General features: G+C 43.8%; 2 protein-coding genes across 2 annotated transcripts; one reads left to right on the top strand and one right to left on the bottom strand.

The window, feature by feature from the left end:
• Positions 1-28,360: 28,360 nt before the first annotated feature.
• On the top strand, positions 28,361-32,944 carry LOC115318136. Its single transcript, XM_040207839.2, has 4 exons — positions 28,361-28,386; positions 28,529-28,600; positions 29,999-30,070; positions 30,141-32,944. The coding sequence occupies exons 2-4, from the start codon at positions 28,561-28,563 to the stop codon at positions 31,112-31,114; spliced, it is 1,086 nt and encodes a 361-aa protein (XP_040063773.1). The 5' UTR covers positions 28,361-28,386; positions 28,529-28,560; the 3' UTR covers positions 31,115-32,944.
• Positions 32,945-36,740: 3,796 nt separating this feature from the next.
• LOC115317478 lies at positions 36,741-41,906 on the bottom strand. Its single transcript, XM_040207831.1, has 5 exons — positions 41,862-41,906; positions 41,637-41,760; positions 40,513-40,745; positions 37,112-37,274; positions 36,741-37,043 (listed from the first exon to the last, which is right to left on the bottom strand). The coding sequence occupies exons 3-5, from the start codon at positions 40,737-40,739 to the stop codon at positions 36,741-36,743; spliced, it is 693 nt and encodes a 230-aa protein (XP_040063765.1). The 5' UTR covers positions 40,740-40,745; positions 41,637-41,760; positions 41,862-41,906.
• Positions 41,907-72,089: the final 30,183 nt, after the last annotated feature.

Raw genomic sequence — 72,089 nt, 5'->3', positions numbered from 1 at the left:
ACTTTCCGATACATAGAACTGTGTCGAGATAGACTATCGCATTGCTGCTGTAATCGCTGAAGATGCCTCTGGCATTAAAGAGCGAAACGTTTATTTCAGTTTCTTTTTTTTTTTTTAATGTGAAGTCGGTGTCCTTATCTTAATAATGACGTCTCTCGACGTTTGAGGTATTTTTGAAAACAGGAAAAAAAAAGTGGATACTACATTAAACGCAGTCGTGTCCATTATGATGTTCAACAACGGGTTGCGACAGGCACAGCCGTAACGACCGCGCACAGCGCGAAAACCGGAAAAGTTAAACTAACGTGACTGCTTGCATGACTTTCATACTTTCATCAGTGACAGCAGACGCCTACTTGCGACGTCGTCGCCAGGCGCGCCGTTTTTTATGGCCCTGCGAGAAACATGTGCGTCGACGGAACAAAAGGGGTCGCGCTTCCAAAAGGACGCCGAGTTCACGTCGACGCGCGCAAATCGCACAGAGAAACGCTCCATGCGGGTCACGATTTACGCTCCTGACCTTTATGGTGCGCATTGTTTCGAGTTGTTAAACATTCAAGTGGGACACCTGTTAAACAAGCTATGATTTACTGGAAACAACAGCCACAAAAAAGCGTATCTGCCCGTGTTAATAAAAGGTGGAGCACACCCTGCGTACAGATTCCGAGAAGTATTTAAGGTAAAAGGAAGTAAGTATAAAAATGCAATTCTAGGATGGAAAATGGAAATATCTGGATCCAGTTACAATTGGTACCTTATTCATTTGCAGGCACGTAGCCAGGGGGAGGCCAATGGGCCCGCCCCCCCCCCCCCCCCCCCACCCCGAAGTCTTCCATTTTGCTGGGACGTCCTCTCCCCCCTCCCCCTCATACAGTATATAGTCATGGGCGGGACCCCCCCCCCCCCCCCCCCCCCCCCCCGAAACAAAATCCTGGCTACGTGCCTGCTCATTTGTATGTAATTTTTTTTTGTTATAAACGTATGAATTTCATTCGTACGTTTATTCGTACTACGCTGCACCAGTGTACACTTTTGCGATAGAACCGTCTGCAAGATTTTGCGAAATCTAGTGGTGGGAAATCGAAACTACACGCGGGCGCTGAAACTGGCCTTTTTTGTCCGCCATGTATATGGCGCGAGCGCCCATGAAGGGTCTGACTTACTTTCGTTCCCGCCGCTGCTCCAACGATATTCGTAAGATGCCTCTTCATTGCTTCGGCTCACGTCACTGTACGCAGACAGTGGTGAATGTTAATAATGAACACATAGTGAGAAATCCTGTTTCCTGAATAATTCTAAAAATAACAATGCTACAGTTTTCAGCAAGAACGAAATGCTCACGTGATTCGTACGTAGGCAGGGAAATACAAAATACGCTATTTTGCAGTGAAAAATGTTCGTGGGAAGGAAAAAACAATTTAAAGAATGTCGTTTTTGCTTAGTTTTTTTTTTTTTTTTGCTCTTTAGAAGCATTTTTGGGTGTGGTCGTATGTTGTGAATATTGAAAAGAGAGCAGATAAAAAAAATACATCCCTAGGTTATTGTGATCAAACCGGGGAGCACTGAATGTGTCGTGAGTCCATTATGCACGCGTTACGTTTAGTTACGCTTGGATACAGAGAGCTTTGCTGGGTTTTGGATTCGTTGCACACACGACACACTCATGTGCTTACCGGGTTCATCATAACGATCAAGGCGGGTCTAAATTTATTCAGGAGTGGAGAGGGTATGCTTAAATGAGAAGTTTCTGCGGGTTCTCCAAATACCTTATGTGTACAAGGAAATGCATATTTGCGAACATCCAATGGCCTCTCCGCCTACAGTGTTTACGTTGTTGGAACGACCTCATTGATGCTCGCAGGCTGATAATTATTTTGCCTTGGAATAAGGGTGGCAGCCACCGTCTATAGTCGTGGACAGCCCTCGAGACAGCGGAAATAGCCGTCTCTGCTGTCATGGCGGATCCAGTATTTCAGTGCGTCGGCGGCAGCGCGAAATTGCGACAGCGTGGACAGCGCGATGGGCAAGCGTTTTCCCAGACGAGCGTTTGCAAACCGCTCAGGGAGGGTTTCGCGGTCAAGGAGGGCTGTGTAATTCAAATGAGCGAAGACGCATGTAATTATCATTTTCCTAAATTACTTTTGTTTTGCTTTTTTTTAGGTTTTTACTCTTGGATCGCGAGAAGCCGATGGGCTTCTCGCAATCTGGCTGCGAATCGCACTGTCCGGAGCTCGATTTTCACTGAGCCATTTAATGAATCTGGATCGTTAGAGTTTTTTTACGCCTAAATATAAGCACGTACACTTAATTATGACTGAAAACGCCCTTTTTTGGAGGCTCATACCTTGCCTGTTATGGGCTGCGTATATTTTATGATAGCTTGGCCCGTGTGTAACGTTTTTTGTCGTCACCCTCGAGCATGACAGCTTTCGCATAAAATCCAGACCATAAGCAGTCTCTCTTTTAATACTCGCGCTGCCTTGCAATGTGAGAGTCTTTTGGAAATAACGTGTATCGTCTTTCTTTTCCTCCCTTCATACGTTAGCTTTCTTCTGCTCTTTTGGTTGGATAGGAGTAACTAAACGAATACAACATAAATTGTCAAGAGCAGCTGGGTGACCTCGAGGCATACTAGAGAAAATAATGTTGATTGCGCACCAATGCTTCCGGCAGTTTCTTCTCGAACCTTCAATCAACACTGTCCGCGTCGACCATACTGTTAAATGCAGACGACAGTTTTACTGCTATTGAAGTTTGAACCACATCTACGCCAGCGTCAAAGGAACAAGCGAAGGCATTCTACCAACATTCAGCTACAGAAACCGACAAGAAACAAAAAAAAGCGAGAAGAAAGCAACAAAGAGACCAGAGATAATAAAGAAACAACGGCACCCCTTGATAATAGACCCTCCTTCAGACGAGTTTCTGGTTGTAGGAAGTTGGCAGAGCACACGCCCGAGTCGGCACTTTTCCCGAAAGACGGACGAATACGAGAAGACTTCCCTCAGCTCCCGACTCGGGGGGTGAGGACCCCAAGAGCCAGCCTGAAAAGAGAGCCTCTACTGGCCGGGGTTTCCAGCCCCTGCTGCTGCCGACGGCCATGAACCCCGGTCCCCGGGGTCTCCTACCATGCAGCCCCAGGTTTGGCTGACAGGCCCCTCTTAACTCATTTAACGGGAATCGATAGAGGAAAGACGCACCCTCCATCCAAGAGGTTAGGACACTGGTCAACCGCTCAGGGTCTTTAGGCCGGCGAAAATGCAACCTATCCCGCCTCAGGCAGACCTGGCTGGTGCATGGCACGTCTGAACGAATTGCCTTAACGAAGCGCCGAGAAGATTCAGCTAAATACTAACATGAAAAAAGAAAAATCCTTGATCTCTTAGAGAGAATTTGAAAACTTCTCAACAATATTGTTTACCCTCTCTTTCTGCTTTCCTATGCTTCGTCTGAGCAGTGCAAACGTCGAGCACAGTTCGTATGCATTCAATTATTCTGGACGTCCATCGGTTTTAGACGCGGCTGGTGTTCTGGCCTGTGGCATGTTTGAAATTATGAGTTTGGGACGAGGATTTAGAGGCTGAGCGAATTTTTGTTAGCCGCGACACGCCTATGATTTTTTTTTTAATTTTTATATATTTATTTATTAATACTGCCAGCTCAATATAGGGCCAAGGCAGGAGTGGGGTGAAACAGTGTCATACATGCAAATTATAAACAAAACAGTTCTAAACAAAAAGCAATCTTAGCACCGAAAAATAATGTATACGACTTATTCGAAAGAAGAGAATCAATCAATATAAACAGTAACACATTAACTAAATGTAATACTAGTAATAACAGTAACAGTATAGCAGTACATGTAACAGCAGTAATAACAGTCATACAAAATAAAGACAGTAAAAATAATGTCATAACAGCAATAAAAGCAATTTTAGCTCTGAAAAATGCTTGTTCGAAAAAAGAGAGTGAATCAATATCGACAACATCGCCGAAAGGCTGTTCAACAAATCAATTGTATGCACAAAAAAAGGGGCTACGGTCTTTGAGTGATGCAAACGTTCAGAGTAGAAACCTTTTGGTTTTAAGTAAATCGAGCTATCAATTTTTATACTGTTTTTGAAAATATGAAAGAACAGCTTCAACCGTTGGCTCTCTTCTCTTTGACAGAGGACTTATATTGGCTCTCCTTTTAAGTTCGGTCACAGACCGAAGTTCGTCCGAAATCTAAAAAAAACAAAAAAACTATACTCACTGATAGGGATTGAATATTTTCGAGTTCTCTGACCAGAGAGCTCTGCCATGGGCTCCATACTCCGGACGCGTATTTTAACACAGGTGTAATAATTGTCTTACACGCAAGAATTTTAACAGAAGGGGGAGATTTACCCAGCGTTCTCTTCAGGTACCACAATTTGTTAGTTGCCTGCTTTGTAACATATTCCATATGCTTTTTTCACCCAAGGTCACAAGACAAAATCACTTCCAAATATTTGTAACTGTCTACTTCAATCAACCCTACGCCAGCAATCTCATGGCTAAAGTTTAAGATTGTTCTTTTTTTCGTATTATGCATGTAATGAGTTTTGATAATATTAATCTTCATGTTCTTTTCACGACACCAAGACGCAATGTTAGCCAACGCGTCACTCACTTTTATCTGGTCCTGTATTGCCGAAACGGGACTGTAAATGACGCAGTCGTCGGCAAACATTCTTAGCTTAACAGGTACATCATCAGTGGATGGGAACAAAGTGTTAACGTAAGTTAAAAAAAGTAGGGGCCCTAAGGACAGAACCTTGGGGCACCCCAGAATGAACACCTAACAGCCCTGAGCAAGTACTGTAGCAACCGGCTGTTCGGTCTAAAATTCAACGTCATACGTCAGCACCATACGATGCTTTCCCAACACCAACAGCGCGCTTCGATGCCGTACACCTAGACATTGTGGGCCCTCTCCCAACATCTGGGGGAAACACATATATACTGACATGCATTGATCGCTTCACCCGCTGGCCTGAAGCATTTCCTATTCCTAACATCACCGCCGAAACCACGGCACGGACATTCGTCGAAGGTTGGATTGCTCGATTTGGTGTGCCTTCATCGGTTACCACCGACCGAGGGAGACAGTTCGAGTCCGCTTTATTCCGAGAGCTCATGAGACTACTAGGGTGCTCGCGTATTCGGACCACTTCATACCATCCCGTGGCTAACGGCATCGTAGAGCGTTTCCATCGCACACTCAATGCTTCTCTAATAGCACACGATGACCGTGTTCAATGGAGCGTCCACCTCCTATTGGTGCTTTTGGGACTCCGAACCGCTTTCAAAGAAGATATCGGTTGTAGTGCTGCCCAGCTCGTGTATGGCGCACCCCTTCGCCTTCCAGGGGAATTGATTATCCCGGCTGATCACGGCGCCAATAGCGATCCCGCCAGCTACGCCACGCAACTCACGACGGCTATGCGGGCCCTCCGAGCGACCCCTCCTCGTCCACAACAGCGTAAATCGACATACGTTTCGTCTGAGCTCGCCCACTGCACTCACGTATCCGTCCGTCACGATGCAAGTCGCCCTTCTCTACAACATCCGTACGACGGCCCATTCAGAGTAATTGAACGTCGGGACAAATATTTTCTTGATCTAAAGCGACGAAAAGACACCAGGTCAATCGATCGCCTCAAGCCAGCCTACCTTGACACTCGTGTTGCTTCTACACATCCAACCACCTCACTTGAATCGAAGACATGCACACCGGGAATTTCGAAGGACATACACACACTTATCCCTACTACTACCGCGAATTGTTTCCGATAACAAGTCACAGAGGCATCCTGACCAGCCAAAACGCCGTGTCACGTGGGCACCTTTACCACCACAACTCGGCGTTTTCCAACGACCTCCTTGTTGGAGGGGGAGTACCTGTAGCAACCGGCTGTTCGGACGAAGGAAGAAGAGGTGGACAAGGGAGAACGACATGAGAGGCCGAGCTCAGAACACCGGCAGCTCCCGACCGGACTGGACGTGTATATAATTTTGTAAATAAAAATAGGCAGGGAACTTCTTTCCCTACAGTACCATTTATATCCACAAATTGTTGACGGTTTGAAAGATATGCATTAATCCACCTAGTCAACGATAAGGGAACTCTGGGGCCTATTAATGACTTAATTAGTCTGCGGTGAGGTACCCGGTCGAATGCCTTCGACAGGTCAATGAACGCTGCATCGACCTGCGTACAGTTTTTAACGTAAGTGGATAATTCATGGCAAAATTCAATCAACTGGGTTACCGTTGACAGGCCACTGCAGAAACGATGTTGGTTGGGGTTTAGAACATTATGCATTTCTAAGAAAGAAACGAGTTGTTTGGTTATGATATGTTCTAGTAATTTACAGGCCGTGCAAGTCATGGAGATAGGACGATAGTTATCTATTGAGTCTCTTCTTCCAGATTTCTTTGTAGGGACAACCCTAGCGACTAGCCAGTCATTCGATTCGGTAATTCAGCATCCTTGATTGATATAGAAAATATTTGTACAAGATATTTGGCCACAAATTCGGCAAAGCATCTGGTCCCGGGGATTTCTTTTTTTATTGAGTGAAAGTAGTAGTGCAACAATACCCTCCTCAGATATGAAACCGCTCATGCCATCAGTAGGTGGAATAATAATGTTCTGACATGACTCTCTTTTAAATACAAACTGAAAAAACTTCTGGAACTTAACTGCTATGGCCTTGTCACTCACCGGGCTGACGTCACTAGGTATCTGTTTAATACCACTTGTTGTAGGAGATAGGTGACGCCAGAACTTGTCGGGGTTAGATAGCAAACATTCAGGTAACGTGCATGTATAGTACGTTTCTTTAGCCAAGTTTATAAAGCTTTTTAGTTTCCTCGCCTGCTGATTTACATAATCAGATCGACACTTCCGGAGCCCTTTCAGCTTCCGTTTGGCGTGAAAACTTTCCCGTGTTATCCACGAGTTTCGGCGTTTTATCTTTTTTTTGTTTTTTTTTTAATAAAATAAGCAAGACAATGGCTCGTTATACACTTAAAGCTCAGCCACATTTCATTCACCTCAGTCCGCTGATTGAAGCTATCGAGGCAATGCTCAAGATAGTCAATGACGGATTCATCATTTGCCCTTCCAAAATCAGAGTGCATCTCCTTTTCGTAAGGTTTAGCCTTAGAAACAGAAATATCAAATTTGAACAATACTAACTTATGGTCAGATATTCCGCCATGAACAGAAACCTCACAACCATCGAAATGATTACTAACAAACAAAAGATCGAGTAGCGATCATGTTGTGTCTGTAACACGCGTAGGTTTCGTAACAATTTGACGGAGACCGTTCTAAAAGCCAATTGTAGAAGCGAATCGGACATCCTCGTGCCCTGGACAGCCACACCATTATCCGACCAAATGACGCCCGGAGCGTTAAAATCTCCTCCAATTATCAATTTACTTCGACTATTAGTGTTTGCGATCAAGTAATCCAGGATTTTATCTAAGTCCTCAAAGGATGATCCTGGCTTTTCATATACCGTTCCAACAGTTATCCAAGTTCCGAAGAAATCCAACTTGCACCACACACTTTCAGTGTCACCAACATGCTCCATGGTTTGAAAAGCCAAGTTGTCCTTTATCGCTATAGCCACTCCTCCACTTCTTCCGCACCTATCTCTGCAAATTAACTTATAGTTTGGCGGTACGACTTCGTTATCGAGAATATTATCATTCAGCCAGGTTTCGGTTATCAGAAAGACTTGCGGGTCGTAGTCATAAATTAAAGCTTCTAGTTGGTCAGTTTCGTTAACTAAGCTTCGTACATTTAGGGATATCAGTCGTAGTTCATTTTTTTTTCTTCCTCTCTATGTCATGCGCAGGGAGTACGGCGCTGGCTAAAACCTGTACTTGTTTCACTTTGTCATTTTTCTTGTCATCCCATATGTACACTTCACCATTTATCTTCAGCTTATTATATGACAAATACACGTGCACCTTTTTCCCCTTTTTTCCTGTTGGCTCGTGAGTTGTTCCAAAGAAGACTTCTGACTAAGCGAACACGGTATAAAAAATCTTCACCAATGTATATATTTGTGCCTTTTAATTTTTTAGCATTTTGAAGTATCAGTTGTTTTCCCCGGTAGTCCATAAGTCTAAGTATGACGGTGCGTTGTGAGCCTTCTCTGTGCTATCCGAGACGGCGGATCCGAACTATACTTGTTATCGATACCTCCAAATGTTTTTCGAATATTTCCTTGACTACCGCAGTAGTATTTAATGAGGACAAATCTTGCTGCGGACACTCCGTCAGCCCATGTATCACCAAGTTGTTTCTTCGTTCTCTGTTTTCCAGCTCATCTATCTTGTGCTCCAAGGCTTGAATATGCGTTTGAATTTCCTCAGCCCTGCCCGTTATATATTCTTCAGTCGACGTCATGCTCGGGGTCAAGTTTTTCAACTTCTCCTCTAGACCATTTGTGCGCTGTAGAAGTATTTGGATATTAACATTAATTTCCATTAAAATCTCATGATCAGTTGGGCTTGGGGTTGACTCAACGTAACCGCAAACCAAGAGGCTAATCACACATACACATCTCTTCACCAGAAACGAACAATACCGTGGGCTCGGCGAGAGAATTACAAAGTAACAGCCTCTAAACGATGTCGGATTTTCCCAACTGACCTCGTAGAAAAAGATCGGCGGTTTGGCCATGTTGCCCAGTCGGCATGTGCCTAGCCCATGGCGTTCGTCCGGTCAGGCTTGGTCTTTATGGGCAGCGATTGCAGCGCCATTGCCGCTGAAGCTGTTCTAGGAGACACCTCCCCAGTTCGGCACGTGTCGACAATCCAGATACAATGATGCGCCGTAGATATTGCTTTCTTCGCTCCTTCCGGAGCTCTTGATTGTACCGTCAGGATGATTGCCAAGTGGGGTGTAGAGGTGGGGGTCAATGCATTAAATCTGACAGTTTGACCATGGTCGTAACCGGAAGCCTTTCGTGCTGCGACGCAAATATATATATTGAGACAACTAATTCGAAGTCTTTCAGTGTCACTAGGAACTCATGGTTAACTATCGTAGAGACATCAGTAATTCCTCATATAACATCTCAGATTTTAATTCTTGGCTAATTTTATTGTAATCAATTAGAAATATAAAAATAACTGCGTTTTTTTTAAACAAACAATTGCACTAAACAAAATAAACGGGGTGGTTTTCGCACGCCAAAATTAAATTGCAGGGGCGTTTCAGTACTTGGGGCTGATTTCCCGCATTTTACAAGCGGAATCGACGCAAACGTAGAAATATTATGTAATTCCTTTAAGGTTAATTGTAAATTTTAAATATAGCTTTCTCTAACCTTATAAAATATATTGTCTCACGCGCTTCAGGAGCCAATCTGTGATCGTTATCTCTTGAACACCCACCCCTACAAAAATATGTATGGACGTCCTATGTCCATACTTTTGCCGTTCTGTTACCCCTTTGTCCATCCTATGGATTCCTGTAGACAGTTCTTAGACCCTCTATGTACCACTGGTTTGCCACAGAATGGACACAACAACGCTATAGAGATCTTCGCGAAAGAAAAAGTTTTTCACTCCTTCCTATGGACCTGGTGAGTCTATGGGCATCCTATTGCCTCTCTCTGGTGTGAGCTATATATTGGTACAATAATAAAGTGATGCCGGGTAGACGTTTTCTTTAGGTGTAGCGAGGTGTCCGAGTTAAAGAGTTGTTAATTAAGTTCCGGGTATCAATATGTTACATTGATGTCTGGAGGCATATCCAACCTCAGGGTATATTCCTTGTGGAGGTGCAAGTGTTTAGTATGGTGCTGGAATAATGTTTTTACTTTCTCAGTGGGAGGTAGATAAATGTAGGTCGCTGCGGCCCCCGTAGATATTCGCAACTTTCACAACCCATAGGGGGCGCACTGGTGCCTATCAAAATTGCGGTCATCTAGATGATCGTCGTAAAACAGCGGTATACTAGGCTGGGTCTGCGCGCGACGCATAAGTAATTCTAGTTATGTTGTATGCGCGCAGTATCAAAACCTTACTTTTTTTTTCACGTCTGGAAAGTGTAGGCAAGCCATTTTATTATGAGGCCAATCATCCAGGAGCTAGGGAGTGCGATTCTCACACCGCGGTACCACCATCGCTTAAAGTGGCATCTCTATGGACCCCGTAAGGACTCCGTGCAGACCCTGTATGGCTTCTCTGCAGACTCCATAAGGAGCCCGTGTAGACCCTGTATGTCTTCCTTGGGGACCCTCTATGGCTTCCCTGTGAACCCCGTACGTACTCCCTATAGACCTTGTATGGCTTCTTTGCAGACCCCTAAGGACCCTACACTCTTTAAAATGACTTTTACAGAACACGTTTTTGCGTAAAAACAAAAGGGAAAAAGCTCTTTTTGTAGAAACCTTTATTGGAGATAGTACAAAATGACAAGGCCGTGATGTTTGCATACACTTTTAGCTTACAGGGTTTTGCAGCACAATTAATATTTCTTTTTACAGCCATGCCTCACCTGCGACTTCAGGTAGCGCGTCCCAACTTGGGTGTTTCCTAACTTCGGTTGCAATTCGCGGCGCGTCCGCCTGGGAGACGGGGGTTGGCATCCCTACCGTATATGTTTCGGCGCCAAAGTGGCCGATTAAAGCCAAAGCAGAACAGTCACATGCTGTCGAATATCGATAGTCCTAAACCAGCACACGCGGTCGTGCAGTTGTCCGAATGGCCGCTGCTGTTGGAATGGTGGCGTTGCGATCACAATTAGTTCGGTTTTCGAGTACAGATCGGTGCCGCTTTTTCAGAGCAAGCTCTTTAGCTTTTCCCAACTGACTTGCTCTAGAAACGTTGGTCGGTGCGGACCCCGTAGCAGACCCCCTGAGTGGCATCTCTGCGGACCCTGTAGGGACTCCCCGTAGACCTTGTATGGCTTCTCTGCAGACCCCATGAGGACCCTGTGTAGACCTTGTATGGCTTCCCGGTGGACTCCCTAGGGACTCCTTGTGACTTCGTATGGGTTTTCTGCAGGCACCCTATAGACACCGTAAAGACCCTGTGTAGACACCTTATAGAGTCCCTATGGACTCTATATGGCGTCTTACCATAGGGAGTGTATAGAATGACCACACATCATCCATAGAACGTCCGTTGGCCAATATTCTATAGGGCAGCCATAGGACGACTTCACGGAGGCAACAGAGGTCGTGGTCTGCCTATAGACGCCTTTTGTTCTTCCTATGGACGCTGCTCTATAGAACGTCCAAGAAGTGTCCATACATTTTTTTGTAAGAACATATATGCATATCAGATAAACGCATTATGTGCCTTTCTCTAATTCCTCGTTCAACCTCTCAAACAAGACAGCGAAACACTGTAAAGGAAGGGCCAGAATGGAAGGCCCAATTCCCGGGGCCATCCAGTGCTCTTCGTTAAAATATAGACGTAAAACTATAAAGCCCCGTGCCTAGTGGCCAAAAAATGTGCAACATGACGGCGGCCAATTGGGGGTCACTTTCAGCTGCCAGTTTATCGCTCTAAAGCCTTCTACTTAGTTGATGTGGGCGGACGCGCGACGACGTGGCAAAAAAATTAACGAATGACAGTTCCAACAACCATCTAGCTTGCAAAGCCCTATCAGCCTGGTGGTGAACAGTGTATAGGTGGTAAACTCAATGTCAATAAGTTGGTCGGCCTATGTTCTTAAAAGGGATCGTGCTATGTTATGTGGATTAAATGTTTATTTCCAGTGCCTACTAAACACGTTCTATGTTTTCTGTTTTTTTTTTTTTTTTTTTTTTTTTTTTCTGTAGCGTGCAGGATAGGAACCGTGCGGATCTAATTCAAGCCCCGACCAGGGCGCCCCTAGCGGCAAACGGGTCCGTTGCATCGGGCATCTTCTGCCAGTCGCTGCGTTGGTTGTGCGTTGTAATGGGTTAACGCTGTAATTTCTGAGATGACTATTCCGCACCAAGAAAGCCGCAACAATCGCTGCGTGGTCGGCAAGATCGCGCACGGCACGAAGTACTACATCGTCCCTTCGAAGCCGTACGAGGCGGAGTACTGCGCGACCTGGGTACGACTTGTGCGTCCATACAGGTTAGTGGTGTTTCTTACCTTCCAGTTCGCGCTTTGTTTAAGCTGCTGACGAATAATACAATTAACTTTTTTTCTCTTCTAGCGACGATGGAACAGCATCGACACCGACGGCAAACTCTAAAGTATGCAACAAATACTTCACCGGAATCGAGAAGCGGAATGCGGTCGCCCTCCTAAGCCTACCGTTGGATGTTTCCATCAGCCTACAGGAAAAAGAATCGCGGAACGGCGCGAAAAAAAAATCGCCCAGTTATTGTCAAGCTGATTCAGAAATAAACGTACTTAATTACCGCAGTCCACTCAACGCCAACAAAAAATTTTTTGCGGGCGCGCTTAATTTTGTTTGCAGAGTACGGCGCTCCGTGACATCCACTTGTCCGTCGAAACGGACCTCCTTCACGCACACGCAGCCAGATTCATGAAACAGTTTCCTCTTCGTCATATTGGCACCACGGAAGGAGCTCTCTGGATCCGTAACCGCCTTAAACCCCGTCGTAATCACCCCGGGAGCAGTGTCCGCTGTGCTGCTAATCGCCACTGCTTCCCCCCCGATGATTCTGCACCGGCTGCCGAAGAAGGTTTCCGGATTCTTAGTCGCCCACTGTCCTCTGTGCTGTTTGTTGCTATTACTTCGCGGTGATTATGAGCCGGCGGCACCGGCTTCCGAAGGAACTTTCCGAACTCGTAACTGCCTTAAATTCCGTCGTAATCACAACGGGGACACTGTCCGCCGTGCTGTTCGTCGCCATTGCTGCCCGATGCTCCTGCGGCGGCTACCGCCAGGTCGCGGCGAACAATAGGCGACCGCCGGGACACGGCCGGCTTGCTCGCTTCCTATACTACAAACTTCTCGTTTTGGCTGCTACTTTTTTTTTGTTTTCAGGGTTCCCCTAGATATAATCTGAAAAAAATTTTCAGGGCAACAAATCCTCTAGGTCAAGCAGAGCATACTGTTATGGTGAACCTATAATGCTGTATATGCGAGCGAAATATAAATAATATTAAAACTTCCCCGAATCCGGCGTTTCAGTACATTTGCAAAAGCACTCCACAAAAAAACAACAGAAAAAAAAAAAACAGAAGGAGATGTCAAACAAAAAATTTCCATCGAAGTCTTCAGCTTGAGGTAGGGCGAGCGTAAGACTTGATAGAAGTGCGTCTCTACCCTATAGAGACCTCTGTATCTATCATGTCAAACACGGCCGTAATCTCCGGTTATTCATATTTTATTAACCTTTCAGTATTATCCCGTGAACCCTAGGACCACCAACAACACTGTGATAAAGGAGAGAAGCACATTTTGTCTCTTAGCAACCACATTCCCCCAAAAATATTAAACCCTGTCATAAAAATTAAAAAAAAACGCTTCCCTTTGTACACGCGTTTGGTTAAAAAGTACAAGACCTAAAGCTCATTCGTAGAGTCAGTTTTTTTTTTTTTTTTTTACTTTCTTGATCTCCTTTCCCCCTTCTTCCAAAGAAATCGCGCCAGCATTGTTCAGGGCATAGAAAACAAACAAATTCTAGAAGGACATATCAAACGTATTACGCATGTCTAATTGAAAGTCTCAATATAAACTGCCAAAGTTCTTTGCCGAAAACAAAAAACTAGTCGGATGGGTAAAATGCGGCACCTAAATATATTATAAGGCACGCAAACGCGTAGTTTCGTTCATAAGTAAACCCTTCATACAATATTTATACGTTGAACGGTACACGAGTTCAGGAGATTGATCGTGCGTATTGGTCTTCAAGCAGTCGCCGCAGGCGCATGTATAAAATGGTAGAGCTGCGTTTTATATTCTAAATTAAATTCAACTTTTTTTTTACTTTATGTAGTATGTTTTCCCATGCAAATGTTAGTCTGTTTTCCTATGCAAATTTTACTTTAAAATTTATCAACCAAGAGCTTAAATATTAAAGACTACACTGCTTCTGACACGACCTGTTAAATAACCACAATGGAGGGTTAGGTTTATGGTTCGACCATCACCGTAAACACCATGCATGTGCCTCACTGTTCGATTGCTCTAAGGACAAAGAAGGGGTGATGCATACGACTTGGGCTTAGTACAAAAAGGTACCATGTTTCTTGCGCTCACAATGGCTGCAAAACGAGAGAGAACAAAATCAACTAAAGCACTAATATTCAATTCCCCTAAGTCTGTTTTTGTCAAAACCCATGCAGTCTTTTAAAGCAAAGAAATGTCCACTTTCTTCATTTTTGTAAAATGATTATAACAATGGTTCTGAAGTCTGAACAGCGGCTAACTTATCTAAAAATTATTCAGTAGCGCGGCATAGCTGTTTTGAACCAGCGTTTCTAGGTCAACTCAGTTGTGGGATCGTTCGCGTACTTCCCGCTACAGGACGCTACCTCCGCATTAGGCGACACTATCATCGTCATTGTCGGCCGTCCCTCGTGATTCTAATAGAAAAAACAACGTTTGACTTTTTTATACTTTTATGTGTGATACCGTTCTAAAATAATATTTTCATTAACAAAATGAATACGGCTGAGCAGTGTTGTTTCCGATATAAAACATGTTTCAAATACTCGCCTAATTTTAAAGCAGAAAATCGCTTCCCTGCAATTGATATACATTTACAGTGGATTCATAAAACGTGTCGAGCCGTCCCTAGTGTCCAGAAAACGTGTCACACGGTTGCTGCTGGTGCAGTTCTGCGCATTAATAGAGAACAAAAAACCCCACAGATGCAATTAAATTGACGACATTGACAGAAGGGACGCAAATGAAGAAAAACAAAATCATCGGCAAAAACAAAACACTTAGGAAGATTATATTAATAAATATACACGCGTACAACGCAGGATATAAGTAAAGTCATATGCCAGTAGCTGGTGCAACTTGAAAAAAGAAATGTTTTGTTATCTTTTTGGAATGCTGATGGAGTAACAAGGAGCTAGTTTTTGGTCCATCTTTCTCAAATATCCACGTGCTCTAAAGTCTTCAAAAATAGAAAACGCCTAGAACTGCTTGACGTCCTGTAAAGTTGGCCAGCAAGAATAAAATACCGTTTACAGCGCTAGTTACCGTTGCTATTTTTAGTGTTTTCATTTCAAACCTACACAGTGCTGCGAAACTTGTAGTGTGCCCTCATGTGCGTACACGTACGTAGGGCACGAACATAGACGGTAAAACTTAGACCTGTGACTATAGATATTTATTTTAATTTCATTTATTTTTATATTACTTTATACTATAATGTATTTTTATATTATTTTATACTCTAATACATTTTTATTCTAATATTACATATATTGTGAGGGCGCTCAAAGTCTTGGACAATGGGCACTTCATCTTCATAAATTCTTTTATATTTTATTACCAGTCTTGGCATCGCAGATGTGTTAATTCGCCTTAAATAAACCACACGAGCTCTCAATTAAATTTTCCTGGGCTTTGTAGCTAGTCAGTGCACACATTCTCTGCAAAATTGTTAGTTTCGAATTTGATCATGCTTAACTTTTGGTCAAACACACTAAGCGTAATATATATATATATATATATATATATATATATATATATATATATATATATATATATATATATATATATATGAAATCAAAAGGGAATTTTAACATACGTTGTTACTCAGAGAGGAAACGGGAATAAGAATGTTTCTGTTGGTGATGGCAATGTCAAATTAATATTATGACGAGAGTACACGCCTTATCGATAGGCATAATTCTCGTTTTTTCTGGTATTTTTCTTTGCTCGGTTGATGCGCCTTGAGACCGATTCTTTACGCGCGCTTACATTTGCGCCGGTAGCAGCGGACCTGCCGAAAGCAAATCGCAGGTCGGGCTTCATTGGAAGTACCACGGCCAACCAAAGGCCGGTTAAAAGACCTTTGGAGTTCAAATTTGACCAACGGGCCGGGTTCTGGAGACTCCTGGTCTAAAACAACCAATAAAATTAAGATTTAATATATGGCTTGGACATATAGATACTTGGATTTAACAAGATAAAATGTTTCAAGTACTATTTTTAAGAGGCGAAGGTTGGCTTTTGTCGTTTGGACGCCTAATTAATTAAATTGTTATTGGCACCTTGTCCGACTATTCTTTGGGATCGATTTGACACAAAATTGAAAGTTCACGCGTAGTCAGGTTGTTATGTGTGTATACAAGGCGTTTTCTACACAACTCCAAAATATTAACTTTAAAAACGTTTGAAATAACATTTAAATGAACTCCTTAAATTTTCTCAGCATAATTAAAAGCCTATGGATACTTCCATCTAAAAGTTTTCTGAGGAATGATAGAGTAATTGGGCGAAACCAAAATATTTTAAATGTGCGGACATCTCTAGCAAGATATTTAGCTTTTTACAACTCACGCTTCTACAATCAAACGAAGTATTGTCAAAATGTAGACTTCTGATAGGATAGTGGATACTCGGATGAGGCCACCTTAAACTTAAGAGAGGTAAAATGTGAACGCACAGAACCATAAAAAGAGACAGATATCTCAGAACCATCAACTTTGGTTAAATACTTCTTCCTCTTTGTGTACCTTGTCTATCTGCGTCTTTTTCTTTTTCATTCTACAAGCTTTAGATACAATTTAGTTTGATATGACCTGCATTTCAGCTAAACGCAAAATACCGTAAATATTTTTGTGTGCGTTTAGGCTAATGGAAGGTACACTGATCCGTGTTGCTTCGTTTTTTTCGATGGCCACAATTTCATGCCTCTCTCGTTTACACGAGTTTTTGCTTCTTACGAGGATGGTAACACTGCTGAAAGTTACACTGCATTTACAGATGGGGCAGCGAGCTGATAGATCACGTTCTGTAGCCTGCAGGCTCTTTTACCCTATCAGGTAGGTTTGTTTAAACCTACTGATATTTGTTTTGTACTTTTTTCTTGGAAAAGAAAGCTTGGCTATCTAAGCTTTCTTTTTCAAAAACAATCTCCTGGGGAATTACATTGTAAAAGCTTGGTCTACTGTGCAAGTTGGTAATTGACATTCATATAAAAATATTGCAAAAAAGATGCGAAAAATAAACGAAGAAGCACACAGAACACGCCCTCACAATACATAGAGCCTCGTGGGGAATTACATACAATAGCATACAATATCTCGTAACGCAAGCGCTTACAATTACATACAGTTTTGTGGGAAATTACATACAATTGCATACACTATCTCGTAACGCAATTTCACGAGAACGTTCAATGTCACCTAAAAGCGCCGTTAAGGAAGGTTAGAGCATTACTCTTTAACAGAGACGGGAGTAATGACATTAATGTAAGGGAGTTATAGTAAGGAAATCTTGTTTGTGGTAGCGAGTAATGAAATAAATTACTTTTTAGGCCGGTAATTTAGTAATGTTCTAAATTACTTTCAGGTAGACATTTAAAAAAACAATACTCATTACTTTGAAGTTACTTTCATTCAAAATGACAAAGTTCGCTTAGAAGCTTTAAAAAATAAAAATAAAAAATTAAATATTTGGCATGGTGAAATGTCGTAAAAAAGACATCAACGCATATAAACGACGCCCATGTGAGCGCCAAAACCTCGTACGAAGAACTCGACGGAGACACAAAGTCAGGGTACGAAGGCGAAGAAGAAAATCTTACATGTAAAGACATCCCTGGAGGTACACGGCGCACGAAATCCAGATAAGACAGATTCCCGGTGTCACGTCATCACAACCTACTTCGTTCATCCCTAAGCTGACAATGCGACGGGGGCTACAAGCTCTCCAGAACCAATCAAGCATCTTCCTTTGATCACCTGACCCGTCCCTTTCTCTGTGTGCGTGCATAAAGGAGAGTGTGCATACGTGACGAAAGATAGACGTCTGACTGTTCAAACGAGCACGTACAGGGGTGAACGGCTTATAGGCTGCAAGGCGAAGGGCACATCACCAGTGAGTTCAACACGTTTTAAAGCCTAAAAGGACAGGAAGAGCAGGTCCCCAGCCTTGCTCTTTCATCAAGAAAGGTTAAAGGGCAACTCCGCTTCATTTTCGATATTTGGAAAACTATGTAGCCCTCTTCAGTATCATATATGAAGACCCCATGCAAAATATTGCGATCTAATTCCGTTTATATATTTAATAAACTGGCCAGCAAACCTTCAAGCGAGCAAAGTCGCCGAAATCTGCACACTAGCGTGCGGCGCGAGGCGCAATCATCAGCGCAGTCAATGCCACGGAGTTGGAGCGGCCAACGCTGAACCACTACGTCAGAGGCATGTGTACGTCATTCTCACGTTTTGCTTGTTTTTACTTCTCAGAGCGAAATTGAACGACGACGTCATGAGTTTCTTCTCCCGGTGTTGGCTGACCGGGCGTTCACGTGATCACCGTAACACGGATGCGCTAGTTTGCGCTGCCCTGCGCGCGTCTGTTTCCCCGCTCTCCTTCTCTTTCGTCTTCTCCCCTCCCCCTCTCCCCCGGGCCATCACCGTCCACGCCATGCAAAGCGGCCTGCCCGCGTCCAATAAAAAAAAAAAAAAAAAAAAGATCTGCCGGCGTCGCGTGTCCTGTTTCTCGCTCCCTCCCGAACGTCACAAGACCACGTGGTTCGAAGTGACGTAATCATGACTGTGACGACCTGAGACCAATGTTGCCTGACGCAACCGAAGTTTCGGTTTCGGTATCTGCTGATGTTTAAATTAGGATTACACAAACAATATTTCACATTTCGCGAATCCGAAGACGTAGAGTTGTTTAGTAGTGCTTTGTGAATGTGAATCACATGGAAGCCTAAATTTTTCAAAATTGAGCGGAGTGGCCCTTTAAACAGTAAGCTTCGACCATTGTGAACAACAAAGGACCGGAATGAATAGTTAATCCCAAATGTGTTGCCAAGGCCTTAGAACGTTTCGTGCGTACCCTTGGCCTTGTCAAGTAAAGGAGCTTTCTGTGGTCAAAATACGAGAATCGAGAAAAACGGGTGCCGTTCTTGGTATGCATCGCTGCTTTCCCGAGGAAGTTGAGTCGGGAGTAAGCCTACGATCAGATATCGCCATTCGTCCCTTTCCACAACTGGTGACGCTTGTGCCTTGCAAATACCCAGCCCCCGTGTGTGACAACGCGCAATAACTTGGGCTTTTCGTGTGTCTGGGAACAATATTCCTTGAGGGGAATGACCGCAGATGTGTCAACTAGTGCTCTTGGGAGAATAGGATGAGATTGCGTCCGGCGCAAAAGCGAAACGTTTCACGTGATAACTCCCTGTAAGAACTGGCTGCCGTGGTCCAACTTAAAGGACACATGCAAAGGAAAAAAACATTTTTTTAGACAGCTTAGATGGAAAAAGGATGTCATAAAACGATTTTACAACGAAGAAAAAAAATTTTTAGAGCTATATTTACGGCGCTATACGAATTTGTAGTTGGCGCTCGCGGGAGCCGCCGCTGGTCACGTGGTAGGCCCGCGCGCCGCCGCGCTGCGTCGCCGCCGCACGCTGAGCGTTGTGCGAACGCCGCTTCAACGCGTTTCTCCACGCCGCCGTCGCCGCCGCCGCACAAGTTCGTTTGCTTCGGGGCGCCGCCGCCGTCGTCTGACCGGCGCACAGGTCTATCACGTCTGCTTGCGCTTTTTCATGAGTTTCCTTTGGGCTCTAAAAGTTACTTATTCATCTTAGTTTTTTGTTATACTTCAAACAAAGATGAATAAGTTACTGTTAGAGGCAATAGGAAGCTTCCGAAAGAACGCAAGCACCACGTGATAAATAAAGACAGTCACGTGATAAATACGGACCACGTTTCCGCGGTGCCCGCGGGCACCAACTACAAATTCGTTTTGCGCCGTAAATATAGCTCTAAAATTTTTTTTCTTTGTTGTAAAACCGTTTTATGGCGTCCTTTTTCCATCTAAGCCGTTAAAAAAAATGTTTTTTTCCTTTGCATGTGTCCTTTAAGGGGGGGGGGGGCATAACGATTTCCCGATTTGAGTAAAACTATTTTGGAAGTTGCCCTCTGGCACTTCGAAAGTAAAGAGCAGAAAACCGACTTCACCTGCGTGTCCGAGTTGTTGTGTAAGAAGATAAATATTGCAATTTCTGGCACCCCTCAACTCACTCCCTGTCCTTCAGGGTCCCACCTGGTCCCACTCCTAGTGTCGTAATTCGGGGTGCCGTTTAGGTTCCCGTGCGCTCTCTCGGAGGACGCTTACTCTCCCTCTCTCTGCTGACATTATTGGGCGTTATGCTGCAGCTTAGAGCCGAGCGAGGTCACGTAATCTTCTCGCCGTAGTTCCTGCGGCTGCTACTCGCGGCTGCAGGTAAGGGAAAAAGCTTGACTTTTGCTTTGCGATTATGCAGCGGAATATTTTACTCAAAGATATGTATTCTCTTTCGTCGGGGACACGATGAACAACGCAAAATTGACGAGGTGCCAACTCTTTTAACTTTAAAATCGGTGCACCCCCCCCCCTTTAATGTACTGACACAGACAATAACTTTTTTTTTTCAAAATCAGTAAAACAAAAACATATCACCCTCTAACTATGAATCTTCACCGTTGAATGACCAGCAAAACCGGTGAGTCGACCGCCTTTGAGTAACAGCTAAAGAAGAAGCAATTTATCATGCTTTACATTTGTGTCGTGTGCGTCGGCAAAACGACGGTTCAGTATGGTTCACGTTGTGGCGCATAAGGCTGTTGCGGCGTAAACAAGATCTGAGATTTGGCACTGTCAATGTCAAATGTTATTGAGATTTTCACAATGACATTTTACATTACTTTTGAATGTCAAAAGTAGTGTGAACGTAATTTCATTACTTTTGTAAAGTAATTGTAATGCAATGTCATTACTTTTAGGTTGTGGCAATTTGTTATGTAATTTAATTACATTTTTGGAGTTTTCAGAGAAGTTATTATTATTGTGATTTCATTACTTCTTGCAAGTAATTTCACCATTGAAGCTATCAATGTTTACCTATTTGTTTAACATAGCATTGAGAAACTCATCTTTGTTTTGAGCTTTCGTCCGAAAGTGGAATGACCGAAGATTCCTGAAAGAACTTGCAGCATTCCGTTCTTTTTTCTTGAAGTCGAGCTAGTGAGCTGTACATGCTGTGACGGCATGCGGAGTATGCCAAGTGTGTGTCGCGGCGTTTGGAGTCCACTCAGTCATCAAGCCTCCTTGCAAGAATGCAGATCAATCGAGCGTAAGTCAACTAGACGCCCTGATGAGTTCGTTATGATTGTCACCCCTAAAGCCTGGAATTTACTTCCAAAAAATGAAACAGCACATCCGGCCTATTGCTGCGACGAAAAAGAAAAGAGAGAGGAGAAGGCTTTTAGTTTTGTCAATACAATTCGGTCCTCGACTTCTGGACGAAAACTTGAAAGAAGAATGGTCCCTCAATTTCATGTTCAAATATCTGCTAATCCTACGAGTGAACCCTTAACCCCTTTTAACGTCGCTTTGTGGTCACAATAAACGTTCTTCCTAACTTCCGTTAATAAATATTTTGTGGAAATGTATATAAAGAGAGCAAAGCTCTCCTGACCTAACGCCGTCACTTGGTTACGCGGGTATGGACCTATTGCCGGCTTCTTAAAGCTAAATTGGTCACTATAGCAGCTGCAATGCTTCAACATGCTAGCTTGCGATCGAGGATCAAAACAGCATCACGTAGTTTGAACGGTGGGTCCACGAAAAGCACAAAAAAGGGAGAAAACGAACGATCTCGTAACGACGTTCCGTTTGGGACGCACTGTACTTCCCCACTCTGTATGCAAACCTTCTGCTTTTCTTTTGAAAAGGAAGAAATACACTAATAGTTAAACGAGCAAGCTTCTCATATGGATTGCCGTGCGTGGCGTAAAGGAAATTGGAAAAAGGGCGAAATATTACTCTAAACCTCTTGGCGCGTCATTGATAATATGTTGTTATTTATTGCTTTTTTTGTTCCTAGTGCCACAGTAGTTCAGATGACAGTTTTAGATGGCAATACTTATAAATGGCTAATTTCCTTACTCAATTTAGATATATGTTTTTTTTTACTTCCGATTTCTTCGATTTTTTTAAGTAAATAACCTGCACGTGTGAACCAAACCCTTCCTGTATTATACGTTACACACTTAATTATATCTTAAAATGAAGCCAACCCACACTATGAGTTAGTGCCAAGAAATATTTTAAAACCTGGCAAAAACAGATAGCTTCGGCCTCACCTCGCATCTTGAAATTGAATTTTAAAAAACATCGTATTTTAGAATGTACGGACATGTACAAACCATATATTTCATCCTATTTTTATTACATGTCTTAGATCATTCTCTAGGCTCTCCAAAAAGAAAACACTAAAATGTGTATATAAAAAAAAGATTAAATTGAATTTTATTGAAGCTATTATCAAAACCTTGTAAATTGCCGTAAATTATCGTCAAAGAGGCGAGGCTCTGGTTATTTTACGAAAATAAATATAAACAACAAGAATCGTTTATGAACATTTTGAGCACTCAAAGTAATCTGAAAAGCAATGAGTAAAAAGAAAAATTGTGGTGTGGAAGGTATTTCAGCCTGGAAAGACTTTCAATACGCGACCTGTAATAATAATAATGTTTATTTTCCACGATAAGATGGTGGCGATCAGGGAAAAAAGCTGTCAGGTACAGCTTGACGGGTCCCTGACCGCCTACAGAAAGCAGCAACAGAGCCGGAAAAAACGATATTCAAGAGGAGAAAAGAAAAAAAATTGTACAATGATTGTCGCTATCACACATTTTAAAGACATTTTAAAACAAATTTTAGATTTCTTTTCCCCTTTTTTACATTGAGGCAGGACAGACAGCAGAGATAAAATTATGCAAAAACTAGTTACAAAGATCACAAAGAAAGAAAGGCAACTACCTTCAGCTGCTAGAGAAAAAAGATGATTTTACTTCTCTTAGGGATAACTTATCCCAATCTATACTTTTAGTCTTATACGAATTGAGTAAATTGGGGAGAGTGTATTTAAGCATTTGTTTGCCACAGTTTGTTCTTGGTGTAGCCACCTCCCAACATTCAGCACCTCGGGTAGGGTAATTATGAACATTTTTTGATAAATTTTCAAGATCTGTTAAAAAAGTTGAGTCTTTAAGTTGCTCTACTTTAAGGCTAGTGCTAAGCCTGTAATCATATAATGCATGCGCGTTTAATACGCGAAATTTTTGAAATAAGCCAGTTGTGTGAAAATCATACGAGACGGCAGCTATAGCCCTCAGTGCTTTTTTTTGCAATACATGTAACTTTTCTAGGTTTGTTAAAGTTGTTGTTCCCCAAACTAAATGGCAATAATTTAAGTGAGAATAAAATAGAGAATTATATATTAATAATTTAACGCTTGTTGGTAAAATATAATGATGTCGATTTAACATGCCCACAGTTTGGGATAGCTTTGGAATAAGAGAGTTTATATGACTTTCCCACGACATACTTTCAGAAAACATGACACCTAAGAGTTTAAAACAATTCACAATCTCGATTTTGGTTGAATTCAAAACTATCTCCTTGGTAATGGTAACGAGTTTATTTTTAGGACAAAAAAGCACGGCTTTGGTTTTATTTACATTTATTGGTAATGCGTTGTTATGACTCCACGTTTGTAACCTAGACAGGGCCAGATTCGCCATATCGAATAATAGGTCAGGATCATCTGCAGAAAACAGTATGCTCGTGTCATCAGCATAGTTTACAAATTTTGCGCTTACATTAATATTGACTATATCATTCACGTACATGTTAAAGAGGAAGGGGCCTAATATACTACCCTGTGGTACACCAGAAGGAATAGGTTTTATAGTAGAAGAATTCCCATTGATATAAACATATTGTGATCGATGCTTCAGATAAGATCTTATCAGCTGTAAAGCGTGCCCTCGAATTCCATAATTATCTAATTTAGATAGTAAAATTTTATGATTGAGGCAGTCAAACGCCTTGGTGAAATCTATGCACCAACTCAACTCTGTTACGTCACGGCGCGGTGGTGGCGCTTCGAGCGCACTTCCGGTACTTCCGGTTTTTTTTGGTGGGCAAAACAAACCAGGCGAGGCTGGCAGGGCTATGGACTTCTGTTAAGAAAACATCAATACCTTGCTATTTGTTGCAATGCCTCAGAGTTGTGTAGCTTGGGGCTGCACCGAAAGAGCCCGGAAAGGTTCGGCGATTGGATTTTATCGTTTCCCTGCCTGCCCGAACCGTCGGAGTGTGTGGACCGACGCTGTGAAAAGAAAGGACTGGACGCCGTCGGACGAGGATCGCCTGTGCGGAAAGCACTTTCTGACGGGTAAAGTTTACGGATAACTTTTGTCGCAAGAGTATTGTCTTGATGTTCCTTCATGAACGCAGGAGCACCGACGAGCGATGCGGACCACCCGGACTACGTCCCGAGCATTTTCGCGTTCAAGCGGCCTGAGCGTGTAGACCGCGTTGGGAAATACGAGCGAGCAAAGCGACGCCGGAACGACCCAGCTCGTGTTCCCGCGGTTCCTGCCTTGCCAGGAGTACCTGCAGTGACTCTGAGCAGTAAGTAGAACCCGTATTGTCTGAGCGGCGGTGGTGTAACGGTTCATGCTGGTCGTATGATCTGTTGTACACATTCTGGCGATCATGCTCCGTTCGTTTTTCTTTTTTTGGCTGTGTCTACAGTGCCGCCCAACGGCACTCCACTCGCGCTTACAAGTGTCGTCCGAAAGAAAGTCGGAAGGCGCGTGTATCACTGGGGAGCTCGTTAAACCCTCCCCTTCCCGGCCTGTGTTCACGCCGCTTCGCGGCGACAATATGCGGCTGCTAATTACAAAACTATTAACCCTCAATGGCCCCGTCGTACGTCCAGCCATCAACCCAAGCCCCGCTGTCCCCCATGCACCTCCGGAAAGGGAGTCCCATACAATTTTGTTAAGCGAATTTCATACAATTTTGTTCAGCAAAGATTCGTCGACAACATTCTTTTTTTTTCCCTTGTCAGTGATAATCGTAGAAGAAACATGTCTTAAATATCATCAAACGCCTCAGCAAAAAATGTCTGAGAAAAAAAAAAAAAAGTAAGCCCACACTGTGGATTGAACCCGGGTCCGCTGCGTATGAGGCAGGCATCTCACCACTAAGCTAAGTTACAGCTTCGAAAAACTAGTTTTGACAATTAGCTTTGTATGGGACTTTCAAACGGCACTTGAAGGCATGAGTGGAGTGCTGTCGGACGGCACTTCCATGCTCTGCAAGAGTGGTGTCAGCACACTGCACCAAGTGTGTAAGATTCGCTACTTTTCGACCCGACAGGAAGTCACCAGTTTATCTCAATATAGTTATTTCTCTCTCTCTTGACAAATGCAGAGTAGTGGACTGAGAATTAGGGATGCCGCGAACTTTTTTCGAATCGAAGTTTCGATGATCGAATCAAGCGGTTCGAAAGGTTCGAAAGATTTCGATTTTTCGAATTGTCTATATCGTAAAATTCGACGGAGGTCGAATTTTCGAACTTGTTAAGCTAAGAAGTTCGACGCTTTTCGAACCGTCGAACTTATTACGCTAAAAAATTCGATATTTTTCGAACTTTCGAACTTATTGCGCTGCAAGGTTCGATGCTTGTCGAACTTTCGAACTTGACTGACCAAAAAATTCGATTAATTTCGAACTTTCGAACTTATTTATCAAGAAAATTCGAAAATTTTCGAACTTTCGATTTCTGAAAAGTCAGAAGTTCGACGAACTTCGAACTTTTAGGGTAAAAGTTCGACGTTCGTCGAACTTCGAAAGACCGGCGGACGGTTTCATTTGATTTCAAGTAGTGGGGTACATTCGTAATTTTTTTCTCGAACTTTTACACGCGGTGCTGCGTTTCTTACGAAAGACAATGTCATTTATTTCAATGTTCTGGCATGCTTAGGTTTAAAGAAATAAATCCCCGAAGGGGCGAGGACGGACGACGGGTTTTTGACGATTATCGTTTGTGCCAGATTTGAAGCACGCTGCAGCCGGAGCTATTTATGGTAGATATGTTATAATTTTTTAAGAATGATCTATGTATAGCCTAGGTAAGTGCCGTCTTAAGATGTGATTATTGTTATTCAACGTGAGTTTCGAAGAAATGTCCAAACATGTATCTGCATGCAATTATGACCTAAACTTGATATTTATTTTCGTCTATGTTGTTTGAGTTATCGCATTTAAATTAACACCACAGACAGTACATATCATTGCCATCTGCAGAATACAAAATAATATATTTATTGTTTTTTCACGTTAAGGAGTAAATTAACTCATTGCAGAAGATTTCTAGTAGTGTTCAAGTTCAGCACGTCATTAAAAGAAAACGTTTTTCTTTTTTTCCGCTTCACGTTCCTGGGACGTGTTTCTTTTAGCCTGTACACATTTTAATAAAAGAAACTTGTTTCGAAGCTCTGAACCTCTGAATATGCAAAAAAAAAAACACTCCCGACGAATTCTTGATAGTTTTTTTTTTTTTCCTGCTTTTTATTCCCGCATTTATTCTTTTTTTTTTTTTTTTTCTTTTGTTACTATCGGCACAGGTGTTTAGGTCGAAAAGACATAGCTTTGAACTTCCGAACCACTAAGCATGTGACGAGCAGTGCCTTCTGACAACGAGTTTCTAACAGTGACCATCTACGCAACCTTTTATGCAGTGAAGAGCGACAGTAGCTATACATATGCATAAATAATTTCAGATTAAAATAAGCTCGACCACGCCCTCTTTCCCCGTATTGTTTTCCTTAACAGTCCGAAATACCTGCAAGGGGGAAAAAGAGGCTGAAGCCCCCCCTCCCCCCCCCCCCCCCCCGCTACCCTCTTTCCCCCCGTTTTTCCTCTTCCGACGCCACTTGTATGGTAGAACGCTCCTCGACCTCGAGTTGTGTCGGCTTTTGTGCTTTTTGCGAGGCGATTCCTCCGTCCCAGAAAATAAACCTCCAGGACAATTATAAACTTCACCGGATCGGATTACTACCAGCGTGCAAGGGGTGGCGAGGTAGTTTGCCAGGTCGCTTCAAGGTTTTTCTGAGCTTCAACCTCCTGCTCGCCCCTGGCCGTTTCGAACTGGATGAGTCTCGTAAAACAGTGTGTTCGTGCAATCACTACTGCGTAATGCAGGTTAAAGACCCCCCCCCCCCCCTTCCTCCCGGGGCTCTGGCAAATGTTCTAGCACGTCCGGGACACTCGTGTCTCATTTAATTGCCTGACCAACTTCGCACAATCTAGATATCACACCCTAACTTTTCTAAACTTGATTTTGTGAAAACCAGTGAGTCGTGAAAACGTTATTTGAAACTGAAACTGTAGAAAAACTTGAAAATCGGACTTCAAACTTTGAAAGCTTGGATTAGAAAAAAATTCAAAATCTTCGAAAGTTTTTTTTTTTTTTTTGAATTTAGCGTTAAAAGAGAATCGAAACTTTCGAACTTTTCGAACTTTATGCCAAAAGAAATTCGAAATCTTCGAATTGTTCGAACTTTATGTCTATAAAAATTCGAAGCGTTCGAAGTTTTCGAATTTGTTTTACAAAGAATTTCGAAATATTCGAATTTATCGAACCTGAAGTAAAAAATATTCGAAATATTCGAATTCGAAACTTTAGAAACCGTGAAAGCTTCGAAATTTTCGAATTCGAAACTCTGCTGTGGACAAAAGTTGCGAATTTTTCGAAATCGAACCTCGGTCGGTACGAAAATATCGAAATTTTTCGAAATCGAACCTCAGTTCGCTTCGCAAATATCGAAACCTTTCGAAATCGAACCGAGGGTGGTTCGCGACATCCCTACTGAGAATTGTGAAATGCGTATGTCCAAACTTTCTTTTGTTTGAAATCTCTTTTTGTAACTTAATTTAGACCCGCCAAGCACTGCCGAGGCAAAAGAAGTCATCATGCCAGAGGCCTCCCCAGGCCAGGAGCACCCAGCACCAGGCACGTAACACTTACAACTGTTTGCGGGCCGACAGCGAGACAATATTCCTGTTTCATTCACAAATGCACGGTGTACTGTATTAGGATTTATCGAATGCATATGTGCAACACCTAAAATTGAAAGGTTAAAAAACACGAAGATGTGAAAGAATGTGGTTGCTTTGTTGTCGTCCTTCGTGTTTTTATCCTCTCAATTTTAAGCATTCTTATTTCAACATGGTTGTCATAATCAGTCATATCTGCAAACTTTCTTTAATCTGAAATTTCTCTTCGTTGCTTACTTTAGACACTTTAAGCACTGCCGGGATAGAACTAAGGCTCACGCCAAAAGCCCCTCCAGCACCGGAGAACAGTGCACAAGGTACGTAACATTCACTACATTATTTATTGTGTCACATATCAAGTTTACATTATCGTCGTTCCCATTTCTTGGATCAATATGAATTGTTGAATGCCTATTTGCAAAGTTTCTTTTATTTGGAATCTTTTTTTCGCTTATTTAGATTCTTTTAGAGCTGAGAAAGAGCAAGGCATCATGCCAGAACCCTCCACAGCACAGGAGCACCATGAACCAGGCATGTAACATCCATAATTTGTTTCCAGTTCGAAACACATTTCAAATGAATTTGAAAAACGAAGGACATGCAAGAGCAACCACGAAATTGCGTCTTTTGCATTTTAGCATTAAGGGTCGCCTATCTGAACACTAAAATGAGGTAACATCGGGAGCTGAGCACCCAACACATCCCATTCCAGCTCATGCAAAAAAGAAAGGGCTTTGGATGCACATCAAAACAGGTCAAAACTCAACGGTGGACACCGTCAGTACTATGGATGCAAGATCGTCAAAGCATTCCCAATAAAAAAAAGTGTCAGCACATCTACACTATCTTGGAAGATGAGAGACAGCGACAGCAGAAGTGGCAGAACAGATATCCTCGATGCTCGTGTGTGCGTTCTGGGTGCATTTCTTCTATTCCCTCTCGTGGGCCCGCCCCTTTGATGGCGTCAGAATCTTGTGTAACCGCCCTATGTTTGGGAGATTAAACGTCGTACTCGACGATACTCTGCCGCTCACCCACTCCACGCTGCACCGCACCCTGTCGCTTACGTGGCCCCCCTTCTCCAGCCACTGAAACGGGCGAGGCGCTGTAGTTGAGAGCAGACATCGACCAACAAACGTTTGAGCAGACATCGACGACTTGAACTCGTCGAGTGTCGGGACTGCTATCGCAGTAAAAACAAAACAGAATGTCTCAACCTACATCGTAAATTTTACTACAACGTGAAATATAATCTTTTAAGCCCTAACTGGAAAATTCCTGAAACTGGATAGTCACTACAACTGAACCCTCATTTTCATTCTCTCCTTTACTTTACCCTTTCCATATCTGAATGTTAATCTAGAGCACTGCAAAAAAATTTGTGTTCAAAATTAAACATTGTTCCTAAAAATGAATGTTTGTCCCTGTATGCCTTTTGTATCTTATTCATTCATTCGTAAGTAATCATCAAGCTTCTACTTTTTAACATCTCATGGCATAACCATCGAGTTGGCTTCAAAAAATCACAATTACACTTTTTCTTATGATTTCGAGCATTTATTACAAACATAAAAAAAAAAGAATGAAGTCACCAGAGTTAACAGTTCAGGTAATTTGTTTCTAATCGAGACGTAATTTCTTTCTAAAGTGTGGTAAATAACTCGCAAGGGTACCTGTTCCCCCAAGCACTACACGAATCTCAACTTCCAGTCATCTGCTCCCATTTTCTGTTAAAAAGATGTCGAACGCCATACTTTGGGAACATCTGATAGTTCTAGTGGTACGGGTTTCTTTTTTACTTTTGTGGTGCAGCTCAGCATGTCATCTACAAACCATTCGGACATTACTAGATTACTAATGCAAGATGCATCTTCCCTTTCATACATGCTTATTTCTGATTTCTTGCCCTTAATATTATTGTTTTTCCAGCCTCCAGCAAACACACGGCGGAGAACTCGGCCCAAACAGATGTGGTGGTGACTGTTCCTTGCTTTATCTGCTGTAAGTATGTGGGAGATTTTTTAAAAACTGTCTGTTCAAGCATTTATGCATCACATGGCATGCTTTCCAGCTTCCAAGTTTGAAGCACTGCAGAAAGAGGTACTTCATCTAAAACACAAAGAAGCAAAGCTGCTGTCCGATAATGCAGTTCTCCTCCGAAGCATGGAGGTCAGACCTGTAACCACCTGCTCTTCCGACCAGCTGACCGAATCGTCAGTCCAATTCTACACTGGCCTGCCGAGCCTTGCCCTCTTCGCTCTTATTGTACAGTTGATGCAAGAGGGCACAAAATACCTGCCAAGCACTGTGTCCCTGGGAGATGCCGTGCTCATGGTGTTGGCCAAATTCCGTCTTGCACTGCTCAACCGAGATCTAGCTTTTCGTTTCAATGTGTCGGAGGGGACGGTCGCACACATAATGGTTAACCTCATTCCCTTGCTCGCAACAATTTTTTCGAAGTTCATCATATGGCCCACACGACCAGACATTGCTCGAACGATGCCAACCCTTGTCCACCGGCACTACCCACGATGTAGCGTCATTGTAGATTGCTCTGAATGCCGAATTCAAAGACCGCTCTCATTCACTGCCCGCTCACAAACATATTCACACTACAAGGGTACTAACACTATCAAATTCCTAATAGGAGTGACGCCGTGTGGTGCAGTGAGTTTTATCTCTAAGGCGTGGGCAGGCAGGGTATCGGACAAAAAGCTCACTCAGAAAAGTAGCCTGCTTGATAAGCTTGAGAGTGGAGACACTGTTTTAGCCGACCGTGGATTCCTCATTCGTGAGGACATAGGTAGGGTGGGAGCAACACTTGTTGTGCCCGCATTCACCAGGGGCAAGCGGCAGCTTCCCGCACAGGAAGTAGAGACTGCGCGGCAAATGTCAAAGATTAGGATCCACGTAGAGCGAGCCATCGGTCGTATTAAGGTTTTTAGGATCTTGCAAGACAGACTGCCAATAACGCTGCTGCGACATGCCACCAACATCCTGCTCATATGTTCTGGCATTACGAACTTGAAGCGCAAATTGTTGTAGGCACTGTTCATGATGCGTGAACTCTGCTGGTCAAGGCAGGGAACTTGAAAAACCTGCTACATGCATGGTTCTTGAAAAGGAGCCTCCTGCTAGTTTCAATGTGGCAGCCAACATCTCACTAGAGATCTAGCTTCTCCAAGGAAGCTAGGTCTCTTAGCGATATGTCAGCTGCAATTGTTGAAACTACCAGATCTCTTTTCAAGTCCTTTCTACAAGATTCAACCACATTTGTGTTTTGTTTTGGGGTACATGCAGTACGAACCTTTTAGCCAGCAACAATTACATTTTTTACTCAAATTGGTAGCTAACCTTTTGCCTTTTACTCTTTTAATGACTAGCAAGTTACTTGCATTGTAAACAGGCACACACGGTGGCTGTCCTACACTTTAAATACCAAATTAGTAGCATCTTGTTTTTAAAAGATTAAATTGTGTGAGTTACTAGGCAGCGTAAAGTTAATCAGCTGTCAAAATGTGCCAACTTATCTTTTCTTGGTGTGTGAAGCAGTAGTGATCACACAAATGCATGCCGGTACAGTTCCTGAATATTCGGACTTCGGCGTGGCAACACCAGTAACCCAGGGCTGCTGTTCAGACCCACATTTTCGGACTGCTCAATTATTCCGACTCCCGGCAGAGTAAAAAAAATCGGTTGGCCACTGTATTTCTTTTTCTACATGCAGTTGATGAATTAGATCAGCTACCTAGTACAAATTACTTCAGTTATTTAATTATGCTTTTCTAGACGAATGCGTCTTTTCCTATGCGTTTATGAATGTTTGTGTGGACTATTAGTGTAGGACAAAATTTAAAAAAATGCTTCGATCACTCTCTTTGCAGTAATGGAATTTGGGCAATTCAGAAAAACTTAAGTAGGCCTTAAAAAGTCAGGACACCTAAGCACTTTTTACGAGTTGTGAATGCGAAAGCGTGAATGTCATTCTTCCGCTCCCTTAGTTCGTTCGTCTCCGGTGTAGTGGCGTGGCCGGCCACATTTGGCTACTGCCGAGGGGGCGGCCGACGGCCAAATGCGCGATTCGTGCGGTGGTTGGGCCACGCTCAGCTCGGCCGTGCAGCCTATTTGAAGTTTACCCGAGCAGGCTGTGCGGCCAGGCCCGTACCTGTTACCGGGGGCTAGGCCGCTGCGTTCGCTGCGCCGCTATGGAGAGGGCTTCTCTGGTGGCATGGTTTGGAACTATGCCGCGTGAGAGCCAGTGGGATCCTCATTCCTTGAAACTAACGTGCGCCAGCCAATGGGCTGGCGCACAATAGTTTCAAAGTGAAGTCGCAATCCATCAGATTGAGACTTCACTTTGTTCCATTGGGACAGGGGAATTTAGGTGCTGTTGGCACGGCTTCAAAGCTGATGACGTCGGTTTGCTCCATGGGACAGTTAGTGGTTTTGCATTAATATAAATTTAATTTTATTGAGGCCCCAGTTTAAATTCCTGTTTCCTCCGACACATTAAACTAAGAAGTAAGATCAAGGCTCTCTTGAATGAGGTTGTACCATCCCACGGTGCTGTCCGCAGGAAATTGCTTGGGACACATCAGCTTTTGCACCAGTAGTTGGCATGTCCGTTTATTTTGACAATTTTCTGTATTTGTTATTACATTACTGCAAGCATATCAATTGTTCCAGGTTTAATTTGTGTGTATTTCTTTGGAGAAGGCAGTTGCACCTGTGTACTTCCTGACAGAACTTTTTATTTCTTGTCATGTAATCACAAATAAAGGTTTTGTTGTTTAATTCCACTCGGCCTATCATTCTGTCCACTACAGGGCTCGAAGTTTATCGGATATGCAAACATCCACGTTTATTTCACTTTCACATTGTATGTACCTGGCTCTTTTAGAAAAGAAACTCATCATATGCATGTACACAGCATAAAAAAAGGAACTCCAGATCTGCAAATTACAAGTGATACTCAACGTCACATTTTCAGGAACCATACAAAACAAGCACGGAACTTAGCAGAGTAACAGACATTGAAACATTTATGTACACGAAATAGGACAAAGATGAACAAAAATAAAATTACAATGTTCCTTAGCCATCCGTTTCTGAAATTGCGGGAAGTTGTTAAGGGGGCACTGAAGTCGATTCTGAGATCGTCCTTTTGTGGTGACAACTCAACCTAGATGCTCTTAAGCGCCCAAATAATCCCTAAATTACCATTGTGCATGGCCGATTAACTTGTTAAAAACATATTAAAAGATTGTGACACGGCCTTTTTCGTGAGAGTTTCTTACAAGTGAAGTGGTCGGCAAAGGGCGCTTGTTAGCAAATTGCAAGCTATGGCTGCGCCCGCGGTGAAAAAGTGGAGTCTTATCTGAATGTGTACCTATCCGACTCTTTTCAAAACGAGTTATAATAAAATCGTTCGGAATCTGCACGTATCGTAGGACTTTCATTGGTCTAGAAATTGAAAAAAATAGTCCGCAGTTTTTCTATTGCCCCGAGGTGGATATCCTGTTTTGTAATCTAGAATTTTATGTATGTATAACTAACACCTTTTCAACAATATATCAAAAACAATCTTTTATAAAAAAACACTTCAGTGCCCCTTCAGCACCAGATTTTTCAACCTATTACATTAGCTCCGGTACGACATGATCGACCCAGAATGATCGTGCCTTCTCCAGAACAGGAGCATAAAGTCCCCTGTTAATGGGTACGACTACTAGCTTGTAGTCATTTGGAGTCCACACAAAGAAGTGTGCAGATTCTTTTCGGCAAACATGCAGTTGCGTCTGCACCTGCATGAAATGCCGATGCGACTCTTTCAGTTGCAAGTCAGCGGTGAGGCACTCATAGTCCTTGGCTTGAGAGTCATCATGGCGCAGTGTCCACGGGCACTTGACTTCCAATGTCCCTACCCCATGACAGCTGCACGTCCAGATCCCGTCGGGGGACGCGCCAAGGAAGTTATCCTAGTAAAACCGCCAAATAGAAAAAAAAAAGCATAGTGATAATAACAGCTTTAGTATGATATATACGGAACCCCTCAAATTTCACACAGAGGCACGAACTGAAAGCTTAAAGGGGCCACGAAACAATATAAGGGTTGAATGTTATGCCCTTTATGCAGGCATACTGACGCTATTGTAACACGAGCCTGCTCACATGCAATGCTGCTGAGCCAGGAGGTTCTTTTCTCCGATGTGATTTTTTCAAGCATGATGGTACAGCATTGTGATCGGCTTGAACACTGCGCAAGCACTTTATTTGGGCCCCCAGTCCACAAAAGGGATTTTACAGTAATTTTTTTTTCAATCTCCTTTCATAAAAGGGTATAAAGTGCTGAAAAAACTTGGACCGAGACAAAGAAAGCAATGACACAGGGCGCACTCTCAACTGAAGTACGTTGGAAAATGTACACGCTATTATTCCCTAGGAAAATGCACAGTCATCAATCATTCTCTGCCTACCTCGCGTTTTAAGTACTCCTACTCATCCGTCGATGGGGCCAAAGACGTTTCGCTGACGCACTTGTTTCCTCTAGCCCTAATCTCAAAAACCTTGTGTAGCTCGCGTGAAACCTTGTTCTTGTATTTTGCCAAATTTTTTGTGCTGTTGAATGATGGAGCGCAAGGGCATCTGCTGCAATGAACGGCGAGATGCCCTGACGGTGTCGTCCTCGTGGAAGCTGCGTGTTCGCGGGCCCGATCATTAACATAGCGGCCTGTTTGCCCTACACAACTTAACCCACACGTCATCTGAATCTCATGCACGACCCCAATCGTGCAATCTGTGTGCTTATTCCTATGCCTTGTGCTGCACGGGTCTATGATCGGCTGGGGATTATTGATTCTTCGGCATAATCGCGACATCTTGTTAGGCGCTGAAAACACAACCGGGAGATTGTAACGCTGAGCCACCTTCTTAAGAATGAGTGCGACGCCGTGCATATATAGAATAACCACCGGCCATTGAAGTGTTATGACGCAGGATGGTTTCTGTGATGTCTTAAATTTCCTTATCAGGCTCCTGGCTACCTCGACCGATGAGCTCATTGGGAATCCCCCCTCCGCAATCGGTCTACCCGTCTCACAAAGCTACCTTGTGCGCTGCGTAGACAGGACTTCTTAAGCGACGCTTCTAAACACGAGCTCGCAATATCTCTCTTCACGAGCTTTGAATGACAGGAGTCGTAAAAAAGAATCCCCTTCTTTGACTTATGTGCATACGTCCAGCAAATGTGCTCCCCTAAAAAACTAAGCTTGAGGTCGAGGAATTGCATTATTCCATCTTTAGGTATTTCATGAGTGAAAGACAATCCGTGGAAACATGATTTAATTACCTTTAGCACCTCCCCACAACTAGAGGGACCGATTGTGGGTGCGAGGATGAGGAAATCATCAACGTAGTTCACTCTTTATCAATTTCTCCGAAATAGCCTTTCTGCGCACACCTAAAAAAATATTGCACAAAACAGAAGCAACACTGGCACCGATGCTAATTCCCTTCTTCTGCACATAAATTCCCCCATCAAATGGTGGTTATTCCATATATGCACGGCGTCGCACGCAATTTTAAGAAGGAGGCTCAGCGATACAATGTCTCGGCTGTGTTTTCAGCGCCTAACAAGATGTCGCGATTATGCCGAAGAATCAATAATCCCCAACCGTTCATAGACCCGTGCAACACTAGACATAGGGACAAGTACACAGAGTGCACGACTGGCAGCGTGTATAAGATCCCGATGACGTGTGGGTTAAGCTATGTAGTGCAAATATGTGTGTTAATGATCAAGCTCGCGAACACGCAGCTTCCACGAGGACGAAAGCATCACGGCATCTCGCTGTTCATTGCAGCAGATGCCCTTGCGCCCCATCATTCAAAAGCACAAAGATTTTGGCAAAATACAAAAACAAGGTGTCACACAAACTACACAAGGCTTTTGAGATTAGGGCTAGGGGAAACAAGTGCGTCAGGGAACAGTCTTTGGCCCCATCTATGGATGAGTAGGAGTACTTAAAACGTGAGCTGCGCAGGGATTGATTGATGACTGTGCATTCCTGTTGGGAGTAATAGCGTGTACTTTTTCGAATAAACTTCAGTTGACAGTGCGCCCCATGCCGTTTTCTTCGCGTCTCGGTCCATGTTTCTACGGCGCTTTATACCCTTTGCAATGTATTAACTGGCCCATCTAAGCACACTATTCCTTTCAGAAGACCAAAACATGGAAAGTTTTGCATTTAATCAGTTTGGTTCTAAGCAACTGCAATGAGCAAAGGACTGGTTTGAGAGAGCCCTCTCCCAAACCAATTGAAAGAGGGTGAGCCCAGGCTTTTGTCTCTCTTTCCTGCGATGCGGTTTATGTCACAACAAAAGTCGGGAGTCGTGCATGTTTTTCAATTCCGGTGTGGACGCCCCTTCAAGGCTCAGTCATGCACTTGTAACCGAGTAGGACGAAGAGAGACTAGACCGGTTTTTAAGCCTCTTGCGACGTCTTGGGATTGCATGTGCTGCTGCAGAGCTGGTCCTAAGACGTCGCAAGAGGCTTAAAAACCGGCTGTGTCTCTCGGTCGTTCTCGGTTACAAGTGTGTGAACGAGCCTTAATATACAACAGTTAGAACTCCTTGTGAGGCTGTGAAATGGAACAAGGGAAGAGTGCTTCAGTTATTGGCACCCGCTGATTAAGATATAAATTAAGAAAGTTGTGCAAGCTTTGTCTGTCCTTGCACACTCAAACACGAAGAGAAGAATAATGGCAGCAGGTACAACCTTCTTATCGATCACGAACCCAACACTGCAAAGCCTGAAGTCGCTGTGGCAAGTCTCCATGAACTTCTGATATGTCTCCTTGGCTTCGGGCTCCTTCTCGACACCCCAGCGGATGGCCTCGGTGGTCAGTGGCGGGGTTCTTAGTAGAACGAGGTCGAGGATGGCCTTTGGGGATGCAGTGTCTCGCATTGTGCACACCTGTAAAGGGCACATGCTTGGCATGCTGGCACTTACGAAAATTGAGCGAATGTCATTAGTTCACAAACCTTGTTGATGATGGAAGCAGTTATTCTGCCGTAGCGAACCTCCCGCCACATAAGTCTTGTCGCCTGCCGTCTCGTGCTCTTTTCTATCCTCTCAATTTCTCTCATGGGAACAAACATGTCTTGTGGGAGCGACATCCTTGTTGATCTTGTTCTCCTGACTTTCCTTAAAAATGAAATATTTACAAAAATTAGAACACTATGAAGATAGGCGACGTCAGAGCCGTATATTGGGAGAGTTAGGCCAGTGGGTGTGGCAACGAAGGCGCCGGAGAGGAGAAAAGTGAAGGGAAGGGAGGAGGGTGCAGAAAGACAAGAGAGAAAGAAGGGAGCAAAGAGGAGACGACCGCCATTTTGACGCAATGCAGTGGGCGCCGAGCCCTGTTGAGGTTACGCGTTGTCTGCTACGGGCTTATTTCTTTTAGAGCGCAGCTCTTAGGCGCCCGTTTCCGGCTTGAGCGGCGTCGCCGTCGCCGTCGCCGTTGGCGTCGCCGTCGGCGTAACTGCGCGGTGCATTATGGGTAAATTTCCCCGCTAAATCTAGCGGAAAATTTCCCCGCTAAATCTAGCGGAAAATTTCCCCGCTGAATCTAGCGGAAAAAATTTCCCCGCTAAATCTAGCGGAAAAAATTTCCCCGCTAAATCTAGCGGAAAACATTTCCCCGCTAAATCTAGCGGAAAAACTTTCCCCGCTAAATCTAGCGGAAAAATTTCCCCGCTAAATCTAGTGGAAAAAATTTCCCCGCTAAATCTAGCGGAAAAAATTTCCCCGCTAAATCTAGCGGAAAAATTTCCCCGTCAAATCTAGCGGAAAAAATTTCCCCGCCAAATCTAGCGGAAAACTTTCCCCGCTAAATCTAGCGGAAATAATTTCCCCGCTAAATCTAGCGGAAAATTTTCCCCGCTAAATCTAGCGGAAAATTTCCCCGCTAAATCTAGCGGAAAAATTTTCCCGCTAAATCTAGCGGAAAAAATTTCCCCGCTAAATCTAGCGGAAAAAATTTCCCCGCTAAATCTAGCGGAAAAATTTTCCCCGCTAAATCTAGCGCAAAAACTTTCCCCGCTAAATCTAGCGGAAAAATTTTGGTCACGTGACCCGGGGGGTCACGTGACCTGGGGAGTCACGTGACACCCCGAGGTCGTGACCCCCTCCCGAGGTCACGTGACCTCTGAGGGGGCACGTGTTTGCCCCCACGTGACCCCACCAAGGTCACGTGCTGTCACGTTACGCGGTGGAAAAAAGAAGAAGAGGAAAGAAGAGGTGCCAGGCTAGGCGGTGGAAAGTGAAGAAAAAAAAAAGAAAAAAGGAGAAGCTCGAGAGAGTGGGGCTCGAGCAGAGGGACAGATTCGACGGTGCCCCGAGAACGCTGCCTACCTCGGCCGCGAACCGCAGAGGCAGATGAATTCGACGGTGACCTGAGAAAGCTGCAGTCCTCGGCCGTGAACCGCAGACGCAGGCCGGCTCCACCCAAACTCGGACCCGCAGCCCTCTACAGAGGTCCAAACTATCAAGGCGACGAACCCTGATACCCAGGCGGGAAATTTCTCGGAGAAAAACCTGGGCCACCTCCAACAGAGCCCGGAATTACCTCGGCAGCGACCCCTGGTAAAAGCAACTGGCTCCGGCGAGAACCCATCATCAAGTTTCAACAGACACTGGTGACCCCAACGCGGGAGGTCATCAACCTGAACGGGGACGTGAGAGTTCAAGACATTTCTAACTGTACATGTGTAAATACTTAGGCATTAGGCATCTTTTCTATTTACGTATGTCGCTGTGTTATATAAATTGATTTATACCGTCCGACCGTGCACTCTCCTATCTCACTCAGACGGTTGACCTGAACCACGACACGTGCCCTCGGGGGGGGGGGGGGGGGGGGGTCACGTGACCTCTCCCCCCCCCCGAGAACACGTGGCCCTCAGTACCCTCCCCTCCTCCTCCTCAAGAGCTGCGCTCCAATTCGGCGTTACAGGGAGTGGTAAACGACTTTCACTTTTTTTCGCCGGAAGCAAAGTTTGCGTTCAAATGCAAAGAAACTTAATTCGTTAGCTTCTTAAGCCACCGAGAAATAACAATATTTTTTTGCCATAGCCTGCCAAATAAAAGGGAAGAAGCGAAATTTGGATGTCAATCCCATGCATTTTGCCGGACGAATGAGTGAAAATGGCAGCCCTCCCCGCTCAGCTGGGAGCAGCTGAGAGTTCACGCACATGTGCTCACGCCCCTCGCTCAGCGCCGCGGGCTGATTGGCTCACTCGGAAGGGGGGCGTCCAGCAGCAAGATCATAGACTGGCCAAAGTCTCCCCATACACGGCTCTGGGCGACGTTTGTCACATTCTTGAGACGATACATTCACAATTTTGTTTCTACCCCTAGCATTTCTGCAGAAGCAATGAGCATTCCTGCGTCAATGAACAAGGCTCGTGCAACTTAAATGTTCTGGACATGTTCTTCCCAGGGGATGCACGACAGTAAAGGAGATAGCGCACTGACTTTTACTACTCATAGAAAGATTGAAGAGAAGCCCATCGAAGTAACGAGGTGTACAGCACCCGCAGTCATATGTGCCCACTTCCGACAAGAGATTTCTGGTGAAAGCACAACTGCGCTTCACTGGTAATCTGGTAGTCTCTTGCCTCACAACACATTGCTATAACCTTGATTTGTTTTAAAAATTCGGGGCTGATTGATTGCTTAGCCCCATGTTATGAATTAAAGAAACTTGCTGCCAAAGCACCAAAAAAACCTGCATTTTGTGTAAGGCACGTCACACGATTAGGTGCTGAAGAAAACCAGCCCTCGTCTTTAAGTCCTTATTTTGACCTCTTTTGATCATGTTCCGCCAACAACAAGTGGGTGGTCTCGCCCACTCGATGACCATGCCGCCAGTGCGCCCTTCGGAATGATTATGGAGCTGCCCAGGTCCAGGCTAACCTACAACCAGACGCCCCAAGCACATTCATTTCTCGCAGGCTACTTAAGCCGGTTCAGACCAATGAATGGGAGCTCCCATAGGGGGAGGCTCTGGCTAAGCAGGGACTTTACTTTCTTTTTGCAGCATCTCCCCTCCCACGAATCTGCCTCATACGGCAGCATGGGCCTCACAGGCAGTTCCGTCAAATAAGGCAATACCAACCCTTTATTTTTTTTGGCTGACAGGGCAAAGCGTGTTGTCGTTTTCGAGTGCCAATAAACACATCGTTTACGAATTCAGTGTGTTGCTGCTGTCTCCTCTCCATAGGAGCCTTACGGCAGTCTTCGGATGAACTGGACCGTAGCAGTTTTAAATAGCGAGCTACGGAGTGGGATTTACCTAGCAGTGTCCAGCAGGTAAAGTAGAAACCCACAGGTTAAAGTATAAATGTGCCAAATTTAGTAACAGGAATGAGCATTAGCTTGCCTCAAAAATGTGTAGGACTGTTCGTCCTCTGAGGCGGAGTCGGTGTCCTCGTCGTCCATCTTTGGGATGGACCTCAGGACGACTGCTTGAGGGTTCAGTCGGTGAATCTCTTCGAAGAGGGCTTTGTCGGCGAGCTGGAAATCCCCGGACACATGGTTTGGTTCTTCGGGAAGCGTTCGGCTCGGCATTCCGGGCTTGCTGAGGTCCAGCTGGTGGACAGGGACCATGTCCTCCTGTGGTGTAGACATCCACATTTACGTCGCCCTTTTTTTTTTAAAGGCCTGCATCTCAAGTTGTCAAAGCGTGGCAAAAGATTGTATGAATGCACATTGATTTTACACACCTCGCTGCTACTGAACTTTTGTTCCATCTAGAAACTTTTGATCGTAGCACATGAATCAAAAGGAATAAACTAGTGTCATAATTATTAAATATAGCCCTTCATATTTACCATTTATGCATGGATATGCACTGATGATCAAGGGTTCAATGGCACTACAACAGCAGAGAAAACTACAGTGGCCATCTAAACCTGCAACTATGGTAGGTACAATGAAGCTGAGCAATGGAGTTAAAGATTCATTGCAATATGTAGATAACAGATTGAACATGGACATGCTATAATGTGATCTCCACAGCTTGTTCGCTGCACTGATACCTTTGACTGCGAGGCAGCCAGTGCTGTCACCAAAAAGCACAAGCATAATTTTTGTCACAATCCTGAAAAGCTCCCCGAATTATGCCCTCGGACACTGAAGACTGCTTGTTCTGGGCAAAGGATTAAGCATTGGGATTATTATCCAAGGACAAAAATTACAATCCTGACATTTTGTTGGGTTGGCCTACATGATAATTCTCATAGCAAAATGCCTTTAACTTTAGCGTCACTGAGCACACATTTTAAGAGTTTGCGAATGCAGGATTCATGAATGCAGGTTGAATGCGGATACGAAACTCCCTTTTCGTGCACGGCTTTACTTATGCAGGTAGCCAAAAGAAACGAAAGACAGCTGTAATTTAGTTACACAATCTGTCACATAGGGTTCCAGACACCAGGATCTAGAATAGTTAAAAATATTTGACAAGAGCTCATATCTACAATATGCACGAGTACTGTAACAGACCTTTCTTGCGACCGTCCTGGTCCATGCACACGGCTGAGAGGTACACGAGTCTTCCTGGGACACTCTGGCCGTGTATTCCACACAGAACAAAAGTGCAGCTACATGACTGCAGACCTCACCCAGACTGCAAGGAAAGAGGTCAATAGTTAATCAGCTTTCATCTAAACGAGCAAATAATGCTTCTGGAAAATGCTGTGTTGCCGTTGCAGCTGTGAACGAACTTACCCCGCTTTACATGTGCAGTGGCCACAGTAAACTTGACCTGTCTTATGGTCCAGGCATACCCGTGCGTCACGGGGTGGGCCAGTTGCCCTCTGCGATGGCTTGACATTCGCCCGCACAAAACACAACTCGTACCTGTCAGGCTGCCACAGCCGGACGTCACGTACATGGCCTGGGCAAGAATACAAAACCAATACACCAGTTTATAGTTTGTGAAACGGTGACCACTCTCAACCAAATACCCTCTTAATTTTGACACCATGGCGGTGGTTTTACAATGATCATCCTGTCCACGACATCCTATGTTTGAGAAGAATATCAAAACAGCAGCCTCAGAATTGCAAGTGGGTGGAAGGAATGTGACATCTGAATTTAGATGTGCATGCATGTGGCACAACACAAGAAATATGTGACATGAAAATAATGTTGTTTACTACTTGTTCATGTTGGTGTTCAACAACAATTTCTAATATGGTAGATGCCTCACACGAGCACACCGCGGCCACTAGTGGCTTCTATGACAGCCTATCAGTTGTTGGCAGAAAACGGGAGACACCGGCGATCGCATGTTCTGCTAGTCACTAGGCAGTACACAGCACAGCTCTGCAATACGCAGTGAAGGCTATATTCCTGAGAACGAGACATTCTGCACGAGCAGTTAGACGTGTTTTGTAACGACTAGGCGTCTTTGCCGACTGGAGTTTTTACTGTACGCCACTTCTGAATGACGATTGTTCCATGTACGCGTGGGCGTGATACACGCACATGGAATGAACATGAACGCAGGGTAAGCATTAGCACGTAAAACTCGAAGCTGTGTTACAAACGCGGTTTTTAACCACAGACATATGAACGACGAAGTCAACAACCGACACGGGAAAAAGCTAGCTATCTTAGAGTGAGTATGTACAGCACCAACGAAACGTGGTTGCGGCGTTACGGATCTCGGAATGACCTACATGAATCCTCAACACCTTGCATTATTTGCTCTGTGGCGCAAATCATTCAAATTCAGTCCGTACTACGCTTGAAACATCGTCTCAACTCAGGCCTAAAACAGCTGGCTTCGGAAGGCGATGGAATGCAGCCCTGCTTACCTGACTCGAAGTAGTTGTACGCCTCCAGGGACTTGTACGCCTGCAATGTGTCCGGCGTAAATCGGCTGGGCGTGAAAAGCAGATACACTGTTATGTTTATCATAGTAACGGGGGGCCACCGCCGACCCGTCAACGTCCATTCCGAGGCGTCCACGCGGTACGGATCGCCGTAGTCCACACCGTTTACACGCAGCTTCGCGTCATAACGGGCTCTGTCCACTTCGCTGAGGCCGCTGCAGTAGTCCGACATTGCAATCGGCACGTAGGAAAAGCAATACCAAGCGAAATACACGGCACAATGTGAAAAACAACAGCGTATACCAAGGGCTTGTTTACACAGGGACGCCGAGCTTTTTGCCCACTGGCCACCGCGCATGCGCCAGAGAAAGAGAGAAAGGGAAAAAAAGAGGGAGAGGGCGCGCCGGGTTGTTTGTAAACATGAGTTGGTGTATAAAGACTCCAAGAACCATATTTTTGTTTTCAAAGCTTTGTAAAATAAATTCTTTTAAAAGAAGTAAGGCAGATTCTGTCGACTTGTGTTTTATAAATCCATACTGTGATGGAGTTATCAAGTTATACTTATTTGAAAATTTAGTGAAACATGTATTAATAACCTTTTCGAGCGCCTTGGAAAACACTGGTAATATTGAAATTGGCCTGTAGTTTCCCATTTCATTTACATTTCCTTTTTTATGCAATACTGAAACTTTGGCAATCTGCATTCGCTTAGGAAAAATTCCAGTAGATAAAGAGATATTAAATATATGAGTTATTACAGGTGCTAACAGATGAATAACATATTTTACCGGTCTTATCTGGATGCCATCGACGTCACAACTAGAACTATTTTTAAGCTGAAGAAACACGCTTATAATTTCTGGTTCGACGACGGGATCTAAAAATATCGAATCACTGTTTCGTTTATCATTTAAAACCAAAGGAGTTTCGGTTTCAGTAGTACTTTGAATATATACGAAATGTTCGTTAAAAGCATTTGCCAGTGAACATCCAGTAAGTTCAGTACCATTGCACAGAATTTTTTCAATTGAACTGAAGGGGCGATTACGATAAAGAAGATAATTTAGTTGCTTCCACATGATGTCAGTGCGTCCTTGTGTGGCCTTGAACAAATCAAAATGATAACGCGTTCTGGCGCGCTTTAGTTCTTTTGTCAGGTTGTTGCGATAGTTTTTAAATACTTTAAGGTCCTTCTGGGCCTTGGATTTTATGAATTTACCATATAAAGCGTTTTTTATCTTAATTTTAGAGTAAATCTCTCGTTATCCAAGGCTTCTTTATGCGCTTGTTTGTTTTAATAGAAGTGAAAGGAAAATATGTGTTATACAGTCCAAGAAATAACTCTATAAAAGTGTTATATATATATATATATATATATATATATATATATATATATATATATATATATATATATATATATATAATGGCTGCAGCCTGTCCCTATGGGGAGGAGTGGTTCCGTTGATATCTTGGAAGACGGGCCCTTTCCGACATTTGCAAGCTGAGATGACGTGTCACGTCACTGCCGCAGGTTGGAAATAGCGCGAGCCCTAAATCAGCAACGGTTGTCATCTACTCAGTTAAGTCAGCACTATCCTCCTGTGACAGTCAGACCAATTTCTAAATCAGTCTATGTTCCTTTAAAAGTAAAAAGCTCTAGTATATATATATATATATATAAGAGTTGTTTACTTTTAAAGGAACATAAACGGATATGTATATATATATATATATATATATATATGGGTGGTTTCATCTCAAATCGTGCAGGCAAAAAGGGTCGAATTTTTAATTTCGACGAAAAAAATATATGTTATGGCGCCATTTCTAAAACCGCAGTCGACACAAACCGCAAGTTCGTCGGATTTTTTGTTCTCGACTTATGAATTTTTAAAGAGGCCGCGGCGAAAAGCAGTGTTTTTCACACCCGTCGTGGGTCGGATGTTTCGCTTGATCTACCGCCATGGATTTTCAGTCCACATTATATTATCTTTTTTGAAGCACTCTGTGGACACATTTAAAAGGCTCCAATACCATGAAATAATTTTAGGCTTTTTGCTTTTTTTCTGTAAAAATGTCAAAAACGCCTCCTCGGTCAATTGTTGACGAACTTTGACAATTAATTACTGGCGATCTACTTGGGTTACACCGATATTTTTTATGTCCACGGAGAGCCCAAAACACGCTATTTATATTTATTATAAAATGCCTTGGCTGTATAAAATATCCTTTGCGGTACGTTTACGTTAATATTATGCAAAAACCAAAAAGTACCATTTTTGAAATTGATTTTCTCAAAAAACCCATTTTTTATTTTTTTTTATTTTTTGTTTAAATGTAGATATGATAGTTGTCTACACAAAAATCAAGCCTAGAAAGTGTATATTTTGTTTGTATGTTCTACATTTAAACATCAATATCGTAAAAAAACGCGTTTTTACGGCTCGAAGTGGACTTGCGAATTGCGCGTCTTCACAAGCTTGGAAATAGTTTTTTTCTTTTTTTCAACGTTCCCACATAAAAATGAAATACAGTATTTCCACCCTGATATATTTATTGATTATTTAAATTTTATTGTAGGCGGCAAGCTACATCGGAGGAGTTCCAAAAAGATAAAGCAACACTTCTTAACACACCAGCAGGTGTCGTAAATGTTTAACGTGTAGGAGTCGGCAGACGTCTTATTGATTCGGGGCCCTCATTGGCCTGCATGAACGTCCCGCCCTTTCGGAGCCAGCAGATGACCACGACCTTTCGCGCTCGTTGTGCTAGATGGGACGGCCCGTGACAGTAAAGCGAGCAGCGCACCCTGTGTCACCAAAAGTGAAATGGTACGATTGTGTCGTTGACGCGGCGAACAGTGACAGCCACCCAGGAGGAGTCTGTCAGAGTATTGCACAAGGGAAAGCAAAGGAATCGTTGCCTGAAAGAATGAGGACACCACGGCCTTGCAATGTCGACGGTCAACAGCTGTTCTGCCAGCCAAAACAACGCCGCGTGCGCGCTAAAACTGGCGGCACGGGACAGAAATCGCGCAGACGCACACACGAAGATGGGCCGGTTTTGCTAGGGATGTGGGGAAATTTGAAACCAGGCATCCGTGCATGCGTGAAACGATACCGCATGTTTGCCCTAGCTTCGAGCGCCCTATCCTTACCTTGAAACGGCCGTGCTCTCTCTCTCTCTCCGGGGAGATCCGATATCACCGAAGGGTTATCTATTAAACTTGAGGAAGAAAACGAGAAGGGAGTGTTTATGTTTAATTATCCCCACCAACCCGCTCGTTCTGTCCTTATAAAGGGTTATCTCTTTTGGAAAGAGCAAAGCCCGGAGACTGACATTAAAACGAGCGTGTTGGTAAATATACTTGTGTTTGTATTCTGCCCGGAGACTAGTTGGGTCGAAGTCAGCCTCCTTGTGAACTATAACCGTTTGTGAAGAGTGGGCTTCTCCCGAGATTAAACGTTAGCGCCGGCTGACATGTTCTTTTGAAAAAGGGAAGGGGAAAGAGAAAGTTTGAGTAACTGCAGAAACTACCTCGAAAGCTCCTCTCCCGATATGAAGCTTGAAGCATAGTCTCGGTTACCTTCTCGCGCATCGCCTGCTCGAATCTATTTTTTACTTTCTTTCGTACAGCCACTGTTCCGCACAGCCGTCGTAAACGTGCGTAATAGAGGGAGGAACAGATTCGAGCATCATCTGGACGCCGTCATCATGCCAGACTTCAATGTCGTGGGACCGACTCGTGTGTGTTTCTTCGCCCCGCTGAACTTTGTTTCTCGGGTGCGGTTTTTTGTGAACGTTTTTTTTTTTTGTTTTTCAATGATTTCTTACTAACTGTTTGTTAGCACTGTTCAGTTTTTGGGTTTATTTCGTCATGGCGTAGCGGCCTGGCGGTGATGTAGAGAGCGTGTTCGGACGCATTTGGTTGCGTCCCGTTTAGGAAACGCCCGGGGGAGTTGGTTTTTGTTCTTGCCATGTGCGGCTGAGTTTTCCCGTGTTTATTAAATTATTGATTTTTTTTTGTTTTGTTTTACCCTTACGTGCCGTCGACTTCTTTGTCTGACTCTCCACCAGGCGTGGACCTATCGCCTTGCCACCGCTGGAACCTAAATACTTTTTTTTTTTAACGCAATTTTCGTTAAGATAGGAGCTGGGCAATTTAATTCCTATTTATTTATTTTTATTTCCTACCCCTCTCCATGACACACTCTCTGTGTGTTTCGGACCGTTTCTGTGTCACCACTTTTGTGTATTACGGAAGTGAAAGGACATTCCCTGGTGACCTCTGCGATGTGCGGTGAACAAGCCCCAGTGTTTGGTTTCGTAAAGAATTGTATATAATATATCGACGATGTGGTGACTTTCTTTTTATTAGTAATATGACAGCTAATAGCTAGTCGGGCTAGTTTACTTTAAAAGATTTATAAATCGAAACAATACAACGTCTGTGCCTTTTGGTTATTGAAAGTCTCCTAGGCCTGCTGATTTGGTTAGATATCTTTCTCATGGTTCCCGCTCTTATCCAAACATATATAAATATTCAATACCACAAAATCCGTTTATAATTGATTACAAAATGCAGAAGAAAATTCAAGAAAACTTTTTCACAATTCATAGAGACGCATGGGTCGCTATGTCTGACTTAGGTCTTGCAAAACAAAGACGTCTTTTTCCGATATTGAGGCCTAAATATAAAACATGCAAACAAAATATACACTTTCTAGGCTTGATTTTCGTGTAGACAACTATCATATCTACATTTGAACAAAAAATAAAAAAAATAAAAAATGGGTTTTTTGAGAAAATCAATTTCAAAAATGGTACTTTTTGGTTTTTGCATAATATTAACGTAAACGTACCGCAAAGGATATTCTATACAGCCAAGGCATTTTATAATAAATATAAAGAGCGTGTTTTGGGCTCTCCGTGGACATAAAAAATATCGGTGTAACCCAAGTGGATCGCCAGTAATTAATTGTCAAAGTTTGTCAACAATTGACCGAGGAGGCGTTTTTGACATTTTTACAGAAAAAAAGCAAAAGGCCTAAAATTATTTCATGGTATTGAAGCCTTTTAAATATGTCCACAGAGTGCTTCAGAAAAGATAATATAATGTGGACTGAAAATCCATGGCGGTAGATCAAGCGAAACATCCGACCCACGACGGGTGTGAAAAACACTGCTTTTCGTCGCGGCCTCTTTAAAAATTCATAAGTCGAGAACAAAAAATCCGACGAACTCGCGATTTGTGTCGACTGCGGTTTTAGAAACGGCGCCATAACATATATTTTTTTCATTGAAATTAAAAATTCGACCCTTTTTGCCTGCACGATTTGAGATGAAACCACCCATATATATATAGTGAACGAAAAGGGGAGAAGGTGATTACTGAATTGATTTTATTAAAGTTAGGGAAATGGAAAGGGAAAGAGAGCTGGCGAAATATTGGACCAGGAGCGGGGATTGAACCCGCAACCTTCGCCTGTCCGGCGCGACGCCTTAACCGATCAGACCATCCCGGCCACTGGTTTCGGCGGACTCAATTTCCGACCAGCTCTCTGTGTAGTGTTTAGTTTCGAATTCGCTTAACTGAGTAGATGACAACCGTTGCTGATTTAGGGCTCGCGCTATTTCCAACCTGCGGCAGTGACGTGACACGTCATCTCAGCTTGCAAATGTCGGAAAGGGCCCGTCTTCCAAGATATCTACGGAACCACTCCTCCCCATAGGGACAGGCTGCAGCCATTATATATATATATATATATCTCAGGGATGGGCAAAATACATGCAAATATGTATCGAAATACAAATACAAAATACTTCGTCAAAAATGTATTTAATTACAAATCTAATTACATTTCCAAAAAAGCATTTAAATACAAGATACAAATACAACCAAATGTATTTGGTCTCCTCCAAATACTTTTTCAAATACATTCCTCAAAATCTGCGTCAGCGACTTGAGGGCACCTGCAACGGGTTTCTGGGTATCTCATTTTAATTTTGCATCGCACACTCGGGAGTTATTGTGCGAGGCTCTAGTAACGTAATATAAATATAATCACAAAAATGTAATCAGCTTGGAAGTAATAGGTGAAAAAAGTACAGAGCTTCAAGCTGTTTTTTTTTTTGTCAATTACATTTTGGTATAGACCAACAAAGAACCGAGACAACCAAGACGCGCAGCACTAGCTAGAGAATATTTTATTGTTGCAACTCGCACCAGTTACGAAAATCTGGACAAGCCGCTCATTTAGAATGCTCCCGGCAAAAATATGGATGGAAATCAAGCTGTAAAGCATCACAAGTTGTCACAGGCACTTAATTATTTAGGCAGTCTGTCTGTGAACGTCGATTTCGTCACTATTTTTGCTTTGGACTACCACCGTAATCACAAAGTTACTGAACGCTTGTGCTTGATTGAGAGATACTGCATTCGGTGCAGAACGTAGTTTTCTTCCTGCTCTGGACAGTGACAACAAATTTGAGGGATGTATTTTTGCCAACAAAATTGTATTTAATTACAATTGTATTTGAAATACCCACATTTTAGTATTTAAATACACACGTCAAATACATTACCTAATTTGTAATTAAATATAAATGCAAAACACACAAAGTATTTAAAATACGTATTTTAAATACTTGTATTTGAAATACTGCCCATCCGTGATATATATATTGTGAGACAGAGACAGGTCGGTCAGATGATGGTTTTTTATCAGAGTCTGTTAGCTATGGAACGTTTCAAAAAAGGTGCCACTAATCAGCTGCCGATGCCGATCGGGCCACAGACAGTCAAAAGTGACGACGACGATGTCCGTGGGTAGTGCTACGCATTAGCGCCCTCACAGGTTTCCCCCGGTTGCGGAAAGGTGGCCACCTGGCCACAGAGGGAAGGAAGGGGGGCCGTTGAGCGGGGGGTGAAAGGTTTCAGTCGGGAGACGTGAATCTGTTCGCGGCCGCGGTAGCGGCGATCGGTGGGTGTTTGTACTGGTTTCACGAGAAAGTTGACAGGAGTTGTTTGAGCGATGACGTGGTAGAGGCCGATGAAATGAGGCAGTAACTTTTCAGAGAGGCCGGGCTTGCGTGTTGGCAACGAGACGAGAACAAGGTCTCCAGGTTGAAAGCCGACGTATTTGTGGATGGAGTCGTGTCGGGTTTTTCGCTCCTGTTGGTGTTGAACAGTGCGAAGTCGCGCAAGTTGACGAGAGTCTTCAGCACGGGATACGAGGTCATCGAGGAGAGTTGTATGGGGCTCAGTTGGAGTGTACTCGAGTACTGTGTCGAGCAGTGATGTCGCTTGTCTTGCGTGGACGAGCTCAAATGGCTAGTACCCAGTTGTACTTTGAATGGCCGTATTATATGCGTAGGTTACGAATAGTAAAATTGCATCCCAGTTGGTATGATCTGATGATACGTACGTTGCTATCATGTGCGCTAGGGTACGATGAAAGCGTTCAGTGAGCTCGTTGGTCTCTGGGTGGTAAGCGGATGTCGTTTTGTAGATGACTGCACAAGCAGCTAAGACCTCTTGCACTGTCTGTGACAAGAAGGTACGGTCTCTGTCGCTGAGCAGCACGCAGGGTGCTCCATGTCGGAGAAGTAGCTGGTGGACGAAAAAATCAGCAACCTCGGTGGCGGAGCCAGTTGGAAGAGCCGCTGTTTCTGCGTATCGTGTAAGGTGGTCGACAGCGGTTACAACCCATCGCTTGACATTGACTGTCCGTGGTAGTGGTCCAAACAAGTTAATTCCTAGGATCTCGAAAGGTTGTGAAAAGCAGCGGGGTGGCAGTAATTGGCCGGGAGGTGCAGATGTGCGACACTTGTGTTTTTGGCATACGAGACAAGAAGATACGTACTTTGTCACCGCTGTGTACATCCCGGGCCAGAAATATCGTTCTCTGACATGACAGTAAGTTTTGAAAAGTCCTAAGTGGCCGGCTGTGGGATCGTCGTGCAGAGATTCAAGGATCAAGGCATGTAAGGTACGGGGAATAACCAGAAGCCAGCGATGTCTGTAAGGCGATTAGTTTTGACGGTACAAAATATCATTTTGAAGCTGATAGTGCAAGATCTGGCGTCGGGAGCGAGCGTTTGTGGTAGGTGAGGTTCCTTCCATTTGGGCAACGATAATACGTAGCTGGGGGTCTTGGCGTTGTTGGGTGGCGATCCCTATTCCATCAAATAGTTCTATCGGTGATGGACTCGTTTCAATGTTTAGTATAGTCGTTATTGTGGAGGGTTGAGGTAGCGGGCATCGTGAGAGGGCGTCGGCATCTTGGTGTTTTCGGCCAGATTTATAAACAATTGTATAATCGTATTCCTGCAGGCGTAACGCCCAGCGTCCGAGACGACCTGTAAGAATTTTGAGGGAGGCTAGCCAACAGAGCGCATGATGATCGGTGACGACTGAAAAATGACGGCCGTTTAAGTAAGGACGAAACTTTGCGATCGCCCAAACAACCCCAAGACATTCCTTTTCTGTTGTATAATTTTGCTCTAGCTTGCTCAAAGATCGACTTGCATAAGCAGTGACGTGTTCTACGCAAGAGTCGTCGGGTTCTAGAAGAATTGCTCCAAGGCCGTAGCCGCTACGGTCTGTGTGGAGAACGGTGGCGGAGTCGTTGTTGAAGTGTCGAAGGACAGGATTGGAAGTGATGGCTGCTTTTAAGGATGTGAAAGCAGATTCGCACTCAGGAGACCAGGTAAAGGTAGAATTGTTCTTAAGAAGGTTGTTAAGTGGAGAGGCAATGGTTGCAAAGCCGCGAATAAAACGACGGAAGTACGACGACAGACCTAGAAAGCTTGGCAATTCCTTTTGGCGTTGTGGTCGAGGGAAGTCTGAAACAGCTTTTATTTTGTCGGGGTCAGGTCTGATACCGTGTTTGCTGATGACATGCCCTAAGATCTTATTATTTTTGCCGCAAACATACATTTCTTAGTATTAAGCTGGAGGTTGGCGGCAGACAAACAGGACAGGACCTGGGAAAGCCGTTCAAAGTGTTCCTCAAAGTTGGAAGAAAAGATTACAATGTCGTCTAAGTAACATAGGCATGTTTTCCACTTCAAGCCTCAAAGGATGTTGTCGATCATGCGTTCGAAATTCGCTGGGGCGTTGCGGAGTCCGAAGGGCTTGACATGGAACTCATATAAGCCATCCGGTGTGACGAACGCAGTATTTTCTTTGTCCCCTTTATTAACCTGGATCTGCCAACAACCGGACCGTAAATCAAGAGATGAAAAATATTCAGCTCCCTCAAGGAGTCCAGTGCGTCGTCAATTCGTGGCATAGGGTAAAGTTCTTTACGAGTGATTTTGTTAAGTTGGCGGTCATCGATACAAAAACGAATGCCTCCATCCTTCTTTTTGACCAGGACTACCGGTGACGAGAATGAACTGCGTGAAGGACGAATTACGCCCTTTTGTAGCATATCAGTTACATGGTCCTCGATTATAGAACGCTCTGATGGGGATACCCTGTACGGACGACGATGAACAATGGCAGAATCTTCAATGTGGATGCGATGCTCTGTCGGGTGGGTTTGACCAAGGGCAGGTGGTACGATGTCGAATATTTTTCTGTTCTGCTCTAGCAAAGATAGGAGTCGACGTTTTTTTTTTACTCGTAAAGATCTTGGCTAATTGTTGTATGCAGGGACAATGTTTTACAGTTCTGGGTAAGCGAAGATTTGGCTTGAGGGGCGGATATAGAACCCAGAGAAGCGGGTAAGTGTGGTGTCGCAGTCACGACAACTGTACCATGTGGAATGAGAACGGACTCAGTATTAACATTAGAGACAGCTATGAGAGCTTTTCCATCGATGAAACGGATAAGTGCGTGTGGTACAACTATGCCTCTCGCGAGAAATGTGTTCGATGGTTGTACGACGACATCAGTCGTGTAAGCGGTTGTCGATACGAGTGGTAATACGTGTGTTGTGAATGGAGAAATAACCGAGTCGGTTTCAACTGATATCTTCGCGCTGTAATCAGTAGCTGTATCGCAGACGTCAAGAGTGGTCAAAAATAATTCCGGATGACTACAGTCAGTTACTGCCGAGTTAAATGAGAGGAAGTCCCAGCCAAGGATAAGTGAGTTTGTACAATTCGGTAAAATAACAAACTCTATGTGATGGCAGGTATCTTGTATTACAACCCTCGCCGTGCACAGTGCGGAGGGATATATCAAATTGGTTCCCGCTCCTCGTAAACAAGTACCGTGAAAGGGAGTTCGGACTTTTCTTAAGGTTTTGCAGACATCTTCGCTTATAACTGAAATTTCGGCGCCGGTATCAACTAGAGCAAGAACATTTAAACCTTCTACACAAACGTCAAGAGTGGTCAAAAATAATTCCGGATGACTACAGTCAATTACTGCCGAGTTAAATGAGAGGAAGTCCCAGCCAAGGATAAGTGAGTTTGTACAATTCGGTAAAATAACAAACTCTATGTGATGGCAGGTATCTTGTATTACAACCCTCGCCGTGCACAGTGCGGAGGGATATATCAAATTGGTTCCCGCTCCTCGTAAACAAGTACCGTAAAAGGGAGTTCGGACTTTTCTTAAGGTTTTGCAGACATCTTCGCTTATAACTGAAATTTCGGCGCCGGTATTAACTAGAGCAAGAACATTTAAACCTTCTACACACACGTCAATCAAATTAGATGGGATTGGAGGAGTTGTCTGGTTCCGTTGGTTCGCAGTTCTCCCCCCAAGAACTGTGTTTTTTAGTTTTCCGCTGTGTATTTAGGGTAGGTTTGGGTAGATGGAATCATCGGAGACCCAGAGCGTGGAAATGGGGAGGGGGAACGATGCCTAGGATATATTTGGTTTTCAAATCTCGACTTGTGAGGGGAAATTCTTCCTTGGCGGCCGGAGTTGTTTCGACCTACATTGCAGGTCTCTTGATCTCGGCGAAAGTGAGGTTGATAAGAGTTGTCGTACCTGTCGCCATCTCTGCGTCTCCTGCAGTAGCGGGCAATGCGACCCCTAATGCCGCAGTAATAACATACTGGGCGGTTGGGTGGTCTCCAAGATTGGTACGTCGGGGTGAGGTTGGCTGGAGTAAATGCAGCCAAGGAAGGTGGGGTCTGGAGTTGTTGTAGGGAAGCCATCTGAGGGGAAGGCGCCCTAGCGGCAATCTCGGCGTAGGTTGGTGGTGCGGGTTTGGGGAGAGGAAGAGTTGCAGGAGGTAGAGCTACTAACTCGTCTCGGACAAGGGACCGCAATTCGGGAGAACTTGCTGCCGGTTCAGCGCCGCGGTGTGTTGCGTTGAACATCTGCAGGAGCTCTTCTCGAACGATGTCTCTAATGAGGGTGCGGAGTTCAGAATTTGTCAGTTTTGGTTCTCCGAGGTTCTGAGCGGGGCAAGAGACTCTGATGGTCCGCATTTCATCGAGGTGTTGGCGAACAGATGTGATGTCAGCTATCGATTCGGGCTTCCGGACCAGAAAAACATTGAAGGCCGGCTCCGCAATCCCCTTCAGGAGGTTACGTATGCGCTCACTCTTTTGCATTTTGCAGTTGACGCGACGGCAGAGCGCGAGGACGTCTTCAATGTAGGAGGTCTACGTCTCTTCTCCTTGTCGTCGAGTCTCGAGTTCCTTTTTCGCGTTCTCTTTGCGGCTAGTTAAAGTGCCGAATATGTCCTTTAGCTTCGTGGTAAAAGCGTCCCAGTCTGGAATTTCTTCTTCGTGGTTCAGAAACCACGTTTTGGCAACATCAGTAAGGTAGAAGACCACGTTCGCGAGTTTAGTGGGATTGTCCCATCTGTTGTAGACGCTCACGCGGTCGTAACTGTCGAGCCAGTCCTCAACATCTTCGTCACGAAGACCAGCAAAAACCTTAGGGTCTCTTTGGCGGCTGTGAATCGTCCAACCAGGAGTGGTAGGGGTTGTTTGCGATTGCTGTTCAGTCATTGTGGTGGCTGTGGACGTCGTCGCAGATAGTTGAGACATCGAGGGGGTTTGAGCAGCCGTCGCCGTGATGGTAACCAGGGTGCGGTTTCGGAGCTCCAGGGTTTTAAAGGGTAACTGCAAAGAAAAAAAAGTTTTTTTTTAAACAGCCTAATTGGGACAAGCATGTCACAAAACAAATGTTCCGCGAAAAAAAAAATATTTTTTATCAATATTTACGCCACAGGACGTAATTTACTAGAGTCAGAACCTCTCCACATTTGAAACTCCCGCTCTTTCGACCCCCGCGGAAGAGGAGTACGCCCCGCCCCTCACTCTCCTTGCGTTGCGGAGTTGAACGACGCAGCGTCTCGACTTCCGGCAAGATCTGGCAACTACGCCAGGCCGCGGTATGCGTCGCTTCCTATCACTAACACCTGCGACAGCTGCTAAACACACACTACTTCACTTCAAGAAGTCTCACTCAAGCACCTGGGTCAGCACGAAACGACGAAACACTGATCGCTTCGGCGGAACGATTAGTCGAGGTAGGCGAGACAGGCGGGAGCAGAGACTTCGGCGGCCATGAAAGAATGGCGAAGCTTTTGTTTGTATGAATCCAAACGGAAGTGCCCGTCTTGTAAACCTTTTGTAAAGATTAATAACTCTCATCTCATGGGTTATTCTTTAAACGTAAAAATATGCCGCTCAAAAGGAAATTGCAACATATAACAAAGGTTTAACAACCAAGATCTAAGCTGTCAATCAAACTCTTAGCCAATGAGAACCTTTTGGGATTGGCGTCACATAATCACAACTTCGTGGCGCGCGATTTAAAAGGGAAGAAATAGCCGGAAACTAAAATGAGTCTCACGCAATAAATATTGCTGTAAAAAATGTTTTTTTATCGCGGAAAAATTGTTTTTTGACATGCTTGTCCCAATTAGGCTATTTAAAAAAAAAAACGTTTTTTTTTTCTTTGCAGTTACCCTTTAAGCGGAAGCTCGAAGGGAAGGTTCTTTCGGTACGGGGTCTAAAGGCTCACCTCCACCACGTTGTGAGACAGAGACAGGTAGGTCGGATGACGGTTTTTTATCAGAGTCTGTTACCTATGGAACGTTTCAAAAAAGGTGCCACTAATCAGCTGCCGATGCCGATCGGGCCACAGACAGCTAAAAGTGACAATGACGATGTCCGTGGATAGTGCTACGCATCAGCGTCCTCACAATATATATATATATGATGGCGGGAGCCGAAGGGCGTGGGTATATAACTGAGAAGAAAAGAAAACCGTAGGTGAAAACAGCAACAACGGACGGTTTATTCTTCAACGTTTGAACCGGTGTCCGGCCGTCGTCAGGAAGAACTCTTACAGATGAACGCGGGTCGCATTTATACAATGCTACGGTCGAGTCCAAGTTTCAAAAACGGCGGGATGTAGGTTCGAGTTTCCAAAGAAGGGTAGGGAGAGTTTCAGATGCAAACGTTTATACAATGCTACGGTCGGGTCCAAATTTCGGCTGGGTAATGGCTCCAGCTTTCGTGAGTGGGAAGCATGGGGCAGTTCGTATCCGGGTGAAGAAGCTTGACGGTCGGGGCCAAGTTTCAAAGACGGTGGGAGGACGGTTGTAGTTTCTTGAGAGGGGGCGCAGGTTGACTTTGTCTGCGGGTGGGCAGGGGTGACCTGGAAGATAGGATAAAATAGACAAAAGTTTCACGCGCAAACAAAAATGCTGTCAGAAAAAAAAAACGGCACGGTTATTTGGGTTGTTTCGTGGGCATGCATGAGTCAGACCTGGAAAGGAACAATGGGAATCCTAGAAATAGAGAAAAGGAAATGAATATTAGAACATGGAAATAAAATAGAAAACTTGATCATCCAGTTCCGGCCACAAACGCAGTACTTCTGGTAACAATAAGGTTTGCTATTCGTCTGGGGCGGCGGAGAAAAGCTCACCGGAGAAAAGCTCACCGGAGAAAAGCTCACCGGAGATAAGCTCACCAGAGAAAAGCTCACCTCAAAACCGGCAGATGCGGAGAAAAGCTCACCGATTTTTTTTAACTTAGCGGATTCTGCGTCAAACGTGGCAATTTAACACAATTCGCATTCGCCACTTCATTAAAAAAAAAAAATTCCTCTTTCATGTAATATTCTTGAAGATCATTGGGCATATGTAATAATTCCTCAGAAATTAGTAATCTTCCATTCTGTATATTAATAAAGCCGCAAAAATGATATCAGAACATTGTACACCGGTAAAAAAAGACAACAATTTATTGACAACTGAGGGTGCGCCGTCGGTAGCTCGGTCAAATAAAGAGGTTTGTTCTTTGTGAGCTAATATGAATAGCTGTGTGTGAACCGTTTCAGCTCCAAATATTATGTAGTGCCTAATAGTCAAGTAGGTATTTGTTGATGTAATCAGTGTCGGCTACGCTGTTTTCTTTCTGTTAATTTCACTAACAAAACTTTAGTTGCGAGAACAGCTTCGTCCTGTCGTGTTTGTTGTCTTCACTCAGTCGTCGTCGTTTGAGCGGTTTTCATCATGTATAACGTTTACCAACTCGCCCTATTCGCTACCTTACAGAATCCTATTTCTTATATAGGTCACGAGTAACAACGGTGCCAGTGGGCAGCTCTGAAAGTCATGAGTGGCTCACCTTAGAAGGGCACTATTAATAAAGGCAACGTGCGGACACGCCAGCACGAACGGCTAGAAAACGTGCATCTCCATGGAAGAAAGAAGCCTCGATATTCTACTGACTGTTTTATCCTGTTTTCAAAGGTCAATAAAAGCTTCAAAGAGAATTTCAGGCACCGCGTTGTCGCGCATGCACTTTCGGATTTTCGGTGTTTACTGTTTTGATTTTTTATGTTTTAAGGAGACATAAGTTTTTGAACCTTTTCATGTTATTCAAGTTCATAAAATTTTCAGTTAGGCGTTAGTTGCCTAGAGAGTAAGCCGCAGAAAACACTGGCCCGCCGTTATTAATTTGGGAGAAATAAACTTAATAATCTTGGCAAATAATACAAAAAAGGACATTTTCTTTTTGACAAAGCTGATGAACTTTAATGATAATTAATTGAAATATGTTACGCATGATTCAACAGCCTCCATATAAAAAGAAAAAAAAAATCGGTGAGCTTTTCTCCGCATCCGCCAATTTTGCGGTGAGCTTTTCTCCGGTGAGCTTTTCTCCGGTGAGGTTTTCTCCGGTGAGCTTTTCTCCGGGATTCATTGGTTTGATAGCCTTTAAGTCGATGCCAGAGTATCGGGCTTTCATTTATTCCTTGTTTAATTGCGCTGAATCGGGAAATTAGGTAGGATTCACGCTGTTCACGTTCGCGATGTGGTTTAAATCCAGATTCTGGGAGCGTCACTGACAATTTATCCCACGAGTGCTCTGGGAGAGCGAGATGTTTGGATAGCGGCAGTGTCGGAAGATTTATGGCGTGAGATTTGTGATTATTGAAGCGCAGCCTAAATGCCGTTCTTGTCTGCCCTACGTATTACATTTTGCATACGGTACACTCTAGTAAGTACACGAGATTGCACGACGCACAAGTTAAGTGCCCTTTAATTTTGATCGAGAACTGTGAGTGCTTGCTGCTGGCCGTGTTTGTGTGCGGCGTCTGTTTACAGATCAGACATCCTGGGTGCATCCAAGGCATACATTTGTCAGGTGGCGGCGATGAATTTATCCAAGAGTTTACTAGCGCGTCTTTGAGGTTACGCGATCGTCTGTGGACTACCCCAGGAGCAGATGGAAACGCGCGTTGAAGGCGCTCGCTTTTTTCGAGAATGTTATAATGTCGTCTTAAGATATTTACATTCGGATGGTTTATGCTATAAGTCGTTATAGAGTTGTGCGTCCTGTGTCGTTTTGCTTGGGGGTGCGGGCTGATAAGGTCTGCTCGGTTCAGTTGCCTGGCTTTTCTGATTGCATCGTCGATTATACGGGGTCAATACTTTTGTTTACCTAGCACTGACTTTAAATTTTGGATGCTGGCATCAAAATCTGTCTCTTTGGAACAAATTCGTTTAAAAGGATGAGCTTGGCTATAGGGAATGCTGTTTTGCAATGGTGTGGGTGGTCGCTTAGATAATGCAGGTATTGCTGTCGATCTGTTGGCTTAGGGTATAGACTCATGGCAAGTTTAGCTTCGTCTATTTTAGCATTGACGTCTAAGGAGTTTATTTTGGTTTGAGAGTACCAATGTGTAAAGCGGATGCTCGGATGAGCAGCGTTGCATCGATCTATGAAGTCCACCAGCTCTTCCTCAGTGTGCGACCAGACAATAAATATATCATTTATAAACCTCGTGCATATTGTGCACTACGCAGTTGATTGAATTTGTTCATGATATTTCCCTCTCATTAGATAAAAATATACAAACTGACTGCTTGCTTTTAGACTTCCAAAAAGCTTTTGACAAAATGTTCCACTCCCTTCTTATGCACAAATTGTCATCCTAGGGGTTACCTGGTTATCTTATCAAGTAGCTGAGAGATTATTTAACTGATCGTACTCAGTGTGTAGTTCTTAACGGTGTAAAGTCCTCGTATGCAGCGGTTACGCCAGGCGTTCCCCAGGGGAGCGTAATTGAACCTCTTCTCTTTTTAATTTATATTAATGACGTTCCTCAAAACTTAACATTTAGTATTCGTTTATACGCGGATGACTGCGTTATTTACCGTCAAGTTTGCAACGATGATCATTCCTCCTTACTCCAGACTGACCTTGAAACAGTGTCGGCGTGGTGTAACAGGTGGGGAATGTGCCAAAACATTAATTAACGCAATTATATTCGGTTTACCAAAAAACGCAACCCTTTTCTATCAAGGTATAATCTAAACGGCATTGATCTTAAAGAGGCTACGGAAGTAAAGTATTTAGGGGTCTGTTCTAGCAGCAATCTTTCCTGGGTCAAGCACGTGGATACAGTAACACTTAAGGCAAACCGTATCCTAAACTTTATAAAAAGGAATTTTAAAATGACTCCTGAAGGATATAAAAGCTTTGCTATACACTACTAACGTCAGGCCTATCTTAGATTACGCGTGTTAAGTGTGGGACTCTCATTTCCTCAACTTGTCCTCAAAAATTGACAGCGTACAAAATAGAACTTGGCGCTTCGCTACAATTACCTACGCCTTTCGGTCAAGCGTCACCAAACTTAAAGAGCAACTTGGCTGGCACTTGCTGGCTTTACGACGAAAGTGTCTGCGATTAAAACTTTTTCGAAGTATTTTCCTACAAAACACACGCATTGACAAGGATAAGTATCTTCATAGTCCTGATTACATTTCCTCAAGGGTAGATCATTCGCTTAAAATAAAAGAAATTAGATGTAGAACAAAACTGTTTAAACATTCCTTTTTTCCAAAAAGCATTCATGAGTGGAATGCCCTTCCTGAACTTGTGGTGACAGACACCTCAGATACCAGCTTCTCTTCTCTCCTATTTGACCTATAAAACTCCCTCAGTGTGCAATATCCTGTATTGTGTTTTATTAGTTATACTTGTATTCTATTTTGTTTTAGGTTATGACTCTGTAATGTGCTTACTGATTGTATTCCTTTTTTCTTGCAACAGATCCTTGATATTCTTTTTTTTCTTTGTTTGCACTTTTTTGTGTATTCGTGCTCTCAAGCACTATGTTTTCCTTGCGTTTAACAAGTGTGATGCAACCGTCTTTTATGTATTTTAACCCCCCCTACTGTACTGTCCTCTGGGCGATAAAGGTACTGTATAAATAAATAAATAAAATAAATAAATAAATATATTGGCGGCTTTATATTACGGCTGGGCGTCGATTAAAAATTTTAACCCGATTAATCGCCACCCTTTAATCGATTAATTGGTCTCGTTCATTTGCGCGCATACAGTTTTTAGAATGTCAAAATAATTTTAGTTTGTCTTTGCTGAATTTGTGATAAATGTCGCAATATACAATTTCGACTATGAATCAACTTCGATCTGTAGTCAAGAGCAATTCAAAAGCACTCACACTCGCAGATTCTCACTTCAGATGCGTGAGGCAAAGGGGTTCGTTGATAATCTCCGGCAAGAGCGACCTCGTTTGATTGTTCACAATAGTATCTGCTGCACTAAACGGGCACTAGAACGGCGTTCCAGTGGCCGGGACACGTGCAGCCTTTTGCACTTGTCTGGAGTTACAAATCTCGCCCCCACAGTTCACTTTTCTTTCAAAATTTGACCTAAAATGTGCACTTCATACAGGTGCACCCGTCCACTGCTGCGTGGTGAAAACGTTTCATTTTTGCTTCGTTTTGATTCGTAAAACTTTTACCGATTAACTTGTTAAACAAATGAATCGCGATTAAAGCATTAATTTATTAATGGTTAGGTTAATCGATCAATTGCCCAGCACTAATATATATATATATGTATATATATATATATTATTTTTGAGACATGCTTCTTTGTTCCTGCACGATTTCAAATGTAGTTTTCTAATATTCAGATCGGTATGTCTGTACACGCATAAGAAGCGCGGAAACAAAATAACTGCAACCTACTATAAATACATAAAGACACATCCTGTAGCCCAATGGGGTGTGATTGTCACAAAATCAACGGCTAGCTTGAAACCTAAAAACATTGTTTTTGACGTCTTTGATGAAAAGCACAAAAGGTCTGAAGTTCCTGAGGGTAATTAAAAAAGAAAAAAAATAGCATTAGCACAGTTAAGGAATGGCCTTATTAGTTAAGATTATTTTGATACCTGAAATATTTTGTTGCGTTAATTCTTGTTATTTTATCAATTGTTGATAGCCAGCGATCAGCGAATCCTGAAATGAGACCGCAATTAGGGCTGAAGCGCTGGGAAATATGCAGCCAGCGTTCTTGGCCCCCAAAGCCTACCGACCAGTCGAGGTCAGCGAGGGACGTGCTTTTCCGCTTAATTAAGCCGTAGCCGATAACGGGCAACATCGGTGCTCTGCACCATGCGCCGAACACACGAACGACACGACACGGCGAAATGCCGTAGCTGGAGCAAATGGAATCCGATCATGCGATGCTGCCCAGGAAAATCAACAGTCCGACTTTGGGGCATGGCGCGTTTGTTCGGAAACACTGTTTTGTGAAAGGACGAGGCGCGTTATGAGCGATTTTCCAGATGCATTTAGCCGTTCTGGATTGACGGGATAGGAAAATATAAATATTTATATTTTTTATCCTTCTTGCGAGGGTGTGAAAAAGGTATGATTTAATGAGGGTTAAAGACTGTTATGGTTGGTGTTTGAGCGACGAGATCTTCGTTCGCAAGCTGCGGGCGCGCGCTGGTTCAGCCTTGAGTCTCCGCTTCGTCATCTTCTCCCTACCGCTATAACACTCTCTGAAATATTAAACAATATAATAACTACGAGATTCATTTTCAGTTAAAGAGTACGCTCGGAGTTAAATGCAGGTGGCATTCACGGGCTCCAATGACTGTGTCCGTTGACAGCGACCTTCCACAGCGCTTCCGCAACACACATTTCGCGCGATTGTCAGTGTTATTTTTGTATATGGAAAGTGTTAAGTTTTAATGCCCAAATATAAGTTTCCCACTAAACAAAATTTATAAGCAACTCTCTGCAGTCACTATGGGGCACTCACCAGTACCTCGTAATAACTAAACACCATCCGATGGGCATCCATCGGTCAGCTTTATTTCCGGTTGCGTTTGGCAGCACATATCAGCAGTCAATAAAAACAAAACATCCAGAAAAAAAAGAGAAAATAAAGACATCGTGGCTCCCTTTCGTCCCTTTCCACCTCCCTCATTCCAAACGTAATTACCCCAAACAAACAAACAAAGGTTTAGATTACTTCCGGACCGACACGAACCTCCACACTGATTGCCCGAAATCACCCGAGACGTTCCAGGCAAACACACACCGGGTTTCGCCGGTCTAAGAAAAGACGGTCCCACACCCTTACGCTTCACCGGGGAGTGCAGGAAAAAGTCTCGTTACCCCACAAAGCCTGGACGCGTGCGGCCACAACCGTAGTCTGTTGGGGACCCAGCCAGCGACGTCTATCCGTATCGCTGCGTATACCGGAGATAATACACGGTAACCGTACGCGCGCGACGACGGATGGATCCACTAGTTCGCCTATTGACAATGGACTGCGATGGCGAGAGCTGGGGCCGCTTCTCGTAGTATCATGATAACAGAGAATAGCAACCACTGATGATCCCGACACAGTCACCCCGCTTGTCCCGGCCGAGTTTGAGGATCCCTTGTGCCGTGAAATCGCGCTTCGAACAGCGCTCCACACGCCGAGCCAGGCACCGTGTCGAGGCAAATGCCAGGCATCGCCCGTGCACCCTCGCTCGGTTGCTGGCTTCTGCGCAAACAAACAGGGCGCGCTACAAGATGCTGCTGCCGTGTGTTGCCTTTGCTGCTGCCTTCTCATCACCGTACGCTGGGTCGCTATTTCCTCTTCTGAAACTCTGGTCGGTTCTGATCGACATCTTCAGCTTCGTTGAGCCTGCGCTGGTTGCAACCTGATTGGACGGGTGTTTATTTGTATTGCATAAATTCTGCGCCGGTTTTGTTTTGACCCGGTAATGCCCTTGCGTAGTTGCAGCCTTAGTGGCATAGACGGACAATCAAGGTTGGTGTAGCTAGACGACTCAATTTAGATGAAGGTTATATCTGATACGTGAAATGGCATTTCGTGCAATTTATCAGTGTTGCCCTTTAATCATTTAGCTATATATTTTTCTAACCAATCAACAACTTGATTAGGTCAACGTCTTCAGGATTACCTTGTTACTTAATTAGAAATAATATAAAATAGGGAATGCTCTTTATATTAAAAAGCTACTTATCATATACGAGCTAACTTACCATCATTAGAACCTATATGCGCAAAAATATTTTCGTCTTACATTCATTCGCAACATTTAATATCTTAATGCGTCCCTGAAAGATCGGTTGCTATTTACTTCTCATCGCATCCTCCCTAGAAACGATCATTTTTATAAAATTATCCTATCTACGGTCGTACTATGCAATTTCGCAACTCCCAATCGAAGCTTGCCTTTGGATGGTGGAATGCGCTGCGACGAATATAGTAGACATTTCATGGGAAATGTCATTCAAATCTGTTTGTGAATTTTTATTTTATTTTCCTCCGCATTGAAGCATGTGTGCGGATTTTCTTTTATGTGTTTTGACTTCCGTATATATATTGTACGTGTGCATCAAGTGCCTTCTTGCACGTGTTTCTTTCTTGCAATAATATTTGTATTCACTTTTAACCGATGCCCTATCAGGGCACTTTGAGGTATAATCAGTCAATAAATATATAGACAGCAGCGTACAAAACGCACTACAGTTAGCACTGCCAACCAATTGGCGTGTTTCTTTCCTTTCTCTCGCAATTGAAAGGGTGTCCTACAGATGTTTCTTATTGGAGAGCGTGCTCGGGGTGCGTACTAATTTTTATGGTAACATTTGGTGGTGGTGGCTAGTGCCCAGCATATCTTCTTTTCTTCTTTTTTTTTCCTCAGAAAGCGCCGATGTTGTGCTTACGTTAACTCTGTCGTGCAGCGAACGTCTGCATATTTTCTATTTTTCCGCCCGATGGTCATCTAGGAGTGCCGCGAACTCGAATGAATCGGAGAAAATTCAGTTCCGAACGAGACACACTCATTTGTAGAGAGGTATTTATATGGTACAAGAAAAGACCCATCGGGATTGCAGTCCTTTCCACTCCGTTCGAAGAGTGGAAAGCACCGCTGCAAATCGTTCCAAAGAAACGAGATCCCGAGAAAGGTTCTGCGCGACGAGCCATTTTCAGAGCGGATTCCATTCAGTCGCGGAGGCAAGTACCGCCTAATTGAATGCCCCGACGTTTCCTAAGAACTTCCACTTGAACCGGTCTGTCGACTCGACGAAATTTGAACACGCAAGCACAATGCAAGGACCCTTCAGATCCCTCGAGACATCATCCATAAACATGGCTCGTCGACGTCGCAGCCGCAGCGATATTGCTCTGCACATTTGAGAGTCTATATATTTATTGCGTTCGTTCGGACGGTGATATATGTTTCGTCGAGAGCCGCGCGGAAAACGCTTCATCTTATTATGCCTGCTTAATCTTGTTCTGGAGACAAAATTCCACGAGAAGATCGGTGTTTCCTCTCCTCTCGATCAGGATTGCACGAGGGATCCGCTAAGGATGGTACGCAGTATCGTTATCGGTACATTTTTCGGCGCCGAGGGTGCGTGCAGAAAAGAGCTCATTTCTTTTCTTCAGGCGTAGTTTCAGATATGATGAGGCAGCTGAGACGGCCGATCTATGTACCGTATGCTGTACCAAATACATGTCGGTATTCTCTGTGTACTTAAAGAGCGCCGTGGGATTGATGAGCACCACTTCGCTACATAACCCATAGGTCTGGGCGAGTGATCAATTAACCTTCTGATTAATTAATTATTGCTTCATTCGCGAATATTTGTTTTAACTGGCTAATCGGTTTAACTTGAAACTGGGTAAAGCAAGACAAAAAGAAACGTTATATTTGTGTTTTTCTTACTGGCGTGCTCTACATCTCCAAAATGCAAACACTATCCTGTTCGTGGGCGGAAAACTCACAAGCACAGACATCATTCGTGATAGTAAAAACAGGGTTGCTTCCAATGTGAAGACTGGATCCAATTCACGAAAAGTCCACCTGGCATTTCTTGGCTAGCATAACAAGCCAACGGCGTCCACGACCTGTACACGATAGCAGGAGCTCAGCATCCAACGCGGAGAAAACGACACTGAAGGGCAGCAGATTTCATGCACGCGGAAATTGCCCAAAATAGACCAAAGGCTTGAGTCCCGCAACTTCACTTTCTCTAGCGCACCCAGTCTGAGACACACCTGTCAGGGTTTAGGGCTTGTTCCTTCGCTCCTTTGGTGACGACAGCCGCCGACACACATTTTATAATCCCCTGTTGAGGTTGGCCCCACTATGATGACCCTAGTTACCGACGTTGTCAATCCTGTTAAAGTAGCCGACTTCCACAGCTCTAGCCGCTTGTCGTGCCGTTCGATGGCAACGAGACACGGTGTCGAATGGTCAAAGTTTGGGTGTGTCATTGTATCGTTCCATAGCAGACGTGACGAGCGGTGTTCGTAGTACTTCCTCGTTCCTCAAATAGTGTCGGTTGCGCCGGCCCCGGCCAATCATGGTCGCCGAACTCCTCGCCGACTTTTTCGCCAAGTGTCGAGATCAGAGCCCCTGGTTAAAACGTATCTCGATCGTCTGTGTATAGAGAGCAGCAAAGATGATTGTGAATACGCCATAAAATCCCTCATATCAAAGAATACGAGAAAACGTCTACGCTTTTGCATCTAAAATAAATTGCGAGCGTTTTTTTTTTTTTACCTTACTCAACAACAGATGTTTATTCAGAGATGAAAATGTACATTGCGGCGTTTTTCACAGGAAAGAGCACAATCTATAAACTTGCCTTTTTGGCGATATGATGCCAAGAATTTGAAGCGATCGATTAATCAATTCATTTTTCGATTAAATGGTGCAAATAATCCGGATAAAAGTTTTATTAATCTCCTAGCCCCAATTTAAACTGTTGTGGAACTAGCTTTGTCTCTTGCATTTGCTGGCCGCGTTAGCAGCTATTGGTTGATCTCTTTTGACCTCACTTTCATTTTATTATCATCTATATTACCATTATGGATATTGATTATTGCTGTAGCTCTTTTATCGCATCGTCAGGAAGAGATCAAGTCGCTCAACGTTTTTACGACTATATTGCGTATACTCTAAGAAAGGCCTGCGCGTCTACTTACCCGCAAAACACTTAAAGAGGAAATCTCTGCGATCCTCGAAATCAGCTCAGCGAATGATGGGGCGGCACATCCGTTTAAACCTAAAAATGAAGCTTTCGCTGTGACATTACACAGTGCAAAGCGTCATGCTTCCGTTGCCTAATGACGAAGCGCAGATTAATTTTGAGGTCTAAAAAGATGTTTCGTGTTACATCTTCGACTGGCCCTTTGTCTTTTGCGCTGGTTTTAATCCTGAAGAATAAAGTTTAGCTTCGTATTTAAGATATCATTATCATAAACCTTGTCCCTGTTATATGTTCAAGTCTTCGCCAAGAGTCGGTTTTCTCTCAGTAGTTTAATGACGTATGTAAACACTCTAAAAAATGTCTGTGCGTCTACTTTCCCGCACAACACTCGGAGAGCCAATCACCGCAACTTACGGAGGCAGCTCAGCGAATGACGATGCGGAAACATGTGTTTAGACCAAAAAACGCAGTCCGAGTTCTGAAATTAAGCAATGCAAAACCTCACGCTTGCATTGCTTAATGTCACAACTCAGACTGCGTTTTTTGGGCTAAACATATGTTTCGGCACCGTCATTCGCTGAGCTGCCTCCGTAAGTTGCGGCGATTGGCTTTCCGAGTGGTGCGCGTGAAAGTGGACGCACAGACTTTTTTTAGAGTGTAGGGAGTGTTGATGTAACCGCCGCCATTTGGTGGCATTAATTTGGTTGGTTTCGGTTTTAGCGCACTCGCGGGTATGTTATGTTAAGTCATTTTCGCTACATTTTTTAATACAAATTTGTTACTTTTAAGTTGTAGCACACAACTCATGAAAGAGTGGTACTGAGCCACTTTGAGAACTACGTGGTGGTTTCGAGTCAAAATTCAGGATTTTTTTTACAAACACCTATTATGAATCTTGTCATGTTTGGCGTTTATTTCAACTAGGCTCTTGATTAATCTAAGCCATAGTGAAAAAGCAGGTTGACAGCCTGGATGCAAAATCTGCTGAATTTGGAAAAAAGAGAAGACTTGCAAGTTTACATCTGAAAGTTTTATTTTCTCGGACACGAGATTTATCCTATTTTAGCAGATTCAAAATGAGGCTGATAGTCATGATAATGAGGCTGATAATAAAAAAAGTGATGTTGTGTAGGCTTGACTTTTTTAAATAAATTATGTGTTTGAGAAATATTTTGATAGTCCATTCTAGGCCGAGGAGGACATCGGCCCTCCTATCGGCCCTTTTAAATTATTCATTAAAAATATTTCTCAAAGCTCGCCAAGTAGGAAATAAATTATTAGCTATACACCAACTCAACTCTCCTACGTCACGCCGCGGTGGTGGCGCGTCGGACGCACTTCCGGTCTGGGGCGGTGGGTAGAAGTCGCCGTGCCAGACATGCATTCTTGTGTTCTTTTCGGAGAAACCAGACAGAAAATCTGCGTTTCGTCAAAATGCTGCGACGGGGGCTGTGCCAAAAGAGTCTGGAAAGGTTTGAGATCGGTTTTCATGTATTTCTGCCCGCTCCGTTCGTCCGAGTTCGTGGATAGTAGCCGTGAAAAGGGTAAACCAGACGCTGTCGAACTACGATTGCTTGTGCGGGCAACACTTTGTGGTCGCCAAATGTATTTGTTTTGTTCCAACATGAACGAGAGAAAACCGCCAAGTTGTCCGTGCCCCCCGCGGGTTCAGTGCGTCTTCAAATTCACACGGCCGCCTGATCGTTCGAACTTTCGTCTGCTCTTTCGAACTTTCCTGCTTTTTGTCGTCTGCTCGTTCAAACAAAAGCGGCCCGTAGACCAAACTTTGACCCGGTGATTGCAATAAGAAATAATTGTAAACAGTACATACAAGATATTGGTCATTGTTACGCTTGCTCTGTTTCCGCTTCCGAATTTCAGTATGGACGTCGATCATCGCCTCTATACCTTCTACACTTTTGCAGCACGAGCGACGTCGCGACCGAAAATATCTAGGAGATTTTTATCGTGGTTTTGGCGTCCATTCTGTGGCGTTCACGCGAATGAATCGCCGCACGTCAAATTATTTACGCAAAGTTTAGCGGTGTAACGAGCCTTGATAGTTTCGCTCAGGCGATTAAAGTGGTAAGACATTGCTATAGGGACGTAGATTCGACAATTTCAACGCGAAAAAGAGTATGCAGACTCACACAGACGCCGACAACGTGACATTCCAAAGGTTTGTGGTCGCGGAACGCGGTGCTTCTTGCCCGCACTCCATTTCGCATGCGTTCGAACTGTCGTCTGCTCTTTCAAACTTGCCTGCTTTTTGTCGTCAGCGCGTTCAAGCAACAGCGGCCCGTAAACCAAACGTTGACCCGGTAATTGCGATAAGAACTAAGTGCGGGCCTCAAAACATTTTTCAAGGTCGGTTGGGGTAAGTAGGCTAAAGTGTAAACAGTAGATACAAGATGTTGATCATTGTTACCAGTGGCCATCACCGATTTGTAATGCCCGATTCTACTTCCGGTTTTTAGTATCGACGTCCACCATCTCAGCTAGGGTCCACGCTTTAGCAGCCCGAGCGACGTCGCGACTGAAAATAGCGAGCAGAATCTCATTGTGGGAGTCATGCTTTTGCGCCCATTCTGCGGCGTCCACGTGAAATGAATCGCCGCAAGTTACATTATTCACGCAAAGTTTTGCCTCGTTAATTTTGCTGAAGCCGCTCAAGTAGTCAGACATTGTTAGGAGGACGTAAAATCAATTCCAATGCAAAAAAGAGCACGGGGACTAACACCGACGCCGAAAACAACGCAATGCAATGGTTTGTTTATGGGCGACGGCGGGCTTCTTGCCCACCGTCCACCGCGCATGCGCGGCGCCGGTGGCGTCCGCTAGGGGCGCTCCGGTTGGTTTGTAAACATGAGTTGGTGAATACTTACCTTAGCTTACGGCGTGCTCAGGATATAAAAAAGTGGCAGGCCCGTCAAGTGAAGTCTGACATTTTTCTTTTATAAAAACTGCCGAACGAAATTTTATGACACAAGGTAAGTGACCTCCACTAAGTGCCATGCACCTCTTCACGAACCTTTATGTACAAATCTTTATTTACTTGAACTGATGCGCTTTGTACGTTTTGGCATCACCAGTCACTGAAAGTGAATCCCCATCCGGCATCGACAACAACGCTGCACTCAAATGCTTTCCATACAAACGTTTTTTTTTTTTTTTACTTTTTTTTTTCGCATCCGGCTTAAGGAGCTTTTAAGTTGTCTATGACAGCCTCTTCCACTCGAGCAGTACCAACTTTTGCATTCTAATAATTATTTCAATTAAATGTTGATACCCGAAGAAAATGTTTAAAGCATCTGAATGATTGTAGACATCGACGGATCAGTGGGTGTATGTTAGTTAATTTTATAAACACACAATTCCAGCTAAAGTTTTTGTAAAAAAAAAAAAAAAGATTAACATTGAACGCTATTTAGGTGAAATATTATACACAAACAAATCACCTAATGGTGAGGTAAGCATTATTCCGAGCTGCTCATAAAATACATGTTAAACATACCTTCTCACCCTACATAATAGCAAAAGCAACTGTGTTCGATTACTTATGAAAGCGAAGCACGATGCTTTCAGGAAGCACACATAGTGGTTTCATAGAATGATAATTTCTGAGGAAAGCTACGTTTTCATAAGTTCTTGGCCTTTGAACCGTTGCGCTGTTCTAGAGTCACCTAGATACTCAACCTGCGCTAGTCTAGCCTCCTCACAGGTATCCGGTCCGCCTACGGTGAAAATAGTGAAGACATGTCGTACAATTAACTGCAGAACTTAGGCGCATAATAACGGCATGCATTTAGGTAGAAAATATAGGCATGAGACGACGCTTTACAGAGTAAGGCAAGGAACGCAATGAAAACGATAAGAAACACGAATACAACGGCTTCGCCAAGGCACGGAGAGGAGAGCGGGGCGACAAGATGAAAGCACCTTATGGCGGCCGAGTCGCGTAATTCCAAGATGGCGGCGCCCATGTGACTGAGGGAGAAAATGTCTATAACCCAAAGACAATCAAGTTTAGTGAGACACGTGGCGCTATCTAGCACAGAAAAATTGCAACACTGGGAGGGCCCTTTTACCAGTTGTGCTTGCTCGTAGGGCTGTTCATGCACACTTCGTAGCAGTTAAATCAATAGTTATTGATCTTTTAATTGTAACTTCCCTACAAGCTGTCGCGTAGTATTTTAAATGCGCTTCTGGCAAGAGATTCAACGAGTCAAAAGATCGAACGAGTCAGAAGGTCCAATAATAATAATAATAATCTTTTATTTCTGTAGTGGCCCAGAACAACCACGAGGTTTGGATGTGGTGGCACAGACACAAAAAAGAAGACTTATTGAGACAGTGTCCTGGGCATGATAGAGTAGCATGTCAAGATCACTCTTGAAGAAAGAAATATCACGAAAAATGTAGAAGGATGGTGACGCTAAGTCGTTTACTGAAATTTGCATGCCAATTAATGGTGACAGTGTGTCCTTCGAGGAGGGGTTATCTTTTGACGGGTTGGATCTCTAGTAGATCTTTTGACTCGTTAAATCTTTTGACTCGCCAGGCACGGGTCCAAATATCCAACGTGGGTAAAGAAGTCCATCGAGGCAAGGGATCAAACGAGTCAAAAGGTTTAACGAGTCAAAAATTTCAACGAGCTAGAAGGTCCAATAATCTATCTTTTGACGCGTTGGATCTTTTGACTTGTTGGACCACTTTACTTGGAATCGTAATTGGGATGCCCCCAAAGAAAAAACGTCAATGATTTAGGCATTGTTGCGTACTGGACTGTCACAACCCCGAAGGACTTGCGGCTTGGCGTGAAGCTCTGCAGGTTCCCATCGAGGCCGTGGAAAAAACAACACCATCAGAGATAAGTAAATGCCGTTAGACGTGCAAAATACGTATTTAATTACCATTACAAACCTTGAAATACATTTTTGAATTAGCTATATGACTCAACATTTGGAATCATTGCTCTCAATGTGCCACTTTATATTTGGGTTCGATACAATGTCACCCTAGAGTCGATCAATCTCTTGACATCCTTACTACTTTGTGCTCCGCAGACACATCATGTTCAAACGACGGTTTGCGGACAAGGGTACTAATAGAGCTCTAGTAGACCGTTTTCGTGCACATGTTGCGCGGCCCACTTTGAGTTTGAGCGTAGTACCCGGTGTGAGCGAAGTACCCGGAGCACAACGGACTCTCTTTGGCGACCTTAGCGCGATCGTGACTACTTTATACTACTACCATGGTGACTACTTTATACTGACCCTTGTCTATGGTTCTTTCTACCTTCGTCCCCGATGCGAGAAAACATTTCCTCAAGAAATCAAGTGTGCATTCCATATCACAGAACTTTAACCTCGCGGCGCTTA

The sequence above is a fragment of the Ixodes scapularis genome, unplaced genomic scaffold (genome assembly GCF_016920785.2).
Source record: "Ixodes scapularis isolate PalLabHiFi unplaced genomic scaffold, ASM1692078v2 PGA_scaffold0__279_contigs__length_252992795, whole genome shotgun sequence".
In the NCBI taxonomy this organism is placed as follows: Eukaryota; Metazoa; Arthropoda; class Arachnida; order Ixodida; family Ixodidae; genus Ixodes; species Ixodes scapularis.
The sequence above is the reverse complement of the archived record's forward strand: the minus strand, read 5'-3'. Positions and strand labels throughout refer to the sequence as shown.

Excerpts from the sequence above, each read along its gene's own strand:
- LOC115318136 (XM_040207839.2), top strand. The coding sequence starts at position 28,561 with ATGCCAGAACCCTCCACAGCACAGGAGCACCATGAACCAG. Across the intron at positions 28,601-29,998 it reads ACAGGAGCACCATGAACCAG|CCTCCAGCAAACACACGGCG; the intron begins GCATGTAACATC and ends TTGTTTTTCCAG. Across the intron at positions 30,071-30,140 it reads TGTTCCTTGCTTTATCTGCT|CTTCCAAGTTTGAAGCACTG; the intron begins GTAAGTATGTGG and ends CATGCTTTCCAG.
- LOC115317478 (XM_040207831.1), bottom strand. The coding sequence starts at position 40,739 with ATGGTCCCTGTCCACCAGCTGGACCTCAGCAAGCCCGGAATGCCGAGC. Across the intron at positions 37,275-40,512 it reads CAGTCCTACACATTTTTGAG|GAAAGTCAGGAGAACAAGAT; the intron begins GCAAGCTAATGC and ends TTCATTTTTAAG. Across the intron at positions 37,044-37,111 it reads CTGCTTCCATCATCAACAAG|GTGTGCACAATGCGAGACAC; the intron begins GTTTGTGAACTA and ends TGCCCTTTACAG.